The 71,609-nt window shown below is 40.5% G+C and overlaps 3 protein-coding genes across 8 annotated transcripts; all 3 read left to right on the top strand.

The window, feature by feature from the left end:
• Nucleotides 1-136: 136 nt before the first annotated feature.
• On the top strand, nt 137-15,142 carry LOC140361704 (uncharacterized). Of its 2 annotated transcripts, XM_072447492.1 has the most exons (13): nt 137-396; nt 583-651; nt 3,200-3,224; nt 8,834-8,920; nt 9,006-9,148; nt 9,230-9,349; nt 9,436-9,484; nt 9,896-10,655; nt 10,733-10,820; nt 11,135-11,215; nt 11,301-11,402; nt 11,496-11,736; nt 13,743-15,142. In XM_072447492.1, the coding sequence occupies exons 1-13, from the start codon at nt 337-339 to the stop codon at nt 13,988-13,990; spliced, it is 2,073 nt and encodes a 690-aa protein (XP_072303593.1). In that variant the 5' UTR covers nt 137-336; the 3' UTR covers nt 13,991-15,142. The 2 variants fall into 2 exon arrangements, with proteins under 2 accessions (XP_072303593.1, XP_072303594.1); XM_072447493.1 differs by lacking the exon at nt 3,200-3,224.
• A 392-nt stretch (nt 15,143-15,534) lies between these two features.
• Nucleotides 15,535-29,747, top strand: nfyc (nuclear transcription factor Y, gamma). Of its 2 annotated transcripts, XM_072447490.1 has the most exons (11): nt 15,535-15,675; nt 23,539-23,645; nt 23,727-23,798; nt 24,367-24,480; nt 25,472-25,567; nt 26,314-26,487; nt 27,699-27,767; nt 28,052-28,207; nt 28,406-28,510; nt 28,585-28,641; nt 28,730-29,747. In XM_072447490.1, exons 2-11 carry the CDS (start codon nt 23,550-23,552, stop codon nt 28,847-28,849), a joined length of 1,059 nt encoding a protein of 352 aa, XP_072303591.1. In that variant the 5' UTR covers nt 15,535-15,675; nt 23,539-23,549; the 3' UTR covers nt 28,850-29,747. The 2 variants fall into 2 exon arrangements, with proteins under 2 accessions (XP_072303591.1, XP_072303592.1); XM_072447491.1 differs by lacking the exon at nt 27,699-27,767.
• Nucleotides 29,748-34,219: 4,472 nt separating this feature from the next.
• Nucleotides 34,220-70,944, top strand: LOC140361702 (potassium voltage-gated channel subfamily KQT member 4). Of its 4 annotated transcripts, XM_072447486.1 has the most exons (15): nt 34,220-35,136; nt 56,386-56,476; nt 58,165-58,291; nt 58,359-58,534; nt 58,979-59,104; nt 59,249-59,359; nt 59,442-59,537; nt 59,628-59,716; nt 60,107-60,232; nt 60,475-60,495; nt 62,229-62,458; nt 62,528-62,627; nt 67,767-67,898; nt 67,976-68,114; nt 68,199-70,944. In XM_072447486.1, the coding sequence occupies exons 1-15, from the start codon at nt 34,835-34,837 to the stop codon at nt 68,400-68,402; spliced, it is 2,070 nt and encodes a 689-aa protein (XP_072303587.1). In that variant the 5' UTR covers nt 34,220-34,834; the 3' UTR covers nt 68,403-70,944. The 4 variants fall into 4 exon arrangements, with proteins under 4 accessions (XP_072303587.1, XP_072303589.1, XP_072303588.1 ...); XM_072447488.1 differs by lacking the exons at nt 60,107-60,232; nt 60,475-60,495 and adding an exon at nt 60,929-60,985; XM_072447487.1 differs by lacking the exon at nt 60,475-60,495 and having other exon boundaries at nt 34,221-35,136.
• The last annotated feature ends 665 nt before the right edge of the window (nt 70,945-71,609 follow it).

Raw genomic sequence — 71,609 nt, 5'->3', positions numbered from 1 at the left:
TGTGATACATGAGTGTGTATATGGTACTATCTGATCCAACGGGGCTTCCGTAGACGCGTAACAAAACACACTATAAGAAACGACAGTTTGCGCAGATTTTGATTAGCGTCAGGACAAAGCATTGTTTCGAGATAATATTAATTTGGTTGACCACATATGTATAAACCCTAGTGTGGTGAATATAATTAGCCTGTGAATATTTTTCAAATACCTTTCGTTGAGAAATTTCGTGCTGGACAATCGTTATTGTTAGCTAGTTAGCTGTTGACCTGTATTACGTTTTTTTTTTATTTCGTAATCACCTTTAGACACCGTGCACAACTTCAATATTTCAACATGGACAACTTCGAAACGCCATATGAAGAAAACGTTGAAATTGAATTTATTGATTGCGAGGTAAGAGCTGAACACTTTTCTTTGATTGTTTTAAAAGCTAACTAGCTTAGTGTAGGCCATGTCCTCATTTTGGGGTTGCAGACTTTGTTAAATGTCATTGTTGCTTTCGAAGTAGTAGTAGCTATGAATAAACAACATTGTCTGTCTGTTTTGATTTATTCAGTGTTGAATGTTCGTGTTTTACAGATATGCAACAAATCCATCAGAGGGGAAACGCTGTACAAATTACACGTGACCTCTGCAGGACATTTGAAGGTACTGCAATTGTGTGTACCTAATGTGGCGTTTAGCCAGCAGTCTTACTTTCTGTATAACAAGAGCCCTAAAAGACATTTCCTTGGATGATTCAGAGGTGACATAAGTTAACTTTCCAACTTCTGATTACTTTAATATTTTTACATTTAGTGCATCATATGTGACAGAAGTCTACTCTGTCTTATAGTGAATAACTGGTTAGACTATTAATAATAATAATAATAATACTATGAAAATGTCTGTCAGGCTACTGTATTGTGATAAGATAATAAATGTTATACTTCATTTGATCAGTTTTAACATCCTTTTGTTCCCTCTCTGGGGTTGGACGTGCACTGGCTCTTATCTATCCTTCTCCTCCATGATTCCTTTTTAGGAATTACCTTTCTTCTTCATTTGTGGCCTCTGCTGCAGTAGCACACTATGTAGCACATCTCCTCTGCCTGTCATGTCAAAACCACGGTAGGCGCAGCTGTGCCATTCTCTTCAGCACATCCTTCAGCCTGGTTCGGTTTCTCTTGTCCTATCATGGGTCTATCTGAGTATCTCCCGACCTCACAGTTGGAGTCCAAGTGGAAATTGCACTCTGAAATTCACAAATGAGCTCTCAACCTCCTTCCACTTCTTCCAGGCCGACTTCACTCTCACTGCAACTTTTATATAGAATGTTGCCCAAGTAACAGGAAGCAGTGGTAATAATGACTACCCCCTGCTATTTGTGGTTCACATATTGTTCATATTCTATTGAATACTTCAGAGCTCTGTAGAGATTAGATTTATTCTATTTTGTTTCAAAAGTCCAGAACATGTAGAACATGTCCTACTGTTCACAGCTCCACACTCACACTTGCCGTCAGTGTGTTTTCCAATCAGAGCTTTTCAGCTCAGTATACCCCAATCTTAGCCTAGTGATGACCTCTGACTCCCCTCTGTTATAATCTGATCCCAACTGTGTTCTGAAATGCATAATATGATTGCCCTTTTGTGTTATTTCTCCATTTCTCTTGCTAGGCATCTTTTACCAAGGAGTTGATGAATTCTGAACATTAAGAGAATGTCTTTGTACTTGCTGCTGTCAAGTCACCTTTGTGGTGCACACATTGTTGCTGAATAATAAAATGTTTTCTTTTCTTTTTCATAATTGCTGAGCTTCACATAATCTTTGGCCTGGTTTATTCTTTGCATTGGAATCAATATTCTGGTATCCAAGAAGCATCCTTTCATCTCATGTGATAAAACTTTTGACGTTGCTGCAACTCCGCAGTTGAGGACCCCCTATGTTCAGTGACGTATCTTCATAATAATACTAAAGGTGTCTAAACACATTTCAGACACCATTTTAAGTTTAACATTGCAATATGTTGATCATTTATTTTGCCATGCCATAAATGGTTGCTTTTGCAGCCAGCCTTATACTCTGTGTGGCTTTTATTTTCAGTTGTAAGCGCACAGATATTAATCTACATCTTTATCAATCGTCTCACCCTGGATGCTTGCAGAACATCACTGAACTTGTCTTGTCACAGTCAAAACAATGCAACAACAAATGGCAAACTTCTAAATCTGGTTGGTTTGCTTTTTCTTGTCATCACGTAACATCAGTTTTGCTTTGGACTTGAACGTGTGGACTACTTGTGTGTAAGACAGAGGGAGTTGTTTGGACTGTGGTTACTGCTTATTCTAACTTAAGGCAAGTCAAGCTTCTGCTTTCAAATGTGCTTGAATTAAATGTATTATTTCTCCTTATGTTGATTGATTTGAGATGGTACTCGACCGGAAAAAGTACCTTGCACTCTCCAGTTGGGTGGGGAATACTTGCCCCAAGTGAAGGGGTTAAAGTATCTCGGGGTCTTGTCCATGAGTGAGGGAAGGATGTTCCTCATACTCCACCGGGGAAGGACACATTGGAGGGACGATGTCTCTCAGCTGGCCTGGAACACTTCGGGATCCCCCCGGAAGAGCTGGAGTAAGTTTGCGTGTGTGAAAAGGGAAGTCTGTGTCATTCTACTCGGACTGCTGCCTCCACAACCCGGCCCCGGATAAAGCGGAAGAAAATTGATAGAAGGATTCTTGTCAGTTAGATGCCAGTGGTGGTGGCCTTTGACTTGACTGAATCTCTCTGGCTTTTGTTTATGGTTTCATCATGCACTCAGAGCCTTTAAGACCTGCAGGGTCCATCTGCTCAAGGCTCTGAGATCTTAAGCCTGATGCTTTCAGGGAAATTAAGTTACTCACATGACATTACAGGCCCATATTAATTTATGGAATACAGTCAGGCGTTACAGAAACTTTATCATTTGTTGGTGTCACAATGACAGAATCGATCGAAATGTAATTTCTTCTTTAAAATAGTTTTAGATTTTCCAATATCTTTAACCAAAAATTAAATTTTCCAATTAGAAAGAATACCCCACGTGTGGTACTTGTCTCCACATTTCCATTAAAACCACTATAAGTGTAGTCTGAACAAATATAAGATTAAAATGTAAATTGTGTTGGTAAACATAGTACTTAATTAATTTTGTTGATTCTTTTTCATTCCTGGCAGAATGAGGAGGCCTTGGTGGCTGAGGGTAAGTAATTTTAACATCAAGATATGTCTCCTATTTGGTTTTGCCAAATTTTAGTATTTCACAATGTTTGCATCAGAGATGCTGTGAAGAAGCTGGCTCATGGGGAAATAATAACAATATATAAAAAAAACTACAATCACAACTGAACCTGGGTTACAGTTTCCTTAACCTTCAAAAGGACACCTAATAGTTCTCATTCATAGTATTTGAGCTTTGACATGCCTCATGTTATAGATTAGAACCTGCAGAATCCCTCACTGAACTGGTGATGTCTGCATTAGCACTGATTGGATGATGGGCCGCTGGCGCTTGGGTTTTAGTTGTGACTTTTAAAGGTGGGGAACTCAACATTATTCTTGTAAATGGGTAAATTATATACATTAGACATTGTAAAAGCATTTTGTGACCAACTCAGACAGACCACTGTATGCTGTCTGCATTCTAATAACATATTTGATCAACCACAAGCCCAGATGAAAGAGTTGTACGTATCATTAAGATTGACTGAACATTTGTGGTCTACCCCGCTTCACTTGAAAAAATACTACTCCTACTCTAGTGTAGAGACTTGAGCACAGGACTAATGTGCTTATAAATCCTGGTTCCTGAGCAGCAGTGTTCTAGATTTATTGCAGCTGTCTTGCAGCTCATTTGAAGAGGCCAGTGAGCTGGCTGTTAGTTTGGTCCATATTCACCTGCTGCCAGTGACACACAGATCTGAGTGTCGTCTGCATAATTGTGTTCGGAATAATTATTACTGCATATGAACTGGTAGGACATATTATTCCTGCATATCAACTGGCCTAACGGCATCATAGCAATTGGACATAACAAGAGGTCCCAGGGTTAACTCTTGGGGCATCCCGCAGGTTAATGTCATGCGACACAATTACCAATTTCAAGTACTTCCTGACTTCTAGATAAGACTTGAACCAATTAAAAGGACACACATTATTTAGCTTCATTCAGCTAGTTTGATTAATCCTGGGTAGAAAATCCACTCCGAACGCAAAAAACACTCTGCATCCCATGAATCGCATGACTTCCCTCAATAATTGATGTTTGCTCTGAGAATCTTCTCTACTGTTTTCCATAAGTCTATAAATCATTGCCAGAGTCTGAATTTCACGATCAGTACAACGGCATGCTGAGACCTGGAAGTAAGAGGCTAGTTTTAAATGCATTAACATCATAGATCTGTGTTTTAATTAAAAGCAGTCTCGGTGCTGTGATGGGGCATAAAACCTGATTGGAAAACATTAAAGGAGCTGTTCAAGCCGTTGGTAAACGACCTTTTCAAGGACTTTGCCTCACAACGGAAGATTTGAGCTGGGCCGATAATTGTTCAGTACTGGCATCGAGATTGCTCTTCTATTGGAATAGCTTAATGACAATAGTTTTCCAGGCCCTTGGGAATGTTCCAGATTAAGGCATCAACTAAAGGTGTTCTGGACTTCACCAACAAAAAATGGATAATGCATAAGAATATTACGGATGTACCAAAGGCTTTATGAGCGCTGGGAACCCTATAAACATTCTGCTCCGGTTGAATGAAACATTTTCGTAATCATTTGTAGGTATTTAGCTGTGGCAATTACAGTGCAAGCCACATTCCTCATTGCATACAAGTTGCTGCCCTGCACATTTAAGCTAAGATAAGCTATTCCTTTATTGTTCACACATGGGGAAATTTTGTTTCCCCCCAACGCAGGTAGATACAGAGGAAAAGGACAGATAACTTTTAGGAAGTTTAAAAAACACTCTTAAAGGTTGAATGGATGATTTTTTTTGGCATAAATCTGAGTCTTATTTCCTCGTGGCGTGGACTGCCGATTAGTCCTGCCACGTATCAAACATAAAACGCACCTATCGCTCACCTGCAGCCGCACGTGGCTCGTCCCACATTTCCGCGTGTCTAAGCGCATTGATCTATCATAGTATAGTTCCCTCAGTGTACGGGGCAAAATGAAGACGGAGAAAGACAGTTCGAGCTGACTCATAAGTAGACGGAAATCTACGGGAGACGAGAGATGTGATACGATCCGTCGCGCTAATAAACAAATGCACGTGTGTGTTGTATCAGTCCGCACGGAGGTGTGCGCATGCACACTTCCGCCTGAGTTCTCAAATCGTCCATTGCGCCTTTAATAGAAGAACTCTTATAAACAAAAACTCTTATAGACAAAACCTAATTTCTTAATAAGGAATTTGAGGTTTAAAAGCAGATCTATGTAAATTTGTGAAAATACAGACTCAAAAGCTTTTTTTCCCTTTCTTTATCAAAATAAAGCCGTATAATCACATATAGCTACAATAATCATTTCCAAGTATTAAAAAAAAAAGCCAGAGTTTATCAGGGAAATTATCTTTGAGTCTATGTCTGCGAATGTTGGTTTTCAGGGGGAGACAATGCACACTTCAAACATGTTACTTAGTTCTCCTTTTACAATGGGCCATTTACACCATACTCCAAAAAGGCTTTTTTGACTTTCATGTACTGTAATTAGAAGAGAACAGGAGTAGGTGAGTCTTTGTACCTCACCTACTCCAGTTGTATTATCTCGTGATTTTCCTTTCGACTACACCAGGAGTCCTACTGTCTTTTTAAATGGCCCCTTTTTAGGTCAGTAAGGTTCTAGGCAGTTGTCCAGAAATGCAATTGGCGACTCGTCACAGTACCATCCCTATTTTTTGGGGCAAATGTAGAGATGAACTCTCCAGACTCAACACATGAAAAGGCAACAACTTCACTTCAATCTGCAGTGGTGGTGGCGGACACCATTTCTGTCAAAGACAATGGACTTTGGCTCCTCAAACAACACAAGACTTATGTTCCTAGTGATGTGGTCCATACCATTGCAGGTGAAAAAACATCTCTGCAAAAAAGTATTGACCGGTAGACACAGGGAGAACATGCAAACTCCAAATAAAAAGGCCCCAGGCCGCCCGGAAGTTGAACTCTGGACTTTCCTGCTCTCAGGTGAAGGCATTAACCACAGCGCCACCGGGCCTCAACTGGTTACTAGGGTGCCAGCGCTTCATCATGCTTCTATGTGAGATAATTCCTCTACAATCAGCTGCGCTCCGCTCCATTGCAGCATGACCTCTGCAGCAATTGCGCATCCATTATAGTGAATGAGGGCATTTCCATATGCCTCGTCTGCTCAACAGCTATACCGACGTCCAACCAAATTGCGGATCTATTTTCTTCTTTCTTCTTTCTTCTACTTCCCAAGTCTTGCTGGATCAAGCTCCACAGATCAGAACACAGAGAACGGGAAAGAGAATTTCCAAAGTAAAATCGTGAAACGCATGAGTGCAGGACTTTTTTTCATCGTCCTGTGTATATATGTGTGTGCGTGCACATCCTGAAGTACAAGATAGGAAGAGGATTGCCTCTACAATTCCGTTTTTGCGCAGACAGAACATTGTCAGGAGAGCTGCTCACTACTCATCGGACTTGACAGAATGATCTGTTAATTAATTATTGCATTATGTATGAATGGTCTTTGGACAACATTAGTTTATCTAGCTCTTCTAAAAGGAGACCACTTATTCCAAATTTACACTATATGGGGCGGGTTCGGAATAGATTTGTATTTTGAGGGGGTACGCAGGTTGAGCATGTAGACTGCCTGTTTCACAAACTATGGTGTACTGCGGTGCGTAGCTGACTAACGCAATACAGGTTCACGCAATAAGAGAACTACACCCTAAACTGCTGCAATGTCTGTGGGAATAAATTTACTCTGCGGATTCTTTCCGCAGACCCGCACTTCTGGATCTCCGTCTGCAGCTCTCCTAGGGCAGTGTAGCAGCATGCATTGATTCAAATCAATGCTTTGTTGGTAATTCTTGCAGGTGTAGGTCTCAAACCGCACTCGACTCACATTTAGTATATAATGGCATTAAAAAATATCTGGTTTACAATACTCATGCCGCAACTTTCTACTATACCTATGCTCTGTCAATAATGATCTAGAATCATCAATCAAGCTTTCATCATTTATTTGAACCGGGTCATAGTCATTTTTTTCATTGTCCAAAGTGCTGTCTCACACTCGTTAATAGTGCCATGTTTAGGACAAAAGCCGCATAGTCACTGTAGTCTGTGCCCACAAAAAGTCTCAAAACGAAGGATTCCTCTTTTTTTTGCACGTTAGTCTACTTGCAGACCCGCGCACAAAGTCTGTGCTCTTGTAAGCTTTGAGGGTTTGTCCGTTGCAGAACGCTTGTGGATGAGGAAGCTTATATGTAAATGTCCGCAAATTTGCTGTGTTGCTCCTTATAAGTGTGAGCGACTCACTGTTGTAGATAAGGATCAAAGCCCATAACTTCTGTCCTCTTGAAGTATCAACCCTTTTCTTTTTCGTGACAGCGAAGATGGGCAACATCATGTGGTGACGTCTTCAAAATGGCAGTGACAACAAATAAGTCCTGTGACTGAACCATGGATAGCACTGTCTCAGGACCCATTAAGCATGAAAAATGGGAATGAAAATTATTTTGAATTTATTTTGTTCTTCCAGTTACATACATTTCAGATTATTTATCAGTTACATTTGCAGTTACTTTTAACTTTGAACCCTTTTACTCATATTTTCCTGAAATACGTTTTTACTCTCACATAAATTCCTGGACTTGTACTTTGTACGCAAGTAATATTATTTTTGCTTACAGCAATCATACGACAATTTTGGCAACTCTACCCACCTCTGTTGATGCCTACATTTTTGGGGTGCCCATTTTAATATGTCATCAAATTGGCATCTTTCCAAGCTTTCAGAAATCAGAATCAGAAATGGTTTGCCATTGTCAATGGACAGAATTCACAAACATAGGAACTTGCTTTTGTGATTCCGTGCAACATAAACCAATGGACAATGATAACACAACCTATATAAGTCAAAAATAGACTTACTATGTACACAAATTTTACAGTTGAATTTACATAAATAGTGCAGAAAGTGAACAGTGCAGTGGGTGATTAAATTATGGTTAAAGTGACTGTGTTTAGGAAGTGTTCATGAGTCCAAAGGCAGGGAGCTTCTGGTCCGGATGGACCGTAGCCTCCCTGCCTAAGGGGAGTGGCTCAAATAGTCCGTGTCCAGGGTGTTCGTCCCAGAGCCCTGGAGATGTCCAGGTCCTGCAGAGACGGAAGTCTGAAGCCGAACACCTTCTCAGTTGAGCGCACAATGCGCTGTAGTCTCCGTTTGTTCCTGGCTGTGGCTCCAGCGTACCACACGGTGATGGAGGAGGTGATGGAGAGGGTGAGGATGGACTCAATGATGGCCGTGTAGAACTGCACCATCATCTGCGCTGGCAGCTTAGCTTTCCTCAGCTGCTGCAGGAAGTACATCCTCTGCTGGGCCTTCTTGATGAGGGAGCTGATGGTGGGCCCCCACTTGAGGTCCCGGGTGATACTGTTGTGCAATGCGTCAACTATATTAAATACAGCATATCTAAATCCGAACTGTATTAAAATGAAAGAAAACCCCACTGTTCCAGTCATCTGATCTGATTATCCTATTGGGTGGAAAAAAATATTTGTAACTGTTTAACTTATTTTAATGGTTCTTGTTTTTCTAATTGTCTCTTTTAACACATAGGAAAGATTGTCAGACAACAAATTGTGCCCGAATTTGAGGACATCATTCAGTATCTGGAATACTTAAAAATTGATGAACCTATTATTGGTAAATATGATCTCTTTCTGTAGAAACTGCTAAACATAACATCACTGTAAATGTTCTCTTTTTTTCCCTTTCCCCCCCCCTGCAGGCTTGGACTATTTAGTTGAAATACCTGGGGATAATTCTGAATTTTCAGGCATCAGATACAACTGTACGCTCTGCGCGGTGAATGCATATCTCACAGAAGCTGTTCAGCATGTGATTGGACGAAAACACAGACAAAAATACCTGGTATTATTTTTTTATTATTGTTTGGAGTTAATGGATTATACATTAAACATTTATAAAAATGTATGCGTCAACTTTTGATAGGAAAAGAATCGTCCTGACTTGTTCAACTGGGACATTGCTCGATCCCAAACCTTGGGAGGGAAATTAGTACGAGCCAAAGCGGAGATTGCAGAAAGACAAGGCGGAACAGGAAAACCAAAGGTTTGACAAATTGTTCATTTTTGTTGTTCAACTATTTTGATATCTAATGAATTATTTTTTACAAATGTATATATTTGTCATTTCAGCCATTGTCTAACAAGACAAGGCGTTCTTTTCCAAGATTTTCTGTTCAAGGTGGGATATTAACTACCAATAAATCCGAACCTAAAGATTTATAATTATATATAATAATTCATTATTTGGATTATCAGTGAGTTTTTAGCCCACAAACTGTACAAAACTGGGATAGGAAAATGTGTTGGTATAAGAAATACTTGTATTATTTGATATTATACAGTATAGTGGCTACAAGTAAACATGTTAATACAAGTTCAAGCTCATCACCTCAGTTGTAGTTCTATTAAATCAGTTATTGGTGAATAACCATGGTAACACTCAGGGTAAGGGCTTGAGACTTTGAGAAAATCAACTTTCTTGACTTGTAAATGGCGATAGACCGGTTGGTGACCACTGGACTAAATGTATAAAGACAATTGGTTTCATATCTACCTTTTTTAATTGTGTTAAATGTTTTTGACTCCATAGGTGAACCACATAAAGGGCCAGGGTCAAGTTACATAGAAGACTTTGGAAAAACTTCATCTAAATTCAGGAGTTATCCCGAAGGCCCGGGAAGGCAGTGGTCTGAAAATTCTGAGAGTGTACCACTTGACCACCATGACAGAGAAATATATTCCCAGTCTTACCCACAAGACGGAGATGGTGTAGACTATCCTGGGGAATACAATTATGAGCATGAGAATAGAGAAGACTTCTCTAATGTACTCGGGCTTCAAGATCAAGACCGGAGGCGATATGATCGCGGTCAAAGAGAAGAAGTTTATACAGATGACTTTCGAAAGTCACACACTCAAAAAGATGCTTTGAAGGAGTTTTATACTGAAGAACTTAGACGTGAAAAACTGGCCAAGACTAAGCAGTGGCCTCATGACAATGATTCTCATCAACTTGAGCATATGAGAAAATCAGGGAGAGAAACTGGACCAGCAGTCAGCCAGAGGAGTTTTTCCACATCTTTGGATGGCAAACGCCTGCACGAAAACTACAACTTGATGCTAGATTACAGGCCTAGTGCTGATACCTCAGAAGAAGTCTTGTCCAAACCTGGGCCAAGTAGAGTAAGCCCATCCAGGTCCGGAGACATGAGTAGGAAAATGTCAAACATTCCTGATCCATTTAGGCGCTTTCTCAAGGGCGGGGTCAATTATGGAGAGCCAGCTGCGAGAAAAAGAAAGAGTCGCTTTTCTGATGCTTCAGTAGAGGAACTTCAGGCTGTTCAAAACAAGTAATTAAGTTTTTTTTTTAAATGTAAAGAAATTCCTCATGAATTAATGATGCATGTTTAAATATTATTTCTTTAAGGGTACCTTGCGAGTATGGCCCAACAAATCTCAAGATTCCATCACTACGGGCTGAAGTCCGAGAACTAGCAACGACTGACCCTCATAAAGTAAGCAATTTTTATTAATAGCTGCCAAGTTGTTGAGTTGAAGTGATAACTATCAACCCCCATGCATTCATGGCTTTACTTATAAATGTAAGTAGGTACATCAAACTACCTTCTTCCTCAGATATTGAAGCCATCAAGATGTGTAGGAGTTTTGTGTTTCTGCAGTTAACTCCTATTTTTAAATGGACTGCATTATATTAATTTGTGTTTTTGATTATATTAACACTTCACCATTACCTAAAGGCTAAAAGCTTGTGAAAATGCCATTACAATTGTTTTTAGATCTCATGTGTATTATTTCTAATTCTTCCTAGGGCCATATGCCAAATGAAACCTACCACAGGGAGCCACTGGTGGAGCGTTCTGAAAGCACAGGAGATGTATTTGAGATGCTGGTAAGAATTTGGAGATTAATCTTACAAACCGTCGTAAAACAAACTAGAATTGAGTGGAAAAACAAAACTTGTTTGTTGCCTATAGAAAAACATTGAAATTGAAAATGAAGAGGAGGCCAACTTCCTGAAGGAACGACTTTGCAGTGTCTTGAGAGAATTTAAGGCCATGAAGTCTGAGAAAGCTTTGGTATGTGTCTTGCAAGAAACATGATAGAATAAATGCATTATAGCATGTATTCTCTTTAGCATTCAAGAAGCATAAACTGATGTTCTGTTTTAGCAAACTGGCCAGAGTAGAACCATCATTGTTAAAGAGTACAACAACATGAGGCCAGTTTCAGAGCAACATGTTCAAGACTACTATGGCAGACCTCCCAGAGAAAATCTGGATTTTAGAAGAGAAGAGGATTTTTATGATGACCCCAAACAAGAGCGACATGAAGAAATGAGAGCAGATTTCCAAGAATACCAACATCCTGTACTTCCGGAGGCGAAATATTCAAACAGAAACCAGCATAAAGGTAAAATCTGCAACATCTTGAGGGCTCATTATGAACATTTGGTTCATGTTAACAATTTGCACCTTCCATAGAGTTTTGAGTCCAGGCCTTGTCGAGGAGCATATTTCACACCCACAAAAATCTCCCGTGACCAAAGGGTTTAATCTGTGGCACCCATGGATCATTACTTTCTATTTTTTAAATCGCAAAAGTGATTTAAATCAACATGACTTAAAAACTGCAGTATGGATTTCCACCTGCCCCTTTTCCGCACATTTCCATAATTGGATAGGTTACAGAGCAGTGGGTGTTCCGTATATTGGTTGAAGGTGAAAAAAGGAAGAGTCACTCTTAATACAACTTTGAGTGTGTAAAGTGTACTGGTAATTAAAAGCACTTTGCATAAGATGCACGATCTGGTGGAGGGTCCGCCACCTGCTTGTTACTATGGAGATTATCTGCTTCATTCATGAAGCGTTCTTGTGCACACATTTCTACTTTGAGGCATTCTTAGGAAGTCTTTTAGCATTCACAAAATTTGATCTTAACTGAAAATGTCAGGAGCACTTTTATGCCCAGGAATGTTTTAGAATATTATTTATCTTTTATTACAACCTATAATCCCCTCATGATTGTTAATTCTATATATTTACAAATATTTGAATTTTTTTATAAAAAATTATAGTGGATACAAAAAGTATGATTAGGCCCCAAATTTATTTTGTGTGTTTCCGGTAACCCGACCGACCTGAATTTCAAATTAAAAAAAAAAAAAGACATTAAACATTTTATCGCATATTTACTGGCCATAGGTTCCGAGAATGTCAAATTGAGAGAGAATCTAAAAGCTGCGGGGAAAAATCATCTGTGGGGATTGTATTGTTTTATAGGTTTTGTTTTACCTATGGGTGCAGCCATGTTTACGCAAAAAACCTGCGCAGATGCTCATAATTGGTCAGTGTGCAGACATATGAGTGTTCACTTCCAACCCCCACGGGTTTGTTAGCCATTTTCAAAGTTCCAACTACTGCTGGAAATGCCTATTAGCAAGTGATACATTTGGTCAACGAGACTCCGAAGTACGGCTAGGCACTTACAAGCAATGGTGCTTTGGAAATTGTGAATGACGAGTGGCTCTAAAGCTCATCAAACACCCGCGCAGGGCAACAGTGCGGACCACGGCGCGGACAACAGACCATTTCCCGCGCCGTTGTCTGCTAATGGCTCTTTTCCTGTGGTTGGACTAGTATAGATGTAGAGAACTATTTTATTCAATATCTGCATACCAATAAGGCCACTTCAATGCGAAGCGTTCATTTCTAAGAAAAGAAAACTGTCTGCAAAACCTGTGCGAGGATTTTAAAATATTAGAAAAATATATATTTTTTTCAATGTTACTGGAAACACACCATTTTATTTGGCCTTAGTAGTGATGCACAATCTAAAATGGACTTCTCAGCAGTTTAATTCATCAAGTTTATTTTCATTAAGTTGTAAAATGGCATTTGTCTACATGGGAAAGCTATAACTCCATGAAGAGAAGGAGATGGCAGTCCCTCCACCATAAAATTACATGACACATAAAGGTAAATGTAAGCAACTGATAGTCATTTGGTAATTCCAATGTTTTGGTGCTGTTAGATGAGACTATAGTTACAATAAGGAGGGATTTTTGCTTATACGTTTCTGCATTTATTTCACCTTGCTCCTCGTTTAACGTCTCATGTTGTGCATTGACCATAACTAGTACCCTCAAACTTGTCATCTCTTGAGTTTGCAGCTGTTTATCATAATGACATGTAAATATTTGCTGAGGAATAATGGCCTGTTTCTTGATTACCCTAATTGTTTTTGTGTGTGTTCATATGTGAAGGTGCTCCTCCCCATTTCCTAAGCGTTTCTGGAGCCAATCAATATTAGACATTATTTGAGTGTTTGGTCCGAGGTGGCTCTCGAAGCACCTCTTGCCATTGGGGTCTTGATTAGATTGATTTAGAGCTAAGGTTCTGTCTTTTGTTTTGTTTCAGGGACACCGAGGTGGCAGAATAATCATCCACATGCCTCTGGTTTTGACAAGCCAGCATCTTTTTCCGAAAAGTACCAAGAGCCTTCACAGCTTCGAGATAACCAGTCGGGTGCTCATTTGTCAGATTATCACTCGCCTGCATCTCTTCTCGACATGGAGCTTGGGCCAAGGATGGGTAGGCCCCTTCAGTACTCGAGGAACTTGGATAAAATCACTTCTACTCTCCTTGAACTTGTTGCAAGAAAATAGATGCATCCAGTTGTGGAGTACTGGATATTTGTATTCCACATGTAACAAGTAAAAGTACAGTTACATGTACCCATAACTAAACATTTACTCCTATACAAGTACAAGTACTGGGACCCCATCTGTACTTAAGTAAAAGTAAAAAGTATGCATGATTTCAGTTTTATTGTAGATCATTATTTTATCAAAAACATTATAAAATGTTACAACAGTATAAAACAGTTTAAAGCAGGAATACGTTTTTTCAAAGGGCATTCTGCATTTTTTGAGCTCTGGCCAATCAGAGCAGTCAATGAGATGTTGTTTAGAGAGGAGCGGAGACATTGGGGACGATTGGGACTTGTAATTTGAATATTATTTCAACCATGTAATTGTAATCAGTTTCATTTAAAATTACTGAGTAGAGAGTACAGCACAAGTACTATGAAAATCTACCTTAAAAACAGTACAATTACCCAAAAAATCTACTCCATTACAGTAAAGTGAGTATTTGTAATTGGTTACCTTCCACCCGTGGATACACCCTTACTTAATCCTCGTCCCATTTGGGACATAAGGCAACAACAGAAAGAAAATAGACATGGCTTATATATTATTTGCATATTTATAACACTTTAGTTTCAAAACATCAAACCAATTCTAACATTTCACAGACAACATAAGTGATTAACCCCTGTTTTTGGAAAGCTGAGACAGTTTCACTGGTCAAACTCCAGCCTGATTACCACCAGGGGGTGAAGCCTGTCAGGCAAAGTAAGCATCTCCAAAAGAAAGGCTTTATTCCACTTATTAGGCTCCAATAACAACATGCCACAACCTGCACGCCTCACTGGCCTCAGTTAAGAGCAATGTTCATGACTCAACAATAAGACGGACCTAAAAGCTTGTCTCATTTTTGATTTCAAGGATTCCCAAGAATATTCTGTAGACTGATGAGAGGGAAATTGTGTGGCTATTGATTTTCAAAAAGTACATAATGCCTACAGTGACACCTGGTGGTGACAGTGCGGTAGTTTGGGGCTGCTTTACGGCTTCAGGACCTCGAGCTCAGACGTTCTTAGGTTCTGTTGCAGGACAATGACCGGACTTTGAGATAATGATGTTTGACCCAGTTCGTTCAAAAACCTTCAAAAGATTCTGGGGGGGAAAACAAACTCTTTTTTTAATAAAATCACGTTGGGCCAGGGAGATTAATTGTTCCCATAATATATCTAATTATCATTTAGTAACTGCATTTTATGTTTACTTTTGTAGTCTTTGTGATATATTGTTATTATTGGTTTGATCTGTTAGGGTGATGAATATGCATATCATTCTGAAATCAGAAGGGGTACAGATCTACAACTGTAGATGGAAGCTGTTGAACTTTGTTCCAATGTGATTTATAATTTAGTTGTAACAATATTTTCTTTTTACTTTTTTATGTAATGGTGACAATTACTACTGTGGTTCACAATTAAAGAGATTTGAAACTCTTAACACAAATTTGGTTGTAGTTGAATGATTAAAAATGTATATCTTATTACACAATGTGAAAAACGTCTCTTGGTGGCGGAGTGTTACGTCATCACGTTCTTACGTGTTGCTTTTTCCGGTTCGAGTCGCAGCCATCTTGATTTTCCCTTGTGCTAGCTAAATAAAATAAATAATACGCAGAACAGGGCTTCACTTCGAACATCTTAGACAAAGTAAGTAATAAAGGGCTTGATATTTGGCTGTAAAATGTCTATAAGAATTAAACAAAGATAAGTGTATGTATGCGCAATTACCTGGCTGCTTTTCATTTGGTGTTCTTGACCAATGGACGAATGTTTTGGAAGATGAACAGAGGCGCCATTTCCCTCCCCGCTCTCAGCGGCGCTTATTGGTGGCCCACTGAAGGGTTCATAGGCGGCCAGGAAACTGCTTCGTTATCGCCGCCATGTTGGCTCGGCACTATAGAATGCGAAATTGAATGTTGGTCCCCACCGGGTCCCGAATGGCGCTAGTTTCAGAACCAACGTAGCCTTAAAACCTTGATTGGTGGAATCAAGTCCGAGGTTTGATTGGTCTGAAGGACAGATCCAAACTGTGTCTTTATTGGTTAGACGGGTCCTTTCTTAGCTCTGGAAAGCTTCACAAACTTTCATTTGATAGCGGGCGTGTGGTCCACTGGTGATAATTACGCCAGGTGTGGTTAAACTTTAGAGCAGACACAATTGTTCTGTTCTTTCCCTCGTCAGCTCCATCCATCCTGTCCAGTGTGCTGCTGGCTTGTCTGTATGTGATACAAAGTGGAACAATTGCACGTCCTCTCGGAAATTGACAGCGTTCTGGTCGAAAGTTGCAACGCCAAAATGTTAACGTCTTTGTCTCGTGTGCCTCCATTTACTGATTACTAATTGCATCAAAAGCTCTGTAAGTCTGATGTAAATGAGGCATTTATAGTGCTGTCTACGAGTAGGTGTGGAATAATGCACAAAGCATTGGCCTTTTTAAGCTGAAGGGGGTATGCGTATGCTCTGTATATTCTTATACCACAAAAAATAATTCCTGGTACGAATGATTAATTTAAAGTTTGGAAGCAAGTTTTTCCTATTAACTGCACAATTTATAAACCCTGACGTGTGTTTCTCTCTAAACTGATCACAGACGAGGAAAAGTCTCTACAGTGGTGTCCTTGCCAGGTGGAATTGTAGAAGCAACAAACTATGATACAGTCATCATGCAGTTTGATCTTTGGGCATTACTACTGCATTCATTAACTAGACAAATATCAGGCCCTGTTCTGGTCCCCGTGCTGCTCTCAAAAATAGCAAAGGGAACATTGAGCTTTGTTTCTCTTGAGTCTCCCTCCCATCCTGTAATGACTCCTTTCTGTCCTTCTCCATCCTTCCGGTCCCCCTCCCCCTCGATGTTTTTCATTGATGGGGTAGGTTTTCTATTCCTTTGCCTATAAGCTTAGAGTTGCATTCATCCCAAGCCACAAACCTCCATGAGCTATGGATGTAGTTTAACTAGTCCTTCTCATTTTCATCAGGAACATTAAAGAGGTCATAAGAAGCAACACATCTCTTGTTCATAGTGAAGGTTATTCTGTGCTGTGTTCTGTTCTCGTTAAACTAGGGGTAGGTTAACAAGAAGGGCATTGTGTGACATTGCTGACGTTTTAATTGTGCACGTTGCTGTGGGCGTCGTTTTTTTACAGACAAGACAACATGGTCTTTGTTTAAAGACTTTCACCTATCTTTTAAGTCTTATTTTCTACAAACAAGCCCAGAATTAACGCCTCCACCATGGCTCTTAAATCAGGCGATCCTCTACACTGTATGCCAAGGCCTTGTTTGTAATGTATTTATATAGGTCTTTTTTACATTTCACTTAGTTGGCCACTTTAGTTAAACTAAATATGGCACATTTCCGACAAGAAGCGATATAGACAACGAGATTTTAGCATAATCAATTCATTTCGCTGTTCATATGTTAATTGTTTCCGTTCAACAGTTGTATTTTATACTTTGCTGTCATTTACAAAGGCGTATGTTGATCTGTGGCTTCTCACCAGCGCATAACTGGTCTGTGCCAGACATAAACGCTCAAAGAAATCTCAATCATGTGTGCACACTTTTGTTTTTAGTAACTCAATTTACATCCATGCAAGTATAGCAAGGAGTTATTTGCTTAACAGAGTGGATTCACTGGCAGGGGTGACTGAGAGGACCGTGACAAAAACATTTGCATGTGCGGACTGCGCACACGTATGAGACAGCGGTTATGCTTATACTTTAAATCATGTGGATGCAACATGCGGCACATATCCTGGCCCTCTCTGTAGCCAATGACGTGCAGAGCCGAGACCGTCGCCACATAGCTCTTGACCAATAGCAGCGAAGAGGAGGCGGGCTTTAGGAAGACGTTTAGTTTGACATTGTAAATAAGCAGACAGTAGTTGTCAGAGAGCGCATCCCGTGAACCACTCTCATTTGTCCGGCAGCAGGAGACACCAGCGCCGCTGGAGGACAAACCATGCCAAGGCAAGCACGCGTCACCTCCGCCACTTCAAGCGCTTTTTACAACTTTATTTCGTCTTTTTCTCCACTTCTCTCTACTCGATGTTCCTCTTTTCTTTCCCCTGACCCCTATCTTGTAGCTCAAGGTAACTTAGAGCAGGAAGTTGGCTGTCAGTGAAAGGGGCGGGCCAGAGGAAAGAGGTGGGCTCAGATTCTTATGCTGAGCTGATCGACGCACGCGGCGACCAATGGCCCACGAGCTTCTTACCCTGTCATTGGTTAGAAGTGGTAAACGAGGGCTGGGGCGGGGTTTGAGCATCGCGTAGCAGGCTAGAGTGATTGCTGTTGAATGTTAAAGGAGAAGCAGACTACTGAATTTTGTCTGTCGGGAGTGCCGCTAATATCCTTGTCTGGCGATGTGAAGGTTTTTTTATTAAATTTTTTTAACTCCGTTTCAAATCTCTAGTTTGTCTCGGCGCAGGGCTCGGCTCAAAGATGCGGCTGAAACGCAGCGGTAGAAAAAGCGGGGAAAGCGGTGTAAAAGTTGCCCCAAACAATGACAAGGAGAGGTCAGCTGTTTTGATTAGAAGTGAGGATGTTTGTGGTCGCTGAAGAAGACGGGGCAAAGAGGAGAAAGCAGAGTGAGGAAGGAGGGGGGCTGCTCTTCTTCACTTGTGTCCGGGTTGGGAGTTTTTTTTTTTTTAATTTTATTTATTTTTTATTTTTTTTTATAAGCCATCCACTGGAGCCAGAGAGCCTTTTATCTGTTGATAAGATCTGGGGACTGGAGAAATTGTCTTGTTTTGTCCTTTCCCTGCTCCTACTCGCCCACTTTGGCTGAGAAACAGGGAAATGCGCGGCGCTCGCCATGAAGGACACAGGGTAAGTCCGGACTGACCACTGTGAGAATGGGACCACTCCGGTTATTTAGGCTGTAAATACAATAGTCCATGAGTTAAGCGTGATGAATAGTTAACCTTGTCCGTGGGCTCCGCAGTGATGAGACTGTCTGTCCTCTACAGCCGTCCTCCTGAGCCCCTCCCGCCCCTGATGTCCTGTCCTCTGTGTTTGGAGAGTTTATGTGCGTGCCCTTCACTTTCTCTCATTGCTGTAAAGAAAAAAAAAAACCTTCCTTTATGGATTATGTAGCCAAATTTTGCCAGTTTTTTAAAAAGGGTTACACAGGTTACATCTTCTGTAGTCTGACCCTGTTGAATTTCCTTTGCTTATCTGTCTTTAGCTTGGGTCCATGGTGCCTCGAGTTATTTCAGACCGTTACTTTCATCGTCCTTCAGTGTCAGACAGTGGCACAGACTATGCCATCCATGTTACTGTTGGATCTCTAACTACTTTAGTTTATAGGCTTGAGAAGTCCCGGGTCCCCCGGGACAGTGGTGCAGCTGGTTGCATTGACCCCAGGACCCCTCTCCCCCGACCCGACAGGGACAGACGCCCAGATGGGACAGACTGTCGTCCTGTCAGCTCCAGGGGCAGAGGAGCCTAATGATTTGATCTGATCTCATATGAAGGAATCTGCGTCGGGAGCAGCTCCTTTCTTTCTTTGCTCTAACTTCCTTGCAACTAGATTTGTTTGTTCTCCTGGGCATTCTAATTGAATGTTTCCATTGGTGAAAATCCCACTGGGGGGGGAGACAGGGAAACTAAAAATAACTCTTCAGTTGAAGCCCTTGCTTTCTAATCCCAGTGTATTGGCTGGATACTGTTTGAATGTAATTTGTGCCCCCACGCTATTGTTGACTTAACCAGGAGAGAACAAAGTCACCAAAGTGCTCGGACATAGCTGAGTCTTTGAGCTTATCGCTAAGGTGACCACTACCGCTGTGTGTTCTGGCTCTTTTGCCCTTGCCCCCTCCTCCCCCTGCATTTAAACATGTGTACACTGTCACCAAAGGCAGTGTGGGCAGCCTGGGGAGTCTGCTCTGCTGTGTGTATGCAGGTAGCTTTAGCCCTGCCTACTGACGTTGGAGACGAGGCCTAGCATTGGATGAAGGTCATGGGAATGTGAGCGTGAGATTGGCTCTCTGTCAACGATGAGAGTAAAGCATGAGGACTCAGGAAGTGAACCTCACAAATTGAACATACTGATAGTATGGAGTTTGAGGTGTTTTATTTATTGCGCATCTCTGAGCGTCCACAGCCGCTGGGGTCATTTAAGTGCTGCAGTGAAAGTTGGAAAACCTGTCCTCCATCTCTCCCCCCCCACCCCTCTCTGGTTTCCCTCTTGCTGCTGTAGAATGACCTTGGGAAATCAGTGACTAGCACTTCCTGGAGTTGGCTTGAAGAACCAAGGGCAAAGTTTGCCTGTTACCAGAAAGCTGGTATCGTCCAGCAGAGCGCTGGAGGTACATGCCAAGTCCTTAAATGTGAGTGAAAATGTCCAGTTTACTTGTACCAAAGGTTAATCTGTAATGCAGCCTGAGAACTTCTTGTTTTTTGTTTTGCTAAAGTAGATCATTTACTCTGTGTGCACGGTTTGTTTTGTGTGTGAAATTTGCAGTTTGAGTTCAGCAAGGTCAACACTTCTAACAGCAGCAGGCAAAGGCATCAAGATTAATTTACAAAGATTTGTTCATCCCATAAGTCCACTAGAATCCATACTATAAACTTACATAATGTGCTCTTATCTTAAATTAGTACCTAATGAAGAGGTGCCTTGGCATCATTTAATTACACAACAACTTGTATACATCTTATTCATCATCTCATTTGATATCAAAAGTGTATTTATTTGGCAATCCAAATCGCTTTTTAATTTTCTTGTGTATTTGTGTGAAATAGTTCAGCCTCAGTTTGTGATAAAGTACATAAAAGTTGAAATGGGTTAGCAGATCAGTTCTGTTGAAGTAGCAATCATCCATGACTAAGCCTTTTTTGGCTTTGTGATAGTGTGGTGTTTTCTCATCCCGGCCTCTCTGTGTGCAGAGTTATCAGTTGTATTTGGACAGGAATTGAAGGCTCATGTGAAGCGTTGTGATGTCAAAGTTGGAGAGGGGTGCTGCGAGGGCTCACTTGACATGACTTTCTTCTAATCTAGTCAAAGAGAGAGAGAAAACAGCACTATAGACTGGGAACAACATTAGTGCAGATTCAGCCTCTGCAACATTGAGTTCCTGTGAGAAGTTTGGTCTGAGCGTAAGTTTTGCAGAAAGAGAAACCATGATTGAAAGTACCATCGCAGCGACCGGAAGAGGAGACGCAGCAGCTCTGTAGGAGGAAGACACTGCATTGGACTGCATTGACAAAGCCCAAGTCTCACACACACACACACACACACACACACAGGAAACCCAACACCTACATCACATTGTGTCCATGACCTGATGAAGGACAACATGACTGCAGAGAAGAGGAGAGACGCACCTCCACCACACACCGAGGCCATAGCACTAATGTACTGGGACAGAATGGAAACAACCACGGTGTTGTCACTAAACCAAAGTTTATATACAATACAAGGAGTTGTGGTGGACCAATCACAAAAAAAAAAAAAGCATAAATAAGGTTTCATGCTGGCCTCTACGCTTACTACCAACATTTATTTCAATACAAATTATGTCAGTTACAACTAAGTAAACCCATCTTGACCTATTCTCTTTCTCTTTGCTATGAACCATACACTTTCTATATTTATTTGACTGGGACTGGACCCAGACCATAAAAGGCATTGCACAAATTCAAAACCACTTCTAAACAATTCAAAAGACAAACTTAAAACAAAGGTTTTGCTGTCCATTTACTTCAGTAAAAAAATGAGACAGTGATGAAACATGGGTGATGCACAAGTCTTGGTTCATCATCTGCAGCTTACAATTTTCACTTTCGTTTTAAATGTAAAATAAGCTGCTTTCACACATTTGTTTCCCCTTTAGCTCTTGCTGCTTCGGTTTGTGTGAGACGCTGTATGTTTTGCCTGAAGGTCGTGGGGTCACAAAGAGAGGGGGGGTTAGCGAGTACATGGGATTCTGTCTTTTTATGCTCTTGTCCACATTTGGACAAGAGCAAGGACAGAAGCTAAAACGTGTCAGTAAAAGCATGCGGTTTGGAGTAGAGTTTATACTTTGGAGTAAGACATTTTACTCTTTGTGTTAAATGGATAAATGGCACTGTTTTAAAAGCATATCGTTTTTATGTTTAGGACATTGATACTAAAAGACAAAATCAAAGTATCTACAGATATGTTTTTTGTCATCGCCCAGTCCTTGATGTGTCATGTTTTCATTTTCAAATCAGTGAATCATTTGCTATTTTCTCTCGTCTGTTGCGGCAGAATAGTTTCCATGATACTTTGAGCTCCAGGTTGAGTGTAAATGTTTAGTGAACTGTCCAGTTTAGTGCACAGGCAGTTCGGACAGGGCCTTTAATGTCCTCTAAGTATTACAATGTTAACTTGATCACTACTTTGGGTGAAATCTGGTATTTGAGCGTGTATCTCTCATATGTTTCTGCAAACATTGCTACGCAGAATTGTTTATTGAATCACTCCTGTACTGCGGAATGACAGGTCTTTGCTGAATTTTAAGTCAAACCTTGTAATTTAAAGAAAACTGGAGACATTTTGAAGGTCAGTCATAAGGACTCATGTGCCGTGGCTTCGAGCCGACTGATTGATTCATATAAAGCTCTCCTCGCTGCCATTCTGTCGCATTGATTTAAGCTGCTGAGGGCAAAGACGGATGATACGTCTATAAAAGACACTGTCAAAAATCAATCGAGTCGAATGTTGACACATTGCCGTTTTGACCTAAGTTTTTCCCTAATGGTTTTTATTCTGCTCACCTGTTCAGAGTTGAATGTGGAATTGGGGTCTTTACACTGTTCCTCTGTGCTGTTTTACTCGTATAGTCCTGTCTGTCTTTTACCTCCTCGGAGCAGCCTTTGGCACTTTGTCTTGGGGCAGGACACAACCAGAGAAATAACTTTTGAATACCCCTTTCTTCTTCTTGCCAAATGTTTATTTCTGTGAAGTCAAAGTAAAAGGGTACAATCCAGACACGGTGAGCTGTGCGTGCTCAGACAGGCAGGCCAATATTCACAGCGGATTCTTGGCATACCATAGTAACCTGCTGGATCCTCTTTTAAACCTACTTGCCCCCGCAGAGGAGCAAGCTCTAACGTATGCTTTAAGTTTGACAGACAACATTTCCCTAAACGACTATTAGGGCACTTCTCTGCCAAATGTGCACTGAAAAGTTAACTACAGCTCTTGGACGAATAAACTTTGAAAAGGTTTCCCTTGTCCCGAGGTGTTGGGGTCAAAAGCAGAGCTAACTTCAGCTGCAGCTGACTCGCACATGACCCTCGTATTTGTCAAACTACTAAAGCCACGTTGTGTGTGCAAAAGGAGACTTTGTCAGCGAGCAGCTTGGTGGTCTCAGGCTTGTGTAGGAATGTGATATTCATGAGTTAAACCAAACCAACTGTGTATAGTTGAGGCTAACCTTTTTTATAAATAAAGGATTAGTTAATAAAAAAGGAGTTTGAACTAAAGTAAATTCATCTGTACACCATGTCTTTAAATATCAACCCATTTTGCTCTTGCAGCCTAAGCAAGGATGTCTTCAGATGGTTTTGGGGGGAGCAGCGATGCCCAGCAGACCCTGCAGTCCTTCTGGCCCCGCGTCATGGACGAGATCAGGAACCTGACGATGGTACGACTCTAACAGCCATGCAGAATAAACCCATTGTTTCAGTGACTGTCTCATCCCTCTCATGGGGTCTTTTACTTGCAGAAGGATTTCCGTGTGCAGGAGTTGCCTCTGGCTCGAATCAAAAAAATTATGAAGCTGGATGAAGATGTTAAGGTAAGAATAAATTAAAAATTCAAAACTGTTGTAGAAACTAGGCCAAATCCGGTAGATTGGTAGGTATTCAGACTAGACTTTATTTTTGTCTTTTTAGGCATACAAATATGTCCACACACATTATCTCAGAACGATTCACCTCAACGTAGTAACTGATATACTTCAGAACATGGCACATGGTGTATTTTTAACATAATGGAAAATAATTCCCATGGCCTGCCCCTGGTTTAAGCATAGTCACTTTCATGTGTGGTGTTCGAGCGCGATCCCCTTAGTGATTTAAGCCGGAGCTTAAAGTGGTAAAGAGATCAGCAGATCACCTGTGCGAGGACAGGCCTCTGCTGTGAGCCCTGACACAGCAGCTTTCACCAATGTGCCCCTTTTACCTTCACAGACTTGGTTTCTACAAGAAATGAGGGCTCGATTCAGCCAGTAAAATTTTATTTAGATTAGCTTTTTATTGTTTTAAATATATGACACACTTTTAGTGTAATAATTGTAAAAAATGTTATGGTCATATATACATTCTTTAACTTTTAAGTACTAAATGTTCTCATTTTCTGGACAGATGATCAGTGCTGAGGCCCCAGTGCTGTTTGCCAAAGCTGCTCAGATCTTCATCACAGAGCTCACGCTGAGGGCGTGGATCCACACCGAAGACAACAAGAGGCGTACATTACAGGTCAGTGTTACACTTAACAATGACTGTTCAAATATAGTCCTGTATAAACCCAAGCATTTGCTCTATCTACAGTGGTGCGTATGCTTCCCATAGACTCATATTTATTTTGTTTGTATTTACTTCCTTAATGGAGGCCTCATACCATCATCCCCTTGAGGACGCTCCCTCTGTTTTAGTTTCTCTGTCCATTGACTTTGAAAGCAAACATATGCGGGCACTTGTGACCCACTTTTCTTTCCAATGGCACTTTACCCTTCTGCTGTCCAGAGGTTGAATGAGCGGAAGAGGAAGTGGCCTACATGGAAATGATGAAGGGAAATCTGGCACACATTGACTTGCGCTCTCACCTGGAAGTTATTGAGGGGAACCTTATGGAGCAGAACCTTAATGTACTCGCCTCTGAGATTTTGTTTGGAAGAGTTTGTGTTTAACCTTGTCCCTATTTCCGTTCTGTATTTGTGTGGTTATTGTTGTATACTGAAAATAGCCAGCGTCACTGCTGTTTGAACATTAATTACAGATTGCAGATGATTTTGATCAGTGTAAAATTACCGGTAGCTTTTTTCCCCCCAGAGTCAAATCAGATGATCATGTTTGGTCTGATCTGACACAGAGTGTGCGCCATTGTCAAAGGAGCACGCCAATGGGGATCACCATAGTGACGCTCATCAATAGAACAAGTGTAGATGTGACCTGGTGTTACCAGATATTAATCAAGGGTCTATTAATAGGTCCAAGAGCAGGGAGGGCCACAATGGGGGGTCCTGACAGTCAATATCCTGTGGAAAATTCCACACGCAACACGACACTGAAGATATAGGAAGGGTATAGTGACACCATATTTGGGACATGTTTTAGTATATCTTGTTTATATGTCTTTAAATGATGTGTCAACTTTCTTAAACACACTTATTGTTACTGCAGCTTTTTTTTTTTTTTTATGAGTTTACAACAAAATAAAGTTCTCATTGACACTTTTTTTCTTTTACAGAGGAATGACATTGCCATGGCAATAACAAAGTTTGACCAGTTTGACTTCCTCATCGACATTGTCCCCCGGGATGATCTGAAACCTCCCAAACGTCAGGTACAGACACACCACTATGATTGAGTGTATTTACTGGTGATTTAATTTAATTTACTTGTGATTTTTTAGAGTTGATAAATCTCAGGACCGTTTCTGCATTTGGCAATTTGGAGGCGCTGTAAACATCCTTGACTGGAAGCTTTGGGTTTGGTCAGATATAGCTTTCAGTCGGATGTTTGCAGCATCTTATTGCCTCTTAATAAACACTCACTGCAACAACAGTACTCAAAAACCACAAAAATAAGAAGTAAATTACATTTTTAGGATCCTAGTTGATGGAGATGCATATTTAGAAAGCCAAATATTATATTTAGTGTTCATGTAGACTGTCTCCAGGCATGTAAACATCCTACACTCTCAGCTGTGTTGTCATGGAGCTGGGAGGGGGGTGTTTACGCTTCTGGTGATGGACACGTCATCAAAGCTGCCGCATTGGTTATTAATACTGTATCATAATTTTGTTACTCAAGTAAGTTACTCCCAATTGCCCCACTCCGCATTTGGAAGCCCAATGTGTGTCATCTTATACATATTTGATACTCTAGGCCTTTGACCTCTTTATGTTCCTGGACATAAACAAAATTCACTGGTATGATTCCTGTAATTGATCTTGTGTCCAGATTGCATTACTGTGCTCCAGCCAAAGTCCATGGGTTATTTATTAGGCCAACTGTCCTCTACTCTTACACCAACAATACCGGTAATTCATGGAGATGTATCCGACTGATTTTGTGTGTTTTCCACAGGATGATGTGCGCCAGTCCGTGGCCCCAGCTGAGCCAGTGCAGTACTACTTTACCCTGGCTCAACAGCCCGGTGGAGTGCAGGTGCAGGGCGCGCAGCAGGCGCAGCAGTCGGTGCAGGGGGCAACCACTATTCAGCCGGGACAAATCATCATCGCACAGCCCCAGCAAGGACAGGTAGCTTAGCATTATCTCTGATTGCAATTGTGGACAATAAATTGGATTGTAAGTACATTTACATATTGCTGGATATCCAGTATTAGTGGAGGCTGTTCTCCCACTATACGAGTCCCTCCAAACACACCCACTGTCATGGCCTTCATCTGAATGTATGTCCTGGGTCCAAATCACCACTCTTTAAGCACTCTCAAAACCTTCCACATTTACACAGTATGAATTACTGTTAAGCCCCAGGTCCAATGTAATGAGAACCTAACTGCATTGTAAATATGCTTTTTCCTTTGTTTCCATTGAAGTGACAACTTGACACACGGCACATAAATATAGCAGTCACGTGGGACAGACTCATTCTAATAATCTCCACTCGCTTATTAGCGGTGTTGTGTGTGCTAGTGATGCACGGGTTGTGTTTTCATTCAGTTCCTCATTATGGTCGTTTCTCCGTAATTATGAATTGGATAGTAATAAAACATGCTGATTTTTGCACCCTAACATACAGAGAACATGTCTCTGCAGTCCCTACTGTCCCCTTCTGTCCAACATTGCAGATTTATCTAACTGCCTTACTCCACATCTGCTCTTTTTCTGACAAGAGTCAGAACTTTAATAAGGCTTACATAGTTATTAGACGCAGGGTAGGTTGAAGAAAATAGATTCCGAGGTGCAGGGCAGGCTGGAGAGGGTCAGAGAATGTCAAAATTACGGGACCCGCAGGTTGAAAAACCTCCCGAACCGCTCATCACTAGTGTGCGGCCTCTGCCCCAGCTCTATGCTGCTTCAGCAGACTGCCTTTAGCTGAGCTGTCAGACTCACTTAGCCCTGCTCCTGCGGCAGTCCCGCTGTGAGAGCACAGAGGTCACACCTCCACACTGAACACTACACTATTAGGCTATTAAAGAAGATTCTCTCATTAACATGTGAGAAGCTTCAGAACTGTAAATACGTTATGTTTAACTTGGTGGCATTTTAAATAGTTAGTTTATGTGTCTTCGCACTGTAATCATTTTAGTTTCTGATAATTTCTTTGCATACTTAAGATGTGCTTCTGAATCATTTGCTGCTTGCATCACTATGTTTGCTAACATGTGCCCATCCTTCACTTGTGCCTGCATCATTTGTGTCTTTGCATTCGCTGCTCTCTCATGTGTCTTTTTCTCATTTTCTCATTCCAACACCTTCGCCTGGTTGTTTATTCTTGCGGCCATCAGATGCTGCAAGGCGCTACAATGCAGCAGCTACAGCAAATGCAGGTGCAGTCACAAGGCACACCTATCACGGTAAATGCAACATCTTCATGCTTCAGTCTGCTCTTTGATTCTGCTTTAAGTCGCACTGTGCACTATAGGCTGTTTAAATGACCACACCAGTGATCAGGTGGCCTTTTCTGGATACTGTGACCGCCGGAAGAGAGAGATGCCTGAAATCTACCTCGTCACCTCCATCTTGCCGTCTCTTTAACAACATGACCTTCATATTGCTCAGATTAAACCTTTGCAGATGTAGGGATCTTTTTTTCTGTCCGCGTTTACATTGCGTTAATTGTGTGTTTGTGCTGTTTTAGAGTGCTCCAGTGACTATGCAAGTGGGTGAGGGCCAACAAGTACAAATTGTCCAAGCTGCAGCTCAAGGTCAAGCACAGGCTGCTCAGGCCCAGGGGCAGACCATGCAGGTCATGCAACAGATCATCACCAACACAGGGGAGATCCAGCAAATCCCGGTACGATGTGGTCACTGTAATGTTTGCCATCATTAGAATGTGCTTTTTAATGGACTCTTGTGCACTAGATCTGCAGCTAAAATGTACATCTAACAAAACAGACTAAGCTAAACCTTCTCTTGGTATAAATTACCTGAAGGTTCTGTGGCCTTTGCATTGAAGATGATTTTGTCTCCCTCTTGTGTCTTTTGAGTGAAGGTGCAGCTAAACGCAGGTCAGCTACAGTACATTCGTCTAGCGCAGCCCGTTTCTGGCGCTCAGGTGGTTCAAGGACAACTTCAGACCCTTACTAATACCCAACAGGTATAATCCAAAATAACAGGCGCATGTTTGATTCCTAAAGATTATTTTGTTATAAAAATGCTTTTTATTTTTAGATTACACAGTCAGACGTACAAGGGCAACAGCAATTTAACCAATTTACTGACGGACAGGTATCCTTTTACATATTTATTTATTCTTGAGCTGTTCTGTTTTATGAGCAATATTGGTGTTATTCATGCATTGTTCCTCATCTTGCAGCAGTTGTACCAGATTCAGCAGGTGACGATGCCCGCGGGACAGGATCTGACCCAGCCCATGTTCATCCAGTCGACCAATCAGGCAGGAGAAACACAGGTGACACAGGTCAGCACTGAATGAGGGCTCTGGATCCACTCCCGCGTCACCAGCTCATGTGAAAGCAACTACCCACTTCAGAGAACACTAGAGACCCTTTTCAATAAGTCTTGTTTAGATGGGACCTCAAATCTGTTCCTGAACACATTTACATTCATAGCATAAGGAGCATCAGAAGCCAAATGGATCCTTATGTATGCAATTTGTATACATATGTTAACCAACATCTGTGTAAGAAAAAATACTTGTCATCCACCATGTCTGCTTAGTTGTGGTGATCAAGTCTATTTGTACTGTGCTCACACTCATTACTTTTAATAGAACGAGTTTGTACTGTCCATCTTTTTTGTATTTGAGCATTAAATAGAAAAACAGACTCAAACAGAATTCAGAGACGAGTGGATGCTGAATTTCAACTGCAGATTTCTGTGCAAATACTATCACTTTGTTGTTTGTCATTTTAATAAACCATAAACCTTGTACATCACATGTGTAGAAAATCAAACCAAGAGTAGACTTGATTCCGTGGTCACTTGTCCTGTATTTTTCTTATGACATTTGTGGTGAGCATGTTCTCTTTCCACGGTGTCTGTTCTGTTTGGCTTGCCCCCCGTTTTTGGAGTGGGGGCTTCTCTCTAACATTTGATAATTTTTGGTCAATCATTTTTTTGAGAGCGTTAATCTTGTGTCCTGGTCTCGCAACTTGGTTTGAACCAAAAAGAAAAAGGCATCCTTTTTTATACTAAAGCAAACGACGCCTATTGTTGATTGCCCCACATTTTGTACAGTAATTATATGTCATCTTATTGTTGTGCATGTAGTTCAAATGGCCAGCATGACATGCTTTGGCACATTTTTATTTTCATGTTTCTTTTTGTAAACAACCTTTTGTGAAAAAAAATAAAAATGACTTGTTCAAGAATGGATTCATTTCTAATGCTGTTGTTTTATTACAGGGTTATAAAACTAGTAGACCTGTAGTCAGGGAGGCAAGAGAAAAATACAAGACAAAGACAAAGCAGCACGCTCAACCAAGTATCCTGGTAGACGCGAGCAACAGAATGAAAGTTAGGAATATTAAAATTCATTCATTTTCTTTGAGCAATTTATAAGAAGACAATGTTGGACAGAACAAACAATGCCCAAAAGGAGTAGGTAGAAGCAAAAGCTTATAAGACACCCACCCCCATCCCAGTACATGTCCTTGAACTGACTAAAATAGTTATACGTTATGAGGTTTCAATACTGTGTGGTCAATTTAAAAGATGTATAAATATATACAAACAAACCTTTGCGTGTTTTTTTTTTTTTTTTTTCATTTCGTGTCACTAGAGGGCAGCACTGATCTTACTCAACTGAACAGTCAAAAATCCTGTGGTAATACATGGTATTCTCAAATTGAATTCCAACGAAACACACAGTAGACCTTTCAGAGCAATAGTCCCTTGCATACTAACAAAGCCCACCGGGAGTTTCATGAATCTATCTTTGCCTGCGGAGCAATCATTTAACAATAGATTCATGAGATAATTGCTGCTCAGTTTTTGTAAAAGCAGGCTGCACTCTTTATCTTTCTTTCAGTCTTGAAAGGAAAAGTCATTGTGGTTCAATTTGAAATTACTTTGGTGCTTTAGATGGCCTTGAAACTGACTCACAGTGTAACTAATAATTATTTTCCGATTTGATTGAATCGATGAAATTAGTTAATTTGTTTTCTTAGGTTGTAGTTAGTGAGTACAATTTTTACTGAATTTGACCCAGATAAAACATCCTGACCAATATATATGTACAGACAGAATAGTTTTTTGTTTTTTTTATCAAGACCATTACATGTTTCCTGTCATTTCTTGCTCTTTCGGTCATAAAACTTCTTCTTTAATCACATGATATGGTTTGGGGTCTGTGTATAGTCCTATTCACGATTATTTGTTAACTTAATTGGCTGATTACCTCAATAATCTATTATTTGCTAATAATCGATGAACTTGTTTCAGGCCTCTAATCTACTGTATCAGAAATAAAAAGAAAGATTTAGAATTGTCCTTGAGTGCTGGAAAAACACTGTAATGAATCTAATTACCAAAGAAGCACTGCATCAGTGAGAGTCTATGCCTCATTCTAACCAGGCCCAAAAGTGTATTTGATCTTAAGTCATGCATGAAACAGATTGTGTTTTGTCTTGACGGAGGCGTTGGGTCGGATCAATGCAACAGTGGTCTGGAGACTTAAAGCCGTCTGCTCCTGGACCTTGTGATGGGGCCACAGTTCCAGTGTGGGCTCAGGTTCACAGTAACCCACCAGACTGGACTTAGTACAATCCCCTCTGCTACTGAGAAGGACTTACAGTTTAATTTGTAGTTCTGGCTAAAATGTCTTTGCACGTAGAATAAAAAGAGGATTGGGGTATCATTAAACAACATCTTAACACATAATTTAACTCATAATTTCAAAAAGTCATTCAGTTTCTCATTCCCTCATGTGATGCCAGTGAATTTACTCCACTTGACAAAGTCAGGCTCAGTATAAAATGACTGTTGTAGCTGGTGATTTGAGTTAAAACCAGGTTTTACAGTAACACTTTATAATACCTACACTTCCTGCCTCAGTGAAGCATGAACAAAGACTTAATTCATAGTGAACAAATAGTTGGGTTTATTGGGATTCAGACTTAGTGACTACTTAAGTGATACTCTAATCCAATGTCCTAACCCTAACATGAATCATGCTTAATAAACTGTATGTTCTTTATGAATTAAGTCTTTGTTTATGATTTGTTAAGGCAAATTAATGTGTAAGTGATTCCTGTTTACTACTACTATTGTCACTTTCCTTGGTAGAAAAGAGACAAATGGGACTCGGACTCTTGTGCAAATTAGCACAATTAAGAAAACATAGACAGCATAATTTATCATGTGTTCATAACATTAACCTAAAAACTACTGTATACATTTCCTTTCCTGTAAAAGAAAATCCTACTGTTATTAAAGGAGATTTTTCCAAAGCCAAAGTATTTTCAGGGAGAGCACTAAGTGGTGTAACTAGTCTTAATGTGCAGCGGAAACATACAGAAGGTGGGGGTCGCTCTGTGTTTTGTACTGTACATTTGCTGATTTAAGTATTTTGAAGTTTCTTGAGTGGTTTCTGACTCCTGGTGCTCTGTGAATCTGACAGTGAGTTTAACCAAACCCCTCACCACTATCTTCATAAATATCGTTATATCTGGAAAGAGATTTTATACTTAATATAGAGCCTGTTATACGTGACCAAATACATATATTCAGACTCCAGATTTATTGGAGACTTTCAATTTAGCTCCTTTCGAATTGAAAATATGATCTACTCCTGGTTTTAATTATTCCAATCTATGTATTTTTATTTGTTGATTAGAAAATACATTATTCAGCAATGAAGATAGAATAAACATTTTCTTTTGACATGTCTTTAGTCACTAGTCAAGTATGTGTTAATGTTTGTGGCTTGCGTGACCTGGTTCAGCTGTTGTTTTTACATCGGCCACTTTGTCCACTTCTCATTCTTGATGCCCTAATGTTCGTAGCTCTAAAGTATAAACCGTGTGGAGGGGGGAGCTGCCTGTACTTCTGCCCAGTGGAACTTTGATGTCAGGCCTCTGAGGTTGTCCCAGAGCCGTCCTGTCCGTCACCACCTCAGCCCCGCCCTCTGCTCAGGAACAGAGAGTAGGTTGTTCTAATACAGGACGGTGTTGTGTAGGTGTTTGGACAGTGCCCCTTTTGCCCTGAGAGGAGGTTAATATCCACAAGACACTCTCATATTTAGCATTTTTAGTTAACATTTTCTTCTCCCATTTTCTTCTCTAAATATGTGAGATGGGAAGCTGTTTTACAAGTGGAGGAAATACTATAAACGCAATTCAACCCTCATCAATTTAATCCACCAATAATTCTGTTTTAGATGAGTTGACCCGCATCAGCATTAGTCAAACACCAGAACATTGTATTTTTTCTTAAACTCTGAATGATTAACTGATAGAAATGTTTTTGAATGAGGTAGTTTTGTACTACTGTATTTTCCGGACTATAAGTCGCGGCGCCACTTATAATTATGTTTATACTTATATACTTATACTTGTACTCCAGTGCAACTTATATATGTTTTTTTCTTCTGTATTGTGCATTTTTTGGCTGGTGCGACTTATACTCCGGTGCGACTTATAGTCTGGAAGATACGGTAGTTGTTGAATTATATAATAATACTTCTAAAGCACAGAAAAAACTACAATTTAACAGCTTCTAGTATTTGGAGTATTTGTGTATTCACTTAAATTGTACCTAATTACGTCCAGTATGCTTCTTACACCTCATACTATTGTCAAAAGTGCTGGATGATGATAACCTTTTCTCTTTGTTACCCTTTGACTAACACACGCACCTATTAAAGTCTGATATGCCACAGCCAACGCATTGTGCATTAACACGTTGCTATGAAATGTTCAGCTGTCAACAGTCAGTCTTGTCTCACTGGTCACTGTGAAGTCCTGAAGCTGGTGGCGTGTGACCCAAGGTGAACATGTGAAGATTAACCCAGTGGAACAGTTTGATGGAGGAATAATGTCCAGATCTGTGACTTGTGAAAACTCTATATTCTTGCGTTCCTCAGAGGCATAAACACCTATGAAGGATTATAGTGAGTTAGTTAGTTTCCAGAGCTCTCAAAATAATAATGATAAACAATAGGCAGACAGATGTAAATTAAATTTACAAAAATAAATTGATTTGATTTGATTTGATTTGATGTATGTTGGCACATTTATCATTTGATTTGACACCAGGCCCTATTAAGCACAAACAGAAACTACAACAGCCTCAAACATTCAAAGCCCCATTTGACTGTTTACAAAACCTTAGTATTAGGCAGAATATTTTCTATTTCATTGAAATCATAAAGTGCTCAGAGTCAAATCAAACTCACAGCTCTGAGCTCTGGTCAGGTTCAGCTCACAGAGAACTTCCTTCTAATACGTTTTTAAATAAGTGTGTATTTGTGCAGTTTTAAGACTCTACATAGTTAGGTGCATTTGTTGGAGCGTCTGGTCTCATGTATTTGTGCCATAAAGTCTATGGTGCGTCACAGTCATTGCTTTAGAAAGCGGTGTCCTCTCTTCCCAGCACCTGTCCCGGCTGGATTTAAACCCAACTCCCCTTTCCATAATAAACGCTAATGACCGGAAAGCGAAACACACCTTTTGATCTTAGTATTAACGTAAGCGCAAAACTTTATTGCAGTGGAGATCTGTCTTTGAAAAGACAAACTCGATTTCCCTCCGCTCTGTCACGTGCGTGTTCGTTGGTTGATGTGCGCGCTTCCGTTTTTTAAACCTTATCACAGACGCACACGGTCCTCTCCATCACTTACAGCGGTGTTTTCGAGTAGAAGTGCACTTCTTTCCGACGACTTTCCTAAAGTCTTGCAGGTTGGGCATCACCCTCATGTTGTGCTCTTACGTCTCTGGACCTCAGAGGAGCGCGAGGAGGAGGACGCAGTGGATGGGGCAAGTCTCAGACTGATCACTTCACTGCAAATTCACTTCTTGTCACTGTACAGGCGATGGGCTGCTAACATTACTTTATTATTATTCATTTTACGAATACGTATTACTCAAAGCTTACTGGTTGTTTTCACAGTGGTCTTGGCGGATACGTGAGGTCACTTTGATCTGTCATTTGGGGAAGTGATGCCACTTAAGTAGCGGCTCGTTTTCACTGTTCCGCTGTGCCTTTGGAGTCACTGCATGTTATTTTGGAGTAGTTTGGAATCAAGTTTAGTCCTTGACAATGACAGGCAAAAGGCACGCTTTAACGCTATTTACAAAGCGTCCAAGTCTTTCAAATGTCTATTTTAGCGACTTGATTTACAGATAACTGTGATATTGTGCTAAAGAATCAGGCGGCCGCAGGGCACAGTGACTTGTAATCCAAAGCAGGCTATGACTACTTCCAAACTTCTTACGTAGTTAGAGGAGCGCAGTGAAAGATGTTAGGAAGCCCGTCCAACAACGGCGGCATCAGGATGCTGGCTCCTCCGGCGCCAAACGATGACCGGCGGGTGGAGTTCGTGGCTCTGACCGCTGTCCACACCGAGAGAAGCGAGCCGTCCACACCGGAGCGAGGCCACCCGTCTCACCGCACCGGTCTGCTCGGGACCCCGCGGCCCGGACCTCCAGGACCCCGGACCAGCACCTCCGCCTCCAGCAAGCGCTACAGAAAGTTACAGAATTGCTTGTACAACGTGCTGGAAAGACCACGAGGATGGGCATTTATCTACCACGCGTTCATGTGAGTCCACTTTATTACACACGTTTTAAAATCTTCACTTTGCACTTTATCCAATCTGTTGCATATGACAATTATTTGGTCATAATTTCACACATCATTACAACATGATGTTCACTTTCCAATTGTTAACTTTGATTTAATTGTGAGGAACACTTCCAACCTTATATCTAATTTATTAAAATCCACTGGGGCTCCTTTCAACCAAAACAGCTGCTGAGACTTAATAAATAAGTAAATTTTCACTAAGTTGAGTGTAAACAAAAAGAAGCTGCAGAAACCAAAGCACGCCAACTGACTCCTACACAAGAGTGCATTTTTCAGGGCATAAAGCCTAGTGCCTTATAAGCTGTAATGTATACAACATGTATATAAACACTGGAAAAGTATGAGGTCATACTTAGAGGTGCTTGACCCATCAGTAAATTACCACTGTGCACCAATGAAATGAACCAGAACTCCACTTGAATCCTGTCACTAAAGTTTAAAAGTGTCTTGTAAAGTGCATAAGTTGTACATTTGCAGAGTGGTTTAAGTGTGTCTGTCTCCAAAGGGATTAATTTTGTTTTATGTGATGGAGTTGTCCTTAAACAGTACTTTTTGTTTATACAAGTCCAGCTGTCCCGGTGCCCTTGTGTATTTATTTTAGAGGAAACCCCATGCATGGTCTCATAGGTATCTTCATTTTACAGAAGCAGCACCACCACGCATGTTGTGTTGTTTCCCCCCCCCCCATGGGAGTTGTGCTTGTCATGTACCACGAGTCATGTATTTATTGTTACTCATTAGGTGACTTTGCCCTTTGCCTGTGACATTCTGGGTGACATTCTGATTTGTTGTTATTTTCTTATTATAGTGGCTGCGTGTGCTTGTGTAGAATCTTGTATGTTGCAAACACGCACATTTCTGTCCGTACCTGGATTCTCATGATGTAGCACTACCTGCATCTGTGTTTCCTTTTGATTAATCGTGCCAGAGATGCTTACCACACCAAGATTTATACCATGTGACCGGGAAATTAAATATACAGCAAAGCTGAGTTATGAAGCATTTGATCTATCGTAATTGAGTTGAGTCCCAGGACTGCTTTGTAGAGACGCTGCGCTAATTCCCCATGATCCTTTAATTGGAGCATTGCTGTGACTGTATTGAACAGATGTGTCGTTTGCAGGTGTGCGCGTGTGTTGTGCCAAAGAGGTGAAGATGCTCTCCACTGTAATCTCTCTCCATAGACACCTACTTTAGTCCCAGCTCTCACCTCAGAGGTACTGTGTTCCTTCTGCCCGACACAGCTGCAGATACAGTAAGATGCAAACTTGCACAAGCAGATGTACTCCCGAGATAAACATTATGTCACTGTTTAATTCAGGTTAATGCATGACTTGGTATTTGGGTCCCATCCTGAAAAATGTGTTTTGGTTTGAGCGACCATACCAATGCAAAATGATTATAAAAAAGAGTGGCAGCAATAACATTGGTCAATGTATTATTAAAGGTGACTCAGGACACACCTAGTTTCAAATAAATTATTTATACAAATAACGATTTATTTGATACCTGTGCATACATTCTGTGTTCAGCCCAGTTTGTTTTATAGCGATAGTATCACAGTTGACTTCTCTCTCCAATAAGCAGATCTGAGCTGAGTGTGTTTTACTAGGACCCTAAACTGTGCATTTGAAATTTCAAGTGCCACTTGTCCTTTAATGCCCCTCTTTCATTCACTGTAAAGGTCCTTTTTGTCTCTGTGAAGTCTCTTTACCGCTTTGCCTGGAAGTCAGGCATGTAATCTCGCTGTATCTTTTATACAGAGTAATATTATTCCGGTCACCACTCGCTCCGTCACGTTTCAAGCCAAACTCAGACAGAGCCGTGCAATCACATTTGTTTATTTCAGTGAAACAAATGAGTTTATTGTCATCTATCATTCTGAAAAAATCTAACTTCTCTCTCCACAGATGAACATAATTTTATGCTTCACTCATCGATTCTGCAGAAATCCCCAGTTTTTTAAATCCAACATATAATAATATAATAATAAATATCAAGTTATATATTTGCCTTTCTTTTTTCGTTGTAAGCAGCCATTTGTTTTTCATACGCACCCTGCAGGTTCCAGATTGGCTAAAACGCCTGTCAATCACACCCATATGAACTCGGAAAGATAAACTGGTGATCAGACTCACATCTTCCTTAAGTATTGTATGTGTTCTCGATCCCTGCTGCGTCTGTATATGTGTTAAAGTTTAGATTAGATTCTTTGAAAATCCATTAACCTTTATACTATGTAATTCAAATCCATTTACATGACAGTAAGGCTGTTCAATTCATAAAAATGTAACCAAAAATCTAAAATCAGTGATTTCATTTACCATTATTTGTAGCTTATATATTGTTTATTTTCAAGATATTGTTGAAAGCCATTTGTATTTGCTTGGACAGATAAAAAAAACAATAGGAGGAATAAAAGTTGTGATGATATATCTTTTCTCCTATCGCTCAGCCCTATGGCCGACATGCTTCTTTCTGGCATAGACGTCCGGGTGTTGCGTATATGCTGGATCTTACACGCTTCACATTTGAGGTGTGAGTCGTGGCTATGACAATATTAAAATACATCCAATAAAATCCAAAAGAGAGTCCTTAAAAACTGTTAGCTACTGGTAGTTGTAATTTCACAGTCCTCACCAAGCGGAAAGACTGAATTTTGTGGTTTTGTTTGTTCATCTGTGGCGACACATATCCCTGTAAGTGTGTTGGCGTGTCCTTTGAGCTTCGCACATCAACGACCACATTCAGATGCGTGGAGTTACTGTCTTTTCCTCACCTTTGCCCTTTGGCTCATTTGCACCATAGGCCGTGCCACATTTAGCCCATCACATGCTGCCGCCTGTTTAATAGCATTTGTAATTTATACCCATGAGGGGTTTGTCAATGCCATAGCTCTCTAGAGTAACAAGCAGTGGTATGTGTCACATCTTAGGCATTGTGCTGCAGCAGAAAGTACTGTAATAGGGGACTGGGATGGACAGGAAAAGTCTGAAAGTACAGTGATTGATTGGTTCTAAGAAAAGAGAAAATATACCGGTCATTTATTATTGATGTCCTACAAAGGAAGAGCAGAAATTACCAGCAAAATTACACAGACATGATATGTGGCCGTTCCATCAGAGTGACAGCCTGGTCAGTCTATCACAAATGCTACTTTTAAATAATTAATATGCAGGTGGTCCCATGAAGTTGGAAAGTTTTGTATTGTTTATATTTAGACATTTGAATGTGAGCGTCTCTGTTTTATAAGCCGTTCCAGCCAAGTGAATAGTCAAATATTGAAAATGTGATACATCTGCTTTATTATTATTTAGCAACACAAAGATGGTAACTTGTTTACCTTAACATGGGTAGAAGATGTATTTGGTGTGGAAAACCTCATGTTAAAACCTTTTATGGCACAGGCCATGACTGTGACAACTTGTGTTTATAAAAGCCTGGGCCACATTATTTATAGACGTGGAGGGAGATACCCCCTCCACATCTGGAGATATGCGATGGGAGATACCCCCAACAGGAGTCCCAACTCTCCATAAGCTCTGTGTTGACAGTTCAGACCAAGAGCTTCTGAAATATGTCTGGCTGCCCACAATTCATTCTTCACACATCTTTTGCGCTCACATTTGTGTACATAATGCGCCACCTGTGAAGCGTTTCATTAAACATGAATTGCCTTTTTGACATTATTAAACTTAAGTTTGCTCAGGCATCTTGTTGATTGAATACTTTTGTCTATGCCAGCATTTGTTTGTTTGTAATTGGTTTAGAGTTTACCTTTCCACTGCAATCTGGCCAACTCTAGCATAGATTAAACCATGGCTCTGCCTCCAAAAACACAACTCTGCCATTAGGAGCACTTTTTAATATTAATGATGTAAATAACTTCAGAAAATAGCTCTTTGTTTTGGCATCTGTGTTAGCCTATAGAAGCATGTTTATTGATGATTCTGTAAGATGGAGTGAAAGTTGGGTAAAACAGGATTTGCTACAGGAAAATTGTTTGTGCCTTGAGGGATTTGCCTGTTGTTCATTTACCACAAGCCGGTTTTATCTGCCCTCTTCAGTGGCTTCAGTAAATTCTGCCCCATTAAGAATCCTTCACGGCTCAAATGCCTTTGCACATTTGTTCATTCACACACCTTACTTCATTTTCTACTGAGTAAAACCTCAAACTCTTTTGTGGGGCGATATGACTCCCAGACTGGTGAGGATCTGCTATTTGTGTTATCAATATATTTGTGATTCAGTGTTTCTGCAGGTCTATGCTCTAACACAGACACTTTTCCACACCCACTTTTCTTATTTGACCAATTCACCTTATTCCGGCCCGCCCACATTTGCCTCATTTTGCCACAGATCAGCACCTCTGTTGTAATGGCACTTCCGGTCGAGCATGAACTCCGGGAAAAGTCTTGCTGCTAAAATTTGCTATAAAGTACAGTAGATTGATTTGTTTAAAATGTGCAATTTTCATGTGAACAACAAGTTTACATGAATTGTTATAAAATGAAAATTGTGATCTGGCCTCAACAAAATTGTGATCTACAATTTTGTTTGGCATATTGCCCATCTCAACATACATAAATTCCTGTTCCGGCTCAATCGTCTGAGGTTTTGTGGTTTGAAATCCCGCTACTTGTTAGCCTCAGTTTTGCTGGCTACATAAAGGGAAAGAGGTAGACTCACGTTGAGTGCACCGAAAGAATAATAGTAATGATAATATGATCTACTATTGATCTCATAGAAAGTTTTCAGCTTGTCCTCTATGACAGCAACAGCCATGAGGAGAGTGGGATCCAATGTCTCGAAAGACTGTCGGTAGATGCTTAAAGGTGACTCGTGGAAATTAGTGATGCCTCAGAGATGTAATGTAATGGAGGTGTTGTCCTTCAGTTGATACAGGCGTTGTGGACAGGCCCTCCGATTTGTGTGTACATTAAGGCAGAAATATAGAGGAAAAAGAACAGAGGTGAACAGGAACAATGGAGAGCGGAGGTTAGCAGCTGTATTAATTTCTCCTTTCAGGGCAAAATGCATCTCCCGGGGGATCGAGGACTGTCTGTCCTGGGATGGTCGACGGAGAATCAGGTTTCCCCTGTAATATCCAGGCTCTGCTCCTGCTCACATTCACCCAGGGCCAGGACACTACCTACGCACATTGTGTTTCCACGTGTTTTGGGACAACCTTCAGCCAACAATGGCCTACAGTGAAACAGTAAAACTATTTTAACAACAAAATTTACATTATGAAGATCTGTGATTTGTCCCCATTAAATGTCATCTGCAACTGACTTTGTGTACACACGTATATATTTGTGTATACTCATCTCTTTAATTCCATAAAACCAGGCCACCCACATACACATAACATATTATTTATTAAATTTGCAGAGCAGAACGTATAAAATTGAGAGTTAACTGAATGCTCTGGATATTGGTCTGTGTCTACATCTAATCTTTGTTGATGTTATACTCGCGCTGAACCCGTCCAGAAATACTATGTCCTTTGGCTCAGAACATCAGACAAAACGCCAAAACTTTATTTTGACTTGTCGTGAATGCTCCAGTTGTGTTGTTTACAGCCAGGAAAGTCCACCCGCATTGAAGGTGTCAGAGCTTTATCTTTCATCTCTATCTGTGGCTCCCTCCCTGTGTCACTTTGTGCAGAGATGGCAAGTCCTCCACATTCGACACTGTACAGAAGCTCCAAATAATGATAGATTGTTGTGTCACTTTCTTGTTGCAGTCGTTTATTTAAACCAAAAGTTTCCGTTTTTTTACCCCTCGTTGCTCCTGAAGGAATACAATATTTTTGCTGTCCAATTACACGTCCATTGTTCAAACAACTTCATGGGGGCAAAGTAGTAAGCCATAGCTCTACAACAGTGATGGGAAGATTAACTGATTTGCATCGATACAGCGGCTTATACATGTGCATTACAAGTGACAGAATTACGGTGCATCAGACTTTCTATTGCTTTCTCGGTTAATCTAGATTCATCCAAAGCTGACGTTGCTAATAATATTGCTATTTGTTATACCTCTTCGTTGTTTTCACTAGGGCTGCAACGATTACGCGAGCAAATAAAGTAATTAATTACAAAAAATCTTAGGTTATTATTTGAATGCCTCGATTATTTGTTTAATTTACATATTTAGTAAAAAACACTCAAATCTTTGGTGCGCGGAGTTCATGGAACGACTACTTTTGTTTCCTACGGAGCTTGTTCCACTCGAACCTGAAGCAGCTAAAGCACAACAGAGGAGAGAGCAGCGTGTGACTGGGAAGTGTTTTGTGAAAAGAGCACGGTGTCTTGAGCTGTAACGCTGCAGACATTTTGTAGTATTAGCTCCGTGTGCTGTTCACTTTAGCCTCTGTGTCTTGGCCCCGTCATTGCGGACTTTCATACTCGCGGTCCTCTGGGCTCTTTCACACAACAAACTCTGTTTCCCAGTTACACTTGTGAGTTTAAAACACGCCGCTCTCTCCTCTGTTGTGCTTTGAAACTGCCAATACCTCCATGGAAACAGTATGGAGGACGGCGAATATGAAACAGAAAGTCCACAAAGACACAGAGACTAAAGTGAATGGCACACGGAGCTAATTCTGCAAAATGACTGCAGAGTTACAGCTCAAAACACCAGAGATCATTTGCCTCACTCAAAAAAGTTTTACAAACATGTTTCTTATTTTAAGTTACATAAACGCAAATTAATTCATTCTGGCAAGTTAATTAGTCATGTATATGCATTCTTTATGTACAAATAGAACAGTTTGGACCGGTGAAGTGAAATGTTGCTGTTTTGGGACATACTTATTCATATAAGAATAAAATGTGTTATTTTAATCAGAACTATGAACAATAACATGTATTTTAAAAATGATTTGATATGCTTTTAATGGTTTACAGAATGTACAAAAACTTTCAACAAAAACACATTTCAAGATTAATCAAAGAAAGAATCGATAGATTACTCGATTACTAAGATAATCGATAGCTGCAGCCCTAGTCTTCACTGAGCCTCAAAAGGGAAATCCAAACTTTGGTCAAGTCGGCAGAGGAGCAGGGCTGATGCTTTTGTTTACATGCATATTAAGTAGTTTACATGCATATTATGTAGCCATGCGCTCTCAGGCTTCTGCCTTTTTTACCGGCCTTAAACACAAATAATATAGGGGGAAAAAACATTGCTTTTATAAACAGAGGGCTAAAACATCACCTAATGTCTCTGTTACTGATAGTGATGCTCTGTACTGTGGAGGAGTAATAATTGGGATATTTTAAGTAGGCCTATTTTTTTGAGGCAATAATTTACTTCAAATGGAGCCAAATTCAGCATTGTCCTGTGTTTTATAAAGTCATAGCAGCAAAATGTGTTAATGAAAAAACAAAAGAAGATTCCTGTCGGATTGAGATTGGTGTCAGATCGGTATTGGAGAAAACAAACTATAAAAAATTGGATCGGGAGCCAAAAAACTATGTTGTGTGAACCGGTATGCATTGTGATATGGGGTTAGTTCAAACTGAATCTCATCGTTGGTTGTAAGGAATTCATTAAATTAATCGGATCACGGCAAGTGTATCGAGGTGCATATAATATCGGACAGAGATCTGACAACTCTACAGTATATGATTATTACAATTTGCATGTAATCTAATCAGTGCTCTTTGTGCCAGCCTCAAGCCTGAAGAAAGTAATCAGGCTGTTTCAAAAAGGACATCTGTTATTTTCAAATGTGGTTAATTCTTGTCCCACTCTGAGAAAAAAAGTTTCTTCCTTGTCTAACCCGCACCTCCTGACGCCCTTTTATTTTGATGGACAATTTCCTGTGTTGCTGTGGTCCTGATTTCTTGTAAGCAGCGGGGTCACCGAGGTCATGCTATCTTTCTCCTCCTCCACTCCTTGCTGTAGCTGTGGCTTGCTCAAACTACCCACTCATTATAAAACCCACTCATATTAAAGTTGAAACGTGCTAATTTATCCGTAAGAGGTTTAATTTGACATTCATAGTCGGCATTGGTCATTGATTTGAAAGTATGTGGCAGGATCGGCTTTAATTTAGACAACCCGACAAATTTGAAAGGTGAATCATTTGAGATTTTGCATTTGACATTGTTTCGATGAGCCTCCACACCTATAGTAAGACTTGGAACATTAATATTAGGTTGGTATAACATCCGAATTCTTGATTTTTTCCAATTCTACAGTGAAAAGTAATATTTTTTGTTGTTTGGACCAACTTAGCAGGAAGCCAGAGGGCCAACAAAAATTGTCCTGAGGGCCGCATTTGTCCCCCGGGCCATAGTTTAGACATACCTGCCCTAAACTGAAATTGTATTCTCACCAAATAATGCTGATACTTTTACCTACATTTCAAAGTCATCCTTAAAATTATTGTAACAAACAATATGTTTATTGATGAGTAACAAATATTATACATCATTATAATCCTTCTCAAATTTGAATACACTACATGTGTTTAGAATAGAATACAATAACTTAATTGTCTGTCATATGCAATGAGGGTAGAAATTTGTCTTTGGCTTGCTCATTCACATACCTCAAAGTACAAGCACACAGACTGTAATAAAAACACATTTCAATAATTACATCTAGTTATTATTAACATTATTAATATTCTATTAATTTCATTTTGAAACATCAGCCTGGTTTAAATCAAGGCTACACTCATTCCTTGACATTTACTGTGGATGGAGAAGCTGGTAAAATGTTCTTTTACCTTTCCTAAATATTGTGCTCAGTGTAACCCTAAAATACTGTAAATGTGCTTCCACTCGCTGACAGCACATGTGAAGGAGTCTGGTTATCTCCAGTGTCAACTGGCAGTTATTTACTTTGCGTTTATGACCATATCCACAACACTTTTAGAGCAGCCTGCTTTGTGTTCATCAAGGAGCGGAGTGTCGGGAGAGCTTTAAGAGCAGGCTGAAGACCATAAGGCAAAGTAAATCAATAGTGTTAGCCATGCCATTATCGTGAGGTCTGGGCCTAATGGTTGGGTGCTCCTGTGTGCCACCCATATCAGAGCGCACTGAATAATGTGGAAAATAACTCCACAGCGAACGTGTTAAGGAATTAACAAGATGCTTTATGCAATTACATGATTTAGATAAGGCACTTAGAGCTAAATTGAAATGTTAAGTTGTCTGCATTGGAAAGACTTCTGAATGGGCTGTCAAGCTAAACAATTTAACTGCTTTTAGATCTGCCAGGACAAATACAAACAAATAGCGCTTTTAAATAATGATAAAAATTATCCTTATTTGTCATCATATTGTAATTGGTTCAATAGTCTGTTGGCAAGATGATTCAAAATGTGTACTGTTACTGATAGACTGTTATGGAGTTTTTTGTTTTTAGGAATTGAGGTCAGCATGAGCATACATCAATGAACATAAAATGTATCCCCCCTGAATTAAAGGATTCTGGATTTTGGCACTATCAGCCAGTGAGTGTGGGACTTTCCTGGTTAAATAAAGGTCAATAATATCACCAGCATTGCGAGATAGGACACATTTCTGCTAGTTGCATATGACCCTCTCTTTCTAATCATTCATCTTGTATTGCATTTGTCCACGTGTTGTAACTACACTCCACTGGGCACGTGCACAGGGAGAGCCTTCTATCGGAATGATATTTCAGTCGGAGGTGCCTGCATGACGCTGCAGCTCTCTTCATATGTGTACCACATTATTGAACCATTGCTTGACATCAGTGGTGTTTTGGCTGCGTACGAGGGATACCCCTGCTGTCTTGTGTCACTGCCTGCCAGCAGTCACACATACGCCTACTCTAACTGTTGTTAAGATCATTTTAATGTATCACTGCAGCCACTGTAAACATGTGAGGAAGCAGCACCATGGAGACACAGCTCAAACACAATCACAATCTGGGAGAGTATATTTATAAGGTGCACCAGAAAGCGCTTATACTGTGTATATGCAGCATGCATGGGTGTGTGGCTGACTGTGCACGCAAAAGGTCCTGATTGCCCTGTGCACATTTGCTGATGTGAGGGCATCCAAGCGTGTGCGGTTTATAGATATCCTGTAATATGTGCAGTCCAAGCCGACCAGTGGCAATGTGGGCGCAACATAAACAACAATCAAATGTTAACGACTCAGTTATGATTGCAGTGGCTGTCAGTCCCACATGGTCAGAATGTCTCTTGTGTCTTCCCTCCACTCCAAACTGTCATTTCCTGTATTTGTACGACTAGTCTACTGTTTTCACTCATATTTTTCCTCCTCCAATCTAAATGTTTGGTTTTGTTGCACTTGCTACACTAACACATTTTATTTTTCCTTCCACCCCCCCAAACATTTCCCGACTATGACAGCATGTAGCACATGCCAAATATAAGACTAAAATGTACAATCACTGGAATAATTCACTGCATGAAAAATAACAAATAAAGCGTTTATAGAGTGTGGGGGAACGCCTTACCAAAAACCTGGTTTGCTTCCCCTTTTCTGTTCTTGTTTTCTATTTTCTGCTGCATCTGTGTTAACATGTGAAATATCTCTAGCAGCCATTTTTCAGCATTTTTTCCCCAACTTTAATTTTAGTAATGAAAGTGACAAAACAACTTTCTTCATATATTGGGAAATATGAGCAGAACCAAAATTTAGACAAAAAAAATAAATTATTAAAATATCTTAATGCAGTACTTGACTTTTATATGTAATAAAGTAAAATTTGTTTTCTAGACTACAGATATATTATGAAAGCATCTAATAATGGAGCGTTGTATCCTCCGCGAACTGGAAGTGCGCTGTTAGCATTTGCTGTTAGCATTACCATGATGGTAAATGCCACCCTGGCCTCTGAAAGTTATGAAAAGTGCTCTGAATAATTAGCATGCTAGAAATGTGTTGGGAAGTTTCATAAACAACATCAAAATTACAGTTGAAGTTTCATAAACATCTTAAAATGTTCCTACAATGATTAATTTATTTATCAGTATGCGTTCTACTAAAACTACACCTGTAGCTCTCAGCTATGAATTGATTGGTTCACGATGTATATTTTCCATACATTTTTCCCATTATGCTTCCTGAAAAAAGTGTATATCAAAGGTTTGAAAGCTTGCTCACGACATAAGCATGGCATAGGCATAATATCTATGATTTCATTTCAAATCTGTTTCCAAAATGTTTTAACTTGCTTTATACTATTACTGCTATCTAGTTTTTTTTTATTCTATGGCAAAAATTAAAAAATCTATTTTAACAGCGGGACTGTTGAGCTTTATTATCCACATGAAACACAGTAAAGCTGATATAACATGTTGTCTGTGTATAAGTGTGGGCCCTTGTCTTTGGCTCCTGATTAAAGCTCTGTCAGCATGTGTGTGATGAGCTCTTACAGACACTAGCCCATCCCGGGCCCGGTGCGCCTCACTGTCCCTCCTCTACGTCCTGTTCATTATTCAAACACCTTCTCCTGTCTACTTTTTCTCATCGTCTATCTTTCTGTCCGGCTGATACGTATGCTGCGTGGTCACTGTCCCCACTTCATTCTATCTTTACACATAATGGCCTGGTTTAATCCGTCATTAAGGCACCTGTTCTCCAGACAGTGGACTCCTGCGTGTTGTCCAGTCTGTGACGTCACCAGTTTAGTAATACTGTGGCAAGCATAGTAAATGTACTCCTCTGCCTATCAAAAGAATACACATTGAATGTCGTATACATCTTATATGTTTTTGATTAAATATGTATAGATTCATTTATATATGACTCAATAACTTGAGTTTTTTTCAAACAATATATATTTTTTCACTTTCAAGGGGTTGTATATTGTAAAATTTACTTTTAACTTTTAATCATACCAACTGATAACAGTGATCCCTCATCATTAGCTTACTCAACATTTTATTTTGAGAGATTCATACATGTTTTCTGTATACTATTTCTGTTTTCACCTATTCCCTACAAGGCAAGGCAAGTTTATTTGTAGAGCATTCGAACACCAGGTAATTCAAAGTGCTTCACACAACAGGAAAAAAAATCATTAAAATCACAAAGACATGACAGAAATCACAAAACAGTTTAAAACATAAAAGAGAAGAGTTTAAAGAAAATCATTTCAGTCATATGCACAGCTAAACAAAACTGCAGACTCCGGATCAAACACGTTGGCTTCAAAAATACAGCCTTTTTTCCAAAACATGAAAACATGTACCTGAGAATCTGCAGCCGGCTACAGTGAAATGCCACAAGGAAGAGTCAAAGTCAAACTTTTATTGAGGCCAAGCTTATGCCTCACTTGCGTTGATGAACGTGTCTAATTTGTTGTTGTCATGCTTAACACATGCTTAAAACATAACAACATCTGAGACAAGGCAGGATCAGAGTCATACAGGGATGAATTATTCAGGGCTCTCATTCACTCGCTCCTCCCTGTAATGAGTTAAAGAGGAGAGAGTGTCTGCTGGAGAGGCCTTGAGGGGGCTACTTAATACATACTCACTTGCAAGATTTAGGAGGGAATACACAATGCTCTAAGTGAAGAGACAAATAGTAAAATATGCATCTGGACAATTTTCTTAAACGGAAGGATATGTAGTTAGTCTGATGCTTCTGATAGTCATGTCAAGTCATGACTGTGCCAAATATTTCTGCTGGGCCCCATGGGAATGGGATTCTGAAAAAAAAAACATTTATGTTTATATGATTCAAAAACGTTTTATGTCCACAGCAAGCACAAGAGTTTTCATCATATGTAAGTGCAAGATTAAAAAAAAAAAAAAAAAAACATTCCCTTTATCTCAATAAGCACTTCTTTATTGCTGTGCACTTTTACACACAGCTACATTTCTGGGTCCAGTGTATGTAAAGATGGTGTCTATGGACCATGTCTCTAAATGATCTCATCAGACAGGGCAACAGCTGCTCCTGACAGAGCACTGTTTGACTTTTACAGTGGGATAAGCACGACTCTGCTCTGTCCTTGGAGCGGGATTCACCCACCGCACTGTACCAGGATAAACTCAGAGATCATCAACAAACACTAGTTCACTGAGGCCAGAGGTCGTGTGGACTTCTCCTGGACCACATCATAAATCTTTTTTTGTTTATTTGTTTCTTATAGGATTTATTTTGGCCCGTAGGCTTTATTGGACAGGACAGCTGAGTGTGAAATGGAGAGGACATGCAGTAAACAGTCAGAGCCAGGATTCAAACTCACGACACTGCGGCTGGCCGAACATGGAGCCTGGCATGTGTGCTGCTGCCTAATAAACTGTGTACATAACGCTTCAATAGCTCTGTGCAAACTATATTAATTTGCAGCTTTTATGTATTGTAAAAAATGTATTGTACATATTTATACTTTATATCTTATATATTAGTAGCAGTTTCTATCATCTAAAGCCCAGTACCTGGTGGTGGTAACAGGTCCCTCTTTCTCACACCACTGGCCCCAAATCCCACCGGGCCAATCCCATTACCCCCCAGTTCAAATGTTTTTGCTGTTGAGCTGCACCTGACTTTCTGTAATCCATCATCTGAGATCCCTGCTGCCATTGTAACTGGATTATAACTGCCACAGACTAATGATTATCTGCCTTAAATTCATTGGGAGACCTGGTCAAGCAGGGGGTTTGAACATCTGCAGCTCAGCAAAATCACATGAGTGGTACTACCACCGGTTTGGAAGTTCTGTAGAAATATTTGAGGATTTCTTTCTTATGTGGAACCCTATAGTTGCCCTGATGTTGCGTAAGAGTCCAAATGTCAGCATATAGCAGCGTGACAAGCGGTGCTCTTAGTACAGCTACTGAGACCTAGTGCTAATTGGGCTAACACTCCTGGAGCTAAATGTCACTGTACTATACACTGACAAGTCAATAGGCAGCAAAGAGCAGACACGATGCTGGATTCTTTTTAAGGGAGATAATCTGTCTGGGGACTACAGATGAAAATTACACTTGTGGCTAAATCTGGTCCATTTACAGAAATTTTACTTAATGTACACTGTCCCTGCCAAATAAAGAAATAAATCAAATTTTGATTGGCAGAGGGGCTCAATGGAGAAGACGTGAGTGCAAGTGTAGGTCAGTGCTCATAGTTATCATTATAAGCTCATTCATGGTTTTACAATACTCACCATTTCTTCCGGCTTATTTGACAAGTAATGAGTATAAATCACATTTATATATTTTCCGCCTTATCATAAATGTCTTTCTAGCTCTGTTATAATTATCCCAAGTCCCATATGAACATAAACTCCTGTTAGTTCAGTTTATGTTACTCAGCATTTTTGCCATTACAAGAAATAGAGGGACAATGTCAGCAGAATTGTGATACGTATTAACCATTTTACAGTAGTAAGTAATGTGCCATATGGATAACCTTTAAAATTAATCAAATTAATTATCAATTATGGCAATATAGAAATCTTATATTCTGTTATATAATGTGAGTGAACATTGTTCAAAGCTACTAGTGAACTAGTTGATTTGGATGGTTGTTGTTGTTTATTTTCTGAATTTTAAAAATCAGTTGATAAGTTTTAAGTATAGATATATATATATATATATATATATATATATATATATATATATATATATATATAGATATAGATATAGATATAGAAGATAAGTATTTTGGGAGTGTAGGATATGTAGGGCAACAGATAATTGCCTAAAAAAGGCCTAACCAGTATAGTAATTTTAAATGTTATTTATATCACATTGTATATTACATTATTAGCATTATGTGTTATTTCCAGCTCAGGTGAAGTTATACAGCATTCAAAGACTATATTCAAATATTTAGTGGATTACCTTGAGCTGTAACTGTCCTCGAGTGCCCAGATGACCTGTATACACGCCGCAGGGGGATTTCACAAAGTCATATGATGTTACAAAGAGAAAGTTACCTTTTATTTAAAAGGATTTTGCTGAAAAAGCAAACACAGGCATGTCCTATGTCACAGGTCTATACATCCTTGATCTCCTTTCAGGGGCTAATGCAGTAAAGGATTATGTCAAAATATTTAGATCAGAAGACAGAAGTTCTTGTTTTTGTAGAATTGTCCTGTCATTTAAGTAAAACGTTCAGATCCTTTCCCACTTTTACACTGAGGAGTTACGTCGGTTGGCTCTCTTACAAGTGCAAGGCCTTTCTTCCTTCAATCTAATGGCCTGATCCTGCAGTTATTTCCGCTGTAATCCAGACTCCCACCTCCTGACACAGAGACCCAGTGGGGTCAAATTAGAGGACAGATTTCCCTGCATGGAAATATAGTCTGGGTGTTGTCACTGCTCTCTACCGTGAAATATAGCTCTCCAAATCGAGGCTGGTAGCATGATCGGCGCAGAACGTTGTTGTGATGGCATTTACAGTGTAAAGAGGCAGGCGGGAATCAGCACCACAGTTTTTAACGATCCACTGACTTCTGTCACTTGTTTTTCGTTTTAGATCAATATTGTAATTTTGAAAGAACCAAATGATATAGATTATATGTATATATGTATTTAACAACTGAAAATGTAATATCTTCTTTAAGAAATAAAGTCACTGTTTACAATATATTTTAAGAAGAAAGACATATTTCAATGAAAAAGAAGTGTTGCAATCACAGGGACTTTTAAGGCTGTTGTGACTGACCTGAGACTCTGCAGTGTGTTTGAACTGCATCATGTTCAGTCTGACAGGGGATGAGTTGTGACCAGCGTTTTCTCTGAAGTGCTTTTATTTGATCTCCTCTTAAACTGCCTCTGCTGCACCTTTTGTTACTTGTGTGACTAAAAAAAATAAAAAGGTCACATTTATATGGCGCTTTTCTACCGTCAAGGCACTCAAAGCACTTTACGTCAAGGAACCAGTCACCCATTCACACACACAGTCACACAGTTGTTTGCGGCGAGTCGGGTTAAGTGACATGCCCAAGGACACATCGGCAGTATTTATCTGAGACAGCGGCGATCGTACCGCCAACCAGTGGGCCAGTGGACCTGACCGCTCTACCAGGAGAGAGCGGGATTCGGACTGCCGACAATCGGATCAGAAGACTTTGCCTCTGAGCTACTGCCGCCCCTAACGCTCATTACCCAGCAGTGTTTCTCCACAGTGTAAATAATTGATTTGTTCACATACATTTGTGAAGGTTGTGGCATCAGTAGAAAACACATGCGTCACGTCACAGTGTTTTCTCTCTCCCACACGCTCTTTCCGGGGCCCAGTCAGCTGCTTTTGCTGTGAAAAGCACTTTTCGTCTGCTATTTGTCTGTGTGTTGGTTTTGAAAAGTTTGCAGCGGGAGGAGGGGCGGGGGAGGAGCGGGGGAGGGATGTGTGTGTTCGCTCACGGGACAGAGGACCGGCCCGCTCTGTGCTCGCTTGCAGCCTACCTGAGCACATTTTCCCCCTGTACAGTCGCTATTTAAAGTCAAGGGAAACGCTATTAATATCTTTCACTGTTACCACCCTTTTCTCCTCTGTGCTGACGACAATTCGCTCCTCCTTACTGCTACATCATCTCCAAAGTTCTCCCTTATGTCTCTTCATGGGCCACATAAGCAAGGTGACCCCCGACACAAGTTCAAGGCAGAAGCGTCCATCAATGCGATAAATAAATACATGGCATGTTCCTGATTACAACTTCGATACAAGCTTGTTTGTGTCAGCGGACAGTTATGTTTACCTGTCCTTGTGGGTGGCGACTGTGCGGCTGTCAATAATGTTTTTGTTTGCACCTGCTCCCCTTGGCCAGTCAATTCTTGAAAGCCATTGCAACATTGATCAATCACACTCGCTTGTACTGGTGTGCATTTAAAAATCTCTAGACCATGACCTCTTTCACGTTACGTTCAAGCTCACCCTGATTTTTCCTGACTTGCACTCTGGTTGTTAATAACCATAAATCTTTTAACAGTCCATTGTTCACTCTGAGAAAGGAACTCTACACAGTTCTGTTTTACACCAGTCGGCTCAAGCTAAATGACTGATTACTGTCAAATTCTTCCTAACTCTGGTGTAGTGTGTTCTTTGACAGAGCCACCAATAAGTTTTATTTATCCAAGAGAATATAGTAGGTATTTGTTTAACTAGACCTCATAGGCAAGGCGAGTTTATATAAGCTTAGATGTATAGAATGTTACTCATATAAAAATGGAGGATATTGATTCAAAGCCTCTCTCAGTACATAAAAAAGTGTTGGTTGTAAGAAAAGTGTGCATAAAATCAAAATAAGATAAGGATAACTTTAAAAAGGCTAAAAAAGCCAACAACATAATCATCATATATAATAATACTAATAATAATGATGATGAAGAAATCTATAAATAAACATTCAGTTATTTGCATTACAAATTAACTGACAAAAAGTTGATGCCTGTGAGAAGTCTGAGCATCGGCGTATATATCTCCATTATCCACCTTTTTATCTCATAATGTTTTCACAGCTTTGTCAAAGTAACGTGAGATGTTTTCACTCATCCTATCCGCTTACAGGAACAGAGCCATAAAAGCAGCCTCCATTAAAAGCAATCTGGTTGGCTGTATCCTGCTGTTCGTATCCCTGCGTCTGCCCCAAGAGGAGTTTTAGGGTCCCGCAGCCAAATGTGTGCACTTTCTCAGCCCTGTACCTGTGATTCAAGTTTCATTGGGTGATAACCCGGATAAAACCAAGGACTTAAATGAATGAGGATAGTTTAGTGGAACACACAATGAGATCTCTTCTCTCCATTCTCCATTCTTCTTCTCTTGTTCCTTTTATGTCTTATACTGCGCTTGCATTTTTCTCGATTCTCCACAGTGTCCATGAGACAAATTACACTCAGTTGGCTTTTGTGGAAAAGTCAGATATTCTGTGTATACAGCAGAGCATGCACTTCTCTTCCAAAAAGTTCTGGAGCAATTAGTAAAGCAGACAAGCTAATGTTAGATCTCCTCTGCAGCTGATTTTGACCTGCTGTGTTGTTTGGTGTCAGGAATGCATTATTCATATTCAGCCTGGTTAGGATTTGTTAAACCTGATTAGTGTTGACAATGTTTTTCTATGATTGAAGCTGGTTGCATGGAGTAAGTTACTTTGCACTTTTGTCAAAGGTCTATATTGAAAACAAACCTTATTTGTTATTCTTTGAGTAATACAGGTCTGTCTCTCTTTTGTGAAAAGTCCCACTGATGTCTTCATAATAGTCCAATCATATTTTGTTGAGGCAGGACATTACGTGAAGCACTCAGAGCAGTTTCCTGGGCCCCATGAGAGCGGCTCTGCTGATTTGGTGGATTTGGACTGATGCTTGGCTCTTAATTGACATTTTCTTGTGAAGGAGGAGAGTCGGAGGATAGTGGTACTTCACTAAAGTGTGCCCTCAGCAGAAATGTGACTCTTTCAATGTACATCAGTGCCTGAATGTCTCCTGATTTTTAACATATTTACTTGTTGATAGCACCATTAATATGCAATAAACACTGTTTATTTATATGCGCACAGACATTGACGGATGTGGTGGTTTTAGGTTGTGTTGGGTTGTTGGGTTACTGCCAGTCATGAGCATGATGGCAAGACACTTGTGGTCCAAATCTCAATTGATATGACATAAACCACTAATGTACATTAAAGGCAATTAAAGTCAGCTATGCAAACATTTCGGTAACTGTGGAACACAAATCCAAAGGGAGGTCAGTTAAGTCAGCAGTGTTTTTGCACAGTGGTTGTGTGAGTAGGTGGCAGCAGTGTCGTGGATAAGTCATTCATCCAGCAAGTGGAAGGTGGCTGGTCTGAACACATACTATAATTATTGTTAATGCAATGACCTACCTAAGACTTTCGGTTCTGTAGAAATGTAGTCCCAATGTTTTAGCTCAAATTAGGCCGACTGAGAATGTTTGATCGCATTACTAATGGCTGTGAAAGGGCACCATTGTGTGCGTCCATGAGAAGTGGTTTAGTGTCAACAAGTGTTCTCTGACTTTGGTGTGTGGCATGTGGGGCAGCTGGACCAGCAGCTGCCTCCTGGATTATCCTGCTCTAGCCTCACTGTTCACATGGCACTGACCAGAGGGTCCCCTCCACATTGATACAGTCATACAGCGTAGTGAGTAAAAATAACTTAGTTATGTGGGACTACTGGTCCAACTGTGGTAGGGCAAATTTAAACTATTAGTATTAGACAATGTAGAAATTGAAAGTGTAAACACAATTACATTTTCAGGGGTGACACTGGATCAGTAGTTATGTTGGATATCACAAATATTCAATTCAAAATAAATGGCCAGAAATGTTGCTGTACTGGGCAAGCCATTTTTAGACACTCAATCCCTTCACATATTATATTGCTCTTTAATTTTGCCCAATTTGAGCTATGGAGTTCAAGTATCTGGACATACTTAGAAAACAAACACAGAAACTTTATTCAAATTACAAAAAAAGCCAATGAGAATTCTACATGCGGCAAGTTATAGAGACCATACAAAAATGTTGTTTGTAAATTCCGATGATGATGATTTATTGAAATTCAATTCAGACATCAACAATTACCAAAAAATATCCAAAACATGTTCAGCGACAGAGACGGAAACTGTAATTTTAGGAATCAGTTTAACTATTCTTCTGTATACTATTGAAAAAAAGGAGCTAAAGAAGTGTCCAACCCTACACCGCTTCGAACTAGTCTACAAACATACCGATAATACATTTAAAATATGGCCGTGGCTGGAGAGCCGCGGCGCGGTCAAATTGCCGCACAGTTTCAGGGACCGCGGCATTTCCCTTATAGCCCGTTATAGCCTCATGGCCATGGGCGGAGCCAGGCCCTGGCTTTGGGGCTTGAGCCCCGGATCTCTGTCCAACTAAAAATGCATTATGATGTCACTAAGTGGATGGCGCAACAGGTAGAGCGTTGGGTTGGAATGCAGGTGACAAGGGTTTGAATCCAGCAGTGGCTCCAATTCTCTGGAGCCACATATTTATATATGAAGGGCATGTTTAAGAGCAGATCGACTGGAAAAAAGAGACATTCAGAACATGTGCTGAAAAACAAAGTTTATCTAACGTAGACAATAACAGCACATGATCGTTCAAACCATGAATTCATTGTGGTTGTCGGTGTAGCAGTGGCTCAGAGGTTTTATTCATCTCCAAAGCCAAAGCAGAGAAACTACAGGACAAACAGTTCACTGAGCCAGGTTTCTGCTAAAGGTAAGACTGACTTTTACTTTCAATAAAGATCAGTCTAATTCTAAAACAGCACTTCATTCTCAAAGGGCTGACTAGCCTAGACAGCAGGGCATCAGTCTGTGGACCTTAGTGTTGTGAGTTTGATAAAATTCACTGCAAATAAATGAATTTGCGAAACAAATGTAAACTGTATATCTTGTAGCCCTGTAAAATAACCGTACACAACACTACATTTTCATATCACAATGTAATATACTATAGGAAAGATGTTAATGTATCAAAGCGACTTAACCAGTAATGCTGTCACCACATACAATGGAACAGGAGTAGGAGTAGACTCATTTTTGAGCATACACTATACACTAGTACTGATATAGAGCAAGGTCTTGGCTTGATATCAGCTTTAGTATTGATAAGTATCTGGATATTGATTGCTTTGACAACCCTGTAAATGTTAAACTGTTAGTCTAAAATGACCCAATGAATGAAAGCGAGTTTCTCGTGCAATGCCCATTGTTGTGGGCATAAGCGTCAGCACTTCAGTCTCTGTTGCATGTAAGAACCCGAGGATGAAAAGGAATGAGATAAGCAAGATACAACAGAATAAGACAAGTTATTAGGCTGCTCTACAGAACAGTTATAGCATGGAAATAGTATGGTGACTGGGATTGAACTTCGTCTTCTTACAAAACCTTGACATAGAAATACAATTATACAGACAGATGTGTCCTGTTTTCAGTCGTAATTACATGTTATTCTTATCCATTCACACACTGTCTTAGAATAATATATAATTTTCCCCCCACCATGAGCAAAACAATAGATTTGTTGCTTGATTGTATTATGTTTCTTTGCTTGTGTAGTGTTACGGATCACCAATTCTTTCCTTTTTGTAAATGTGCCTCTCTAAGCTAATCACTCGAAATGTGCACAAAGCGTATTAAAAATGTTTCTCTAAGTCCTTTTGTTTTGAGCTAAATGTAAGCGATTACCAATTTCTTTCATTCTGGCGTGCTTATTGACCTGTGGTGTTTTTCTTTACAGTTTCCTGCTGGTGTTCAGCTGCTTGGTGCTGTCTGTCTTCTCAACCATCCCTGACCATCAGAAAATGGCCAACCAGGGTCTCTTCATCCTTGTAAGACTTCTTCCTCAGCATAAACAAGGCCTTTTAGATGCACTTAATGGTGTGTTTGGGTTATTTTGTTGGAGGTTGGAGACAGCAATGTAAGCAGGATGCAGGATTCAGGTGTTGTTGACAGTGCAAGAAATCATAGACACGATCTTCTAATCCAAAAGCCATCCCATAATACTACCCTCCCCTCCTTCCTGTACACCAGCTGCTTTAGGGAAAGGTTTTGGACTCTGGATGCTCTGTCTTAACCTGAGAATCTCATTCATGTAAAAACCTATTTCACACTTCAATCAATCCCTGACCAATAGCAAGAGCTTTCAGCCTCTTAGCGGATGTTACTTAAACTTAAACTGGCCATAATGACTCTTTTGTCCAGGCCATCTTAAGATAAACAGCGAGAGGGAGGGAATACTGTCATTGATTATATTATTTAAGTTGATTAAGAATATTATTATTGGGTTCCGCCCAGTGGTCGCGGGATAGCATGCATGCATATGTGATCAAGCTGCAGCATTGACAATTTGCTGCATTTCTGTCCTCAGTATCATCCCTATTTCTTTCTTTGAAGGATTTTTTTGGCCCGTGAGTTTTATTTGACAGGACAGCTGAGTGTGAAAGGGGGATGAGAGAGAAGGGAGGACATGCGGTAAACTGTCGGAGTCGGGATTCAAACTCTCGTCACCGGGCAGCACCTCATCCCTATTTCACACTGCACTGCTCTGTCTAATAAAGCGTACAGGTAAAGTATATGATTTTATATGCACATTTTAAAAAGGTCATAGGACATTTTAAAACAGGGGTGTCCAAACCAGCCTGGATACATTTTTGATTGCCCTCAGGCTCAGTGAATTGGCACAAGTGACCATAAACTGTACTTTTTAGTGTAAATTAAAAAATTCTCCTATGGCCCTCCGCTTTGTCTAAGATAAGATAAGCTAAGATAAACCTTTATATGTCCACACAATGGGGAAATTTCGGTGTTGCAACGCAAATAGGTACAGAAGTAAAAGAACAGATAACTTATAGAAAGCTTTAAAAAAACACTCTAATAGAAAAGCTCTTAAAAACAAAACACTTATACACAAAAACCTCTTATATTATTAATACGGAATATTAAAAAGATATAATAAAAAATAAATAAAGATAAAAATAATAATGATGGTGGCAAAAGTAAACACTCTATGTCTATGTTTCCATATGCTGCTCTTGATGAAAAAGGAACGCATTTCTATGTAACTTGCGGGAAGAAAGCACAAGGTGATTGCTCCGTGAGCATTTGAGATCAAATCCTATCTCTTCAACGCTTCAACCCCTTTATTCATACCACTACTTTCTCCTGTCCCGTAAAGCAAATAGGCAAAAGACATATTTTTTGTTAATCCAGAAACTCTGATTTAGCTTGAAGTAAATATAAAAATAAAGATCCTATGATAAGCATATTAAAGCTGGGGTACCTGATTTTCCAACCCTGAAACATGAGGCCGTTAATTTTAACTGTGATGCACATGCACACATAGCAGCATATCAGACTGTTTCTTCTGAGTTTGCGGTCAGCGGTCTGATTTTGTCACACAAGAGCTGCGTTTACACTATCTGGGGTAAAAATTACTTACTCTTTTACAAGTCTGTAACACTTTCCTGTCTGTAAGTGTCATTAACTGTTCTTTTGTAACGGGTGTGTTGTGTTGCAGGAGTTTGTGATGATCGTGGTATTTGGTTTGGAGTACTTTATTAGGATCTGGGCGGCCGGCTGCTGCTGCAGATACAGAGGATGGCAGGGTCGTCTAAGATTTGCCAGGAAGCCCTTCTGTGTCATTGGTCAGTTCACCGAGGAATATAAGTCTTCACATAAGTGCTTTCTACTGTACTCTTTCTTCTTTTCCAGATTTTATTGTATTTGTGGCGTCATTGGCAGTGATAGCGGCGGGGACACAGGGTAACATCTTCGCCACCTCAGCATTGCGGAGTATGCGCTTCCTGCAGATCTTGCGTATGGTTCGTATGGACAGGCGAGGAGGCACCTGGAAACTACTGGGCTCAGTGGTGTATGCTCACAGCAAGGTGGGAACAAACTGTCATGTGCGGCACCGAACTCTCATGAGCTCTGCCACAAGATTTAGATATCGGGAATTTGGCTTCACACATGGAGCTATGGTTACGCTATATTGTAATTGGCCTGCATTGGCCTAACATTGGCTTAATGTGCTGATTACTTTGGTGGTAATTGATATGATGTGCAGCTCATAGCTTCATTAGTTTTCCTAATTTGCTGACCTCAACAGCTGACACCCGTCGCTTTGAGAACGTACTTGGACAGAAGCAATGATGATGAATTGAAGCCTGTCCAAGTCTGCAGCCAAAGCAAAGTGCAAGTTAAAAATGATGATAAGCCAGTAATGATGATAGCAAAGCAGTTACCAAAGCAGGGATTATGATGGCAAAGATGCTGCCGCTGTTGACACCTGTGATTGATGGCTTCCTTGTATTGTGTCTCCCTCCTCTCAGGAGTTAATAACGGCCTGGTACATAGGATTCCTGGTCCTGATCTTTGCCTCGTTCCTGGTCTACTTGGCAGAGAAAGACAATAACTCAGACTTCAACACCTATGCAGACTCCCTCTGGTGGGGGACTGTGAGTACTGTAGCTTTCACATGACAGGCTCAATATATTACTCTGCATTTACCTTTCAAATGTTCGATCAGCAACTGTCAAAAATTTAAAATTTAAAGTTTAAAACTGCACAATGATTATCATGCGCTGAATGCATGTTTGTAGATTACACTGACCACTATTGGCTACGGTGACAAGACCCCGCGGACATGGCAGGGACGCCTCCTAGCAGCGGGCTTTGCTCTACTGGGGGTCTCCTTCTTCGCCCTGCCCGCTGTAATGCTCTCTTCATCCAAAAATATATTTTAAAATACATTGTTTCTTGGTCAGTTTTAAACTTGTGACCTTTCACCTTCAGGGGATTCTAGGGTCAGGTTTTGCTCTGAAAGTCCAAGAGCAGCACCGTCAGAAGCACTTTGAGAAACGGAGGATGCCCGCTGCAAACCTTATACAGGTAGTTTGCCACATGAGTAGAGTAGTAGACCAACGTGTCATACACTATTATCAAACTGTCCACATCATTTGACTTTGTGTTCTGCTTTAGGCGGCGTGGCGACTCTACTCCACAGATGCCAAGCACTCATATCTAACAGCTACATGGTACTTCTATGACAGCATGTTACCCTCGTTCAGGTAGGTATTGCATTTCTCTGGTTCATCATTCGTCTCAAGTTTCAGAAGCTTTGTGACTATTACTTACCAAACACACAGTGAGCATTTGTTTTGAGATGGTTGGATGGTGCTTTAATTGTAAGTTGGTGCAGAGTAGATTTGGTTAAATGTTTTATTTTTATTTTTTCAATATTTTTTTCCACATGCATATTGCGTTATTTATTTCACATTTTCATTTCTCAAAAGGAGAGCAACACGAGAGTCAAAACTGTTACTTGGATTCGGTGCCCCTCTTGTGTTCCTCTTCTTCTGTGTTTAGACCATTTATGTGACCTTTTTGTTTTTTCATATTTTTCTTTATGTTCATTTGTGTTGTTTTTGTTCTGATTTATTTGTGCATGTGGGTGTCAGAGAACTGACGCTACTGTTCAGTCATCTTCAGCGGCAGCGTAACAACAAGAAGGTTCTTCACAACTCCCACCACACTCTGCTGTCTGGGCTACGGCCCTACAGCTCTCCCTATCTTTCGGGGGACAGGTATGAAACCTGCTGCCTCTGACATTCATCTTAACGTTTATGTGAACCAAACTCTAAACAGCAGATACAGAGTTCATCTGGTACTGTCTGTGTGGAAGTGTCTAACAGAACTGACCCATCAGCTTGTTTCATCTTACCTGCTTCCGTCACTCACCCTCCTGTCTTTATAATGTCCTCTTCTGTCTTTTCCTTTGTTGTCATTACACCATGCCATCCATCCTTCACCCTCCATGTGTTCTCAGGAAGGCAGATGATCCGTGCAGGTTTGTGCTTCCCGTCATAAGATGTTGCTTGTTTTTTACCGTTAGGATGAATTACTGTACATTGCTGAAAGTGAACAGTGAATCATGTTTGCATGGAAGCCATGGAAGTTGTTGTTGTTTTGTACTCAAAACGTGCGGCTTTGAGACAGGCTGCTCTTGATGAATATACTCAGGTGGAGCGATCACCTCTGCATGACCAGTCCTCACTCCAAACGGTCTCCATAATCCAAAGCAGCAGCTTCCTGTTGTTCCTGTTGCATACAAAGACCAGGGCTATTTGGACTATAGAGATGCCCCCACCCTGTTCTTCAGTACTTTGTGTTCATCCTTGGTGTAACGGGATCAACTCTCACTCAGTGTCCCAGGACTCATCCCCCTCCTCCCCATAGTTTCCCCCTCACCCTTTCTCCCTCTGCCTTGTGTGTCTCCTCAGTCAACTTCTTTCTAAAAAGCGAGGTCTCTTCCGGATACACACTGGCCGCAAGCAGAGGTATCCACGGCAACAAGCCTGTGCACGGGGCACGCTCAGACTGATGTCTGCCCTTTTAACATGCATTTTCCTTATCCTGCCTGATTCAAACAACATTTAGTGGACCAGAGAGGCAGCTGTCTGTATTACCATTTGAACCAGTAAATCAATAAAACTTTTATTACATTCACAAACAAGTACTTTATTGTAAAATACTAATGGTATAGTAGATGCTAAACTCTGGTCCACACCACAACTGCCCATGTGACATGTTACCATCATGGTTTGTTTCTTGGCATTGGAACCTGCCTTTTATTTTTGTCAAAATAAACCAAATATGAGATGGTTTATAGAGACTGTATGTAAAAAAAAAAGAAGCATTTGGCTTTTTTTTTTTTTTTTAGTTTTTAGGTTCTTTTTTTACGAACTTGCTTTTTACTATATTATTTTTGTGTTAAGCTTGTACATGTTAATTTTGTTCATTCTTGAAATGACATTGATGCTAAAGGGCTATAAGTGCATGATTTCCTGTCGCTGACAGGAACCGTTGCCGCATGCACCTCTTTCATTCTGAGTTCCTGTAGCCTGTACCAAAAGCATTTTAGCTCGCCCCGGTGAAATGCACTTTATTGCTTAAAATTTAAATTTAAATTTTCATTTAAATGGCTTGCTATAACCCACGCACAACGAGTATATCATTGTAAATATGTGGAGTGTACGGCCTAGTCTAGAATTGCTCTGTGGTGCATGACATTTGCATTGCCTATGGATCCTTGACCGAGCATTACATGTGAGTGGCTCTGGAGAGGGAGCGGTGTCAGGAGTGTGAGCTGCAACATTTGGATTCTGTCGGTTATTGTGGCCTATTTAGTATAATGTTGGTGTTGTTTTTTCACTGAAGAGATTTAACTTGTTTTTTATGATGTTTGATGGGACTTATTCTGCCATGCCAGCACTGCTGCACCTCTTGAATCAGGTTTCACGTTGACTGTGCTGAATCAGTGACAGTGATATAGATACATTAGATTAAAACTTTGCTTTGTGGTTTAGCTTCCTCCCAAAACAGTTGTCTGTTGTCCCTGTTCTGTTGTTGAGTCCTCTAACTTTACTTTAACTAACACATGATCTGCTTTGTCCTTCTACTGCTTTCCTGATCCAAAAGTTTAACGCCTATTTCAATGTGATTTGACTGTGCACATATAAAATAGATTAAGATGAAAACATTTTGAAATAAAACTTGATGATGTTTTGTTCTTCCCATTAGTGGGAAAATGGGTTTCCGTGATCGTATCAGGATGAACAATTCACGATCATCTCAGGCTCTTCGTAATAAAGCGTCCCCACTGCCACCAAGCTCGGGGGTGCGGCACTCGCCCAGTCAGGAGAACGTCCCAGAGGCCACTAGTCCTGGGAAGGTCCAGAAAAGCTGGAGCTTCAATGACCGCACCCGATTTCGCACATCACTACGGCTCAAGCCTCGCCCCCCTGCTGATGGTACTCTCACATATCACATTATTGACGTGTTTTTGTAGTATCTGTGACTCTGACCTCTTCATGTGACAGTGGAGGGGATCGGTGAGGACAATGTGGAGGACAAGGCATATTGTGACGTGGCCATGGATGAAGTAATCCCTGCAGTGAAGACTCTCATACGAGCGGTCAGGTGAGGTCCACAGTGAATCATTTACCTGGTATGCAGCATTACCATTTTACAGCTTTTAGATTTGTTTGTATCTCCTCATAGATTATGTCACTAACATGCATTCCCTGCATTCTTCACAGTCTGTGGTGTGCTCATGTTTGAATGTAAAGTATATCTATAGTCGCAGTTGCAGCACCTGCGACTACCTCACACAAACAGATGTTAGCTCAAGCTGCTGCTGCTGATGGTTTTCCTGGACTTGTTCTGCTATCTTCATTCTACTTTAACACTTTTTTCTGACTGATGGACTCTGTAACTGATCCGTTCCATGGTCAGTTTACTGCAACCTTGTGAGAGACCACCTCTGTGTGTGGTGTAGTACACACTTCATATAGATCATAGTATCATTGTACAGCACCAGCCTCTGCTCTATATTGGTCAATGGAAATGTTAATCCATCTACAGTGCATCCGGAATGTATTCACAGTGCTTTTTCCACATTTTGCTCTATTACAGCCTTATTTCAAAATAGATTGAATTCATTATTTACCTCTAAAATATTTTTATTTTTTCAAAATTAAAAAACACAAAACAAGCAAAAGCAGACAGGATAGGACAAGAGACAAACGAAAATAAGAATTTTCCATTTTCCGTAGGGTTGGGGGTTAATCAGTTATGGTGTCGGTCCAGTCCTTTATTGTCGTTGCAGTTCTTTCTCCCAGCTGCCAGAATGTATGTTCCAAAGGTATCCATTTATGTTGTCAAATACATAGTTCTTAGATTGAGTGGGAAGGTGGTGTCAAAAACAGGCATTCCTTGTCTGTCAAAACAAAATCACTCCCTTTTTTCCCCATTTCATTTTAATATATTTAGTAGATTGGATGTCCAGGTCATTAATGCATTTATATACTTTAGATATGAATCCCCTTGAAAGTTCTGCCTTAATAAATATGTTAGTCAAAGGGTTATAATAATTGTTGCTTTGTAAGTACCTATAAAAGTCTTGTTTCTCCAAGATTTCTCCAAGTTTCTTTCTTCCGTCAACATATCAAAGCGTTTCATTTGATTTTCTTTTCTCAAGTCGGTGCTGTTTGGCTTAAAACAGCGGCAAAGGGATATACCTGAGCTCAAATTTATTTGAAGATTTTTGTGGCCCGTAGGCTTTATTAGAGATAGTCGGAGTTGGGATTCAAACTCACGACACTGCGGCCAGCTGTACCTCGAGCCTGGCATATGTGTGCTGTGTCTTAACCACTCGACCACTGGGCAGCACCTAACCTCAATTCTGAGTGTCATGGCAAACAAAGTGAATTCTAGTGAGTGCATTAGTACATTTGCAAATGATTCTAGCAACCCTCTTTCAGGTTGTCATTATGGGATATTGTCTGTAGCAAATAATTAATTTAATGGTTTATCTAATATATTCTGGATTACTATGCACACAGATTAAATTCAATTTATTTTTGTAAAGCCCCAAAATCCAAACAACTGTTGCCTTGAAGGGCGACAGTGAAAAGCAAATAAAACAATGTTAATATGAAATTGGCAAGGAAAAAACACAAAACTCTTTAGGAAAATCTGTTTGGATGATATGGTACACTAGCATCTTTGAGGTAGGATGGGGTCATCTCAATTATGGCTTTGTAACACCAGGGTAAGAATTTTTAATTTGATTCTAAACTTGACATCGAGCCAGTGAAGAGACTCCAGCACAGGCGTAATGTGCTCTCTTCTTTTAGTTCCTGTTTGTAATATTGCTGCTGAGTTGAAAGCTTTTTATGGAGCTTTTAGGACATGCTGTGTACAGGAAGTTATAGGAGTCTAATCTAAATGTAACAAATGCATGAAAACGTTTATCAGCATTGCTTTAAGGCAATTTTTTTACAGATTTGAGCTATATTACGCAGATTGAAGTTGGCCTAATTACAGGCTTGATTTATATGTGGTGAACAATAATTCTCAGTAAAATAAGACTCCAAAGTTTCTTACAGTAGAACTGGAGACTTTGCCCAGTGTGACTACCGGTATCTACTCGGATAAAGAGTTTTATGGACATGTTACAGACATTTATGGTCTGTTACAATGACCTCGGCCTATTCAGGGTTAAGAAGAAGATAATTAAGTGTCATCCAGGTTTTTGTATCCTTCACTCAAGCACTAAGTCTGTCTACTTGATTGGTCTGATTCATTGATAAATACAGCTGATTGTCATCTGCAGAGCAGTGGAAGTTAATGCCATGCTTTCTGATCATGTGACCTAACGGCAGCATATAAAGAATTGGACCGAGTACTGAACACTGCAGCACACAGTAGGTTACTTTAGAACAAGATGAGGAGCTCTAGTTTATATGAACAAACTGGTACCTATTCGATAAATAGGATTTGAACCAGCTGCTACTATCATTTTCTATATACTACTGCAGACCTCAAACCTCAACATAGTGAACACGGTGCAGCTTATCTTTAGTGTTTCATAGGTAAGGGCCACACACCTTCACAAACAATATTCTTTTTTTCCAGTAACCTTTGAGTACTACCACAAATGTTTGTATTGTTAAATACATTTGTATGCACATTATCAAATTTCATGCATTGTAAATATTACATATTCTAACCTACAGAGAGTTTTTCACTGATGAAGGCAGAAAAAAACTACAATTACCAACAAACATCTGGTATTGGGGCCACGGCTGTCTCTAGAGCCCTTTATCCGGCTGAGCAGCATGTTTCACGCTGCAGTGACGCTGTAGGTGCTTTATGGGGCTCACATGTGTGGATAATTGATATCATTACATTAGGGAAGCAGAAAATATGATGCTAAACATAAATTAAAAAACATTTTCTTGTTTTAATACCTAGAAAGCATTGTGTCTAGTTTCAATCCAGTTTGATTTACTGCAGCTCAAATACATGCAAATGTTTTAACAGAAAAGCTTTATGAGCGTCATTTGCCACATTTTAGTGAGAGAGCCTGAGTATGAATTGTTTGATCCCTGGATCAATGACAGGGCATGTGACAGGGCATATTTGATACTTCATCGTGGCTGCACTTGACTCAGCACATGGCAGTGACCTCGGCTGCTCTGTGCTGCAGACACTGGAGGGAGGGACTTCCTATAGATAGTGCAGGTGTGTAAACAGCAGGTGCTCCGTGGACTCGCACACGCACACAGATACTCATGCACAGCGTCATGATTGATGTTTGTTAAAGTGGAATTTTGCACCAAGCCTTAGTGCTGAGGCTTCACTTTACAGAGATACATTTGGATCGTTGGAATGCTTTGTTTTGAGAATAAAGACACAAGGCCAGATATATGAGCCTTTCTTAATGTTTTTGTGTGCAAATCCAATACCGCATAAACCACAGTTTTAGCAGCCTATGCTGAAGCATACACTTTGTTAAAGAGTGAGTATTCTTGGTATTTATGCGATTTGATCCTCACTCATCATGCCATTTTGTTTTGGCTTCTCAGCTGTAATATTTTTTGTGTTAACGTTGTACATTTCCCTGATTGGGTTAATGCTTCTAACTTGTGTGCTATATTTTGCTCAAGAAGCAGCACAATTAATTTGGGTTATACTCTGACTTGTCCCTGAAGTGGCTCACCCGCTCAGCCCACCTAGGAAACGTGTCAGCATAACAGTCATTTTTAAAAGTTGTGCATGCACATGAAACCTGTGCTATTGGAGACTATAAGGATTGTACTTTTGCTGAATTGCAGAAATATCCAACCCAGCTTTGCGAGCATTTTGGGAACATATGACACGTCCTGTCCGTCCAATCATTGCTTTTGTATCTCACCTGCCATATATTTGGGAAGGATTATGTCTTTTAGGGAGCCTCATTGACTGTTGAAGTTTTAAAGCGGCACCCCCACATCTAACTACAGATTATGAAAAACGTTTTATCGACTGAAAAGAGAGTCAGCATTTTAAGCGAAACCCTTGGAGGCTCTAAATCAAAAGTCCCAGCTCTCCTGTTTCCCCAATTCTTTCTTTTACCCACACCTGAGACCCACCCTGGCATAAAAAAACTGCATCTACCTGCAAAATAAGAAAAGAGTGGCTGCAAAAATAGCCAGCGAGTCATCAAGAAACAGTGCCGCAAGAGGGGGGAGTGTGCGCTGACTGCTTCTCCGGCATCACCAGCTGTGGACCATCACCCCTCCTCTGCCTCGCGCTCCTCTTCTTCTTGTCCTCTGAGCACCTGCCCTCTTTGTTACCAACTGCCACTAATGCGAGTGCCGCTGACCTCATCAAAGGTTACGCTAGTTATTTCAGTGAGTGACCCCATGTCACTGCCCGGTCCACGTATGCACTTATGTCACTTCTTACATTTCACTTTAGGGCCTCTTGTAAATGTTTGCAGTCATCCACTTTTAGACCTTTGATGTGATTTATTTTCTTCAAACCATTTCTCTCTTAAAGGCATCTCAGAGTATTATAGTGGACTTAGGCATCTGGGTGTGAAAAATAGGATTTCCTGGTGAACAAAACTGCCCTCCCACCGCTGTAGACCTGCTCCTCACTCCCTGCCTCACTTGCGGTGCAATCCATCACAGGGGCCAGATGACGGCTTGAGTGAGCATGTTATGTTTCACTTATGTTTAGGAGATTCAACCCCTTCTGCAAAGCCAGCATATATGAGCTTTCCATGCCCCCAGTGATGATAAGGCAATTGAAAGGCCCGTCCTATTCAAAACCCTGGCACAAGGCAAACAGCTCCCCCAAAGTGGTGTCTGGTTAATAATATTATCTGTGCAACAAGGACGCTTTAGTGGTTCCTGAATGGTTTGGCGTCCTGTTCCAGGTAAAAGAAGAGCAGACTGGAGTGGTCTGTTCTTAGAGCTGTGACTTTGTGCTAATTGCTGAAACAGCAAGTTATTGCGATAAGCAGATGTCTTCTGAAGATGTTTTCAACATAACAATATATCCGCTTGGTTTACTATGCGGGTGCAGGCAGCCTCATTATGGGGCTGTTTGTCACTGATAAGGTCACGCCGACTGTAATTAATCTAGTTATATTTGGTGTGGCCTATACAGCATTTGATAGCTGTCTTTGCGTTGCATTTTTCAAAAGGTTTACAGTACATTTGGATAGGCACCACATAAAGACAATGACAGAGGTTCAACATCAGTGTGAATCTGTTTTATGTTTAGGATTTTAAAGTTTCTGGTGGCCAAGAGGAAGTTTAAGGAGACGCTGCGACCATATGATGTAAAGGACGTCATAGAACAATATTCAGCTGGACACCTAGACATGCTTGGGCGCATCAAAAGCCTGCAAACACGGTATCTTCACGATATAAGACCTACAGTATATTGCAACTATACATTCACTATAATATATGGTGTTTTGCTTTGAAAAGGGTGGATCAGATAATAGGACGCGGGGCTGTGTCAACAGACAAAAAGGCTCGTTCTGAAAAGGGAGAGAAGACACCTCCAGAACTGGACACCCTGGATGACCTGAGCATGATGGGACGTGTAGTGAAAGTAGAAAAACAGGTACATGCTTCTGTTAAAACAATCTATGGGCAGTACATTTACAGATATGATTAACATTGCATTGTGTTTCTACTTGTTTATCAGGTGCAGTCCATAGAGAACAAACTGGACGCTCTGCTGAACTTCTATTCCCAGTGCCTGAAGAAAGGCTCCTCCAACTTCACCTTGTCCTCACTGCTTGACCCGGACCTAACCTCGGACTACCACAGCCCCACAGACCAAAAAGACCTGTTCCCCTCTGCCAACACCCTCAACATATCCCAGTCGGAGAGCGGCAACCTGGAATGACAGGTCACACAGAGTCTGTCGGGGCTGAACACATACAGACAGGATGCAAAGAAGTTACTGTCTGATCTTCATTTACAACACTCAGCAGTGAATGGTGCTTCTGGGCTCGTCTTCATCTTCACCTGATCATCTTCAGGTGAAATGTGTTTCCATCAGAGGCCACTAGATGGAGCCTCAGCCAAAGCTCACTGCATATGCCTCTCCCGGGGACAAACGCACACAAGGAGACATGACACTACTGACTCCTCACTCACTCCTCATCACGCTACGCCTATGTCCAGATTCAACTGTAGATAACTAGACTGTATCCTTTTGTAAATGTTTAGAGAATCTATGTCTTTTATCACTGCTTTTTCGGCTGCTTAAATCTACGGACTCCTGAGAGTGCTATGACAGTGTTATTTTTTTCTTCAGTATTTTTGCCAGTCACTTATTTGAATGGCATCAAAACTTTAATACTGTGATGAATGTAGTAATATCTTGAACAAAATCACCTAATAATAATGAAGAAGCAGGATCTCTGTGGGACCTTGCCAAAGTGCTCCACCTCTGCGGCTCCTCTACAGCCAAACAGGGGCAGCAAATTCATATTTTACACAGAAACAGAGCCAAAGGAATGTGTTGATGTGGCTAACTGTATCATTTACTTTTTTAACAAGCCCTAATGCAAAAAAAAAAAACAATTGTTTTTATTATAATCTTTGTCAATGCTTAATTAATCCTCTATATCTTAAAAAAAACAAAAACATTCTTGGCAATGTCTTTACATCTTTCAGTGTTTTAAAAATGTCTTCTAAACCTCTGTGTCTTGCAGCCCACCTCAGACATGCATGTTCCTCAAATACAAAGTCTGCTTTCATTTCATATAGTTAGCTCCTCAAATGCAGCCTCAGGTCTACTTCACCAGCTGGTTCAGTCGACAATACTAACCTCCATGACCTTTTCTTGACCTTGGAAGTGACTTTGAAACTTCTCTGGTCTGAGTGGTGCGGGTTTGAATAATGAAAAACTTGTGAGACGTTCTGGTAGAGCATGAAGTCTTCGTAAATGCACGTGTCTTAAGAAATGGTCCACTCTGAAGCTGTTACTGACGTCAGGCCTGTTTAATTTACTGCTGCTGCTGCTGCTCTGGTTCATTTATGTTTGTGGGTATAACTGGAGATTACAAACAGCCATACAACTCCTTTTCTTGAACACCTTTGACACTGAAGAAGTACAAGGGTTTGTTATATATTTTATTGTAATCAGTGTAACTGTGTTAGACTTAATCAAATATACAATACATTTCTATGTTTTTCATGATTAACTTAGGAGTTAGGTCAATATTCATATTTGTTGGATATCCATGTAGCATAATATCAAGTCAGCCCAATGAACCTTTATTTAACCAGAAATGGCCAGTTGAGATCAAGCTCTCATTTGCAAGGCTGACCTGGCCAAATGTTTAGTGAGGCAATGATGTCTTCCAGGTTTCTATTGTTAAAATGAACGTCCTCATTTTAAATGCTGCCAGCTTTTATAAAAGAAAAACTAGGTCACTACATGGTATTTGGTATTTGGTTATTTGGTCCTGTCAACAAAAATTGACTCAGGTACTACATTTCCATTCAAACCAAGCCTGGACGTTTTGAACAGTGAATGTACTTTCTGCGCCTATATTTCTCTGTAGCAGTTGCAGTTTCACTTTTGTCCCACTAAGAAACATTATTGAGCTAATTAGAGGTACCTTCCTTACTAGAGGCATTATTATGGTAGATTGGGTAAATGTTACAAGAAATGTCACGTTTTGTACAGATGTATGTGAGTTTAATATTGCATGTTGTAACTAATGAGGGCCTCAGTATTAGAAAAAAATAAGTTAAATTCCTAACATGAAGCGAGATAACCTGTGCCTTTCTTTACTCTTTACTTTGATAAAAATCAGTGCTTCCTTACGATATCACCTTCTCCCCTGCCCCACTCATTTGAATGGTTTGTAAGGCTGAAGCCTTTGAAATCTTCTGATATCTTGTATATTTATGTATCATCTGCTCTATAACAGGACACCCTAATATATATGTTGGATTTTAAGTTGGAGGCATGGACAAGTGTGCAGGCATATGTGTCTTTACATAAGCATGCCACCTGGAAGAAGAATGGCTTCCACACAACTACCTCTGAGGCCACTAGGGGGCGCTAGTTTAGGAATATGAGTGATTGTCAACTGACTGAATGCTATCTATGCATGACTCAATCTGCACGTGTGTCACTCTGTTGTCGAGAAGTCCACCATCAATCAATGATCAAAGACTTGCTGCCATTCGACATTCCAGCTCGTTGCCCTTTAACTGTCCAAGTGAAACTCATTTAAAAGCAATAAACGATACGCTAAATGGAAGTCTTCCGATTACTGTTGAAGTAGCTGCTGGTTGATAATGACAGTGATGATTTATTGCACACCTCAATTTGATCTTTGAAACAAAGAATTGTGTCTGCTGAGAGAAAATTAACTCACTTGAGAAACTTATTAATTTATTTGTTCAATAAAGCTCTTTGGACTGTATGTTGACTTGCATTTGTATTTGTGTTGGCAAATAATATTAACTATAATACATTATACAATGCGATTCTGTTCATTGTTTTTATGGACATTTCTGGGTGCAGTCAGGGGTCGGAGGGTGTGGTCAGGGGTCAGAGGGTGCAGTCAGGGGTCGGAGGGTGTGGTCAGGGGTCAGAGGGTGTGGTCAGGGGTCAGAAGGTGCAGTCAGGGGTCGGAAGGTGTGGTCAGGGGTCAGAGGGTGCAGTCAGGGGTCGGAGAGTGTGGTCAGGGGTCAGAAGGTGCAGTCAGGGGTCGGAAGGTGTGGTCAGGGGTCAGAGGGTGCAGTAAGGGGTCGGAGAGTGTGGTCAGGGGTCAGAAGGTGCAGTCAGGGGTCGGAGGGTTTGGTCAGGGGTCAGAGGGTGCAGTCAGGGGTCGGAGGGTGTGGTCAGGGGTCAGAAGGTGCAGTCAGGGGTCGGAAGGTGTGGTCAGGGGTCAGAGGGTGCAGTCAGGGGTCGGAGAGTGTGGTCAGGGGTCAGAAGGTGCAGTCAGGGGTCGGAAGGTGTGGTCAGGGGTCAGAGGGTGCAGTAAGGGGTCGGAGAGTGTGGTCAGGGGTCAGAAGGTGCAGTCAGGGGTCAGAGGGTGCAGGCAGGGGTCAGAAGGTGCAGTCAGGGGTCGGAGGGTGTGGTCAG

The sequence above is a fragment of the Eucyclogobius newberryi genome, unplaced genomic scaffold (genome assembly GCF_026437365.1).
Source record: "Eucyclogobius newberryi isolate DKJ021-1_F unplaced genomic scaffold, fEucNew1.0.hap1 SCAF_16, whole genome shotgun sequence".
NCBI classification, from domain to species: domain Eukaryota; kingdom Metazoa; phylum Chordata; class Actinopteri; order Gobiiformes; family Gobiidae; genus Eucyclogobius; species Eucyclogobius newberryi.
The sequence above is the reverse complement of the archived record's forward strand: the minus strand, read 5'-3'. Positions and strand labels throughout refer to the sequence as shown.

Coding starts and splice junctions, on each gene's coding strand:
- LOC140361704 (XM_072447492.1), top strand. CDS start 337: ATGGACAACTTCGAAACGCCATATGAAGAAAACGTTGAAATTGAATTT. Junction 8,921..9,005: donor AATTGATGAACCTATTATTG/GTAAATATGATC, acceptor CCCCCCCTGCAG/GCTTGGACTATTTAGTTGAA. Junction 11,216..11,300: donor GAGATGTATTTGAGATGCTG/GTAAGAATTTGG, acceptor TGTTGCCTATAG/AAAAACATTGAAATTGAAAA.
- nfyc (XM_072447490.1), top strand. CDS start 23,550: ATGTCTTCAGATGGTTTTGGGGGGAGCAGCGATGCCCAGCAGACCCTG. Junction 24,481..25,471: donor ACAAGAGGCGTACATTACAG/GTCAGTGTTACA, acceptor TTTCTTTTACAG/AGGAATGACATTGCCATGGC. Junction 28,511..28,584: donor CCCTTACTAATACCCAACAG/GTATAATCCAAA, acceptor TTTTATTTTTAG/ATTACACAGTCAGACGTACA.
- LOC140361702 (XM_072447486.1), top strand. CDS start 34,835: ATGTTAGGAAGCCCGTCCAACAACGGCGGCATCAGGATGCTGGCTCCT. Junction 58,292..58,358: donor GAAGCCCTTCTGTGTCATTG/GTCAGTTCACCG, acceptor CTTCTTTTCCAG/ATTTTATTGTATTTGTGGCG. Junction 60,233..60,474: donor CCCTATCTTTCGGGGGACAG/GTATGAAACCTG, acceptor ATGTGTTCTCAG/GAAGGCAGATGATCCGTGCA.